This window comes from Macrotis lagotis, chromosome X, assembly GCF_037893015.1.
Source record: "Macrotis lagotis isolate mMagLag1 chromosome X, bilby.v1.9.chrom.fasta, whole genome shotgun sequence".
NCBI classification, from domain to species: domain Eukaryota; kingdom Metazoa; phylum Chordata; class Mammalia; order Peramelemorphia; family Peramelidae; genus Macrotis; species Macrotis lagotis.
In genome coordinates this window covers 607154911-607226999 of record NC_133666.1, presented here as the reverse complement: position 1 = coordinate 607226999, position 72089 = coordinate 607154911, and the positions used below count along the sequence as shown (strand labels likewise).

General features: G+C 35.1%; 1 protein-coding gene and 1 long non-coding RNA gene across 3 annotated transcripts; one reads left to right on the top strand and one right to left on the bottom strand.

The window, feature by feature from the left end:
* Window positions 1-23030: 23030 nt before the first annotated feature.
* Window positions 23031-24508, bottom strand: LOC141503433 (WD repeat-containing protein 5-like). The gene has a single exon (XM_074208678.1). It carries the CDS (start codon window positions 24360-24362, stop codon window positions 23379-23381), a length of 984 nt encoding a protein of 327 aa, XP_074064779.1. The 5' UTR covers window positions 24363-24508; the 3' UTR covers window positions 23031-23378.
* Window positions 24509-24618: 110 nt separating this feature from the next.
* On the top strand, window positions 24619-36913 carry LOC141503432 (uncharacterized). Of its 2 annotated transcripts, XR_012472843.1 has the most exons (4): window positions 24619-24765; window positions 33814-34043; window positions 35247-35456; window positions 36446-36913. It is a non-coding gene; the product is annotated as an uncharacterized LOC141503432 (long non-coding RNA). The 2 variants fall into 2 exon arrangements; XR_012472842.1 differs by lacking the exon at window positions 36446-36913 and having other exon boundaries at window positions 35247-35640.
* The last annotated feature ends 35176 nt before the right edge of the window (window positions 36914-72089 follow it).

The following is a 72089-nucleotide window of genomic DNA, read 5'->3' as shown; positions in this document are numbered from 1 at the left end:
TTTTTAATTGTATTATTATTAATAAATAGTTTTTTTTAATATATATTAATTTGTTTTCTCCTATATGTACATGTATATTTCCAAGCAACAAAATTTCCCCTCCAACCTCCCTTCCCACCACCATTCCCCTCAGCAGGGAACAGTCAGGTTAGCATTTTACATACATATTTTGTTAAACATGTTTACAAATTAGTCATTTTTGACATTAGGATTTAGGATTAAGGGAAAGAGATACATAAGAGAGAATTTTTATAAAGAGTTCATCAGATTCAGAAGGGTTGTTTTCTGTGTGTTTTATTTAATGAATATTGTTGAATTGAAAGATATCATGAGGTTTTGCCAAACATGAAGCTTAAATTTGAACTTACTATGCCAACATTTCAAACATCTACAAATTTAATAGGTTTTTCATAAAAGTAAATATAGTAAGTCAGTTGTTAAACATTTATTAAGCACCTGCTTTGTGAAATCTATTTGGTTAAAGTTTTAGTCAGAGAATCACAGAATCTCATCTTGTAAAAGAAGTGAAGACATAGTCCAACTTGTACTTCACCCAGAATTCTCTTACTTCCACTTATCAAATTTCACTTGCATAGCTCTAATAGAGAAAACTCATTACTTCCCAAAGAAGTCTATTCTACTTTCAGATAACTAATTGTTAAGAAGGAGGCTTTTTACTTTTATTTTTCTTTTGCTTTTCCTTGCTTTAAATATGCCTCTGCAATATCCCCAGTCCTAGTTTTCCAACACTGGGTCAAAACCAAGCCTAATTCTTCATCCACATGATAACCTGTTTTTTTAAAGTCATTTACTGATTTATTTTTGCAACTACATGCTAAGAGAGTTTTCAACATTCACTTTTCTGTAAGACAGAGTTCTACAGCCAACAACTCACCTGAATTGTCTCCATAACCCCTCCGAAGATTTAAATAATGTCTAAAACAAATTCTTGAGTGGCAGAAGCCATAAAAAAGACTGAGTGAAATTATTTTCCAGCACAGACAACTTAGAAGTTCAACAGGAAAGGCTTGTTACACAAGGTTGATAATGGAGCACAGTCAAGTGTGGGCCTCTCCAGGGCAGACCATGTTCCAGCAAAGCAGATATATGCCTTGGGAGTGACTAAACTCTAACAATGGCAACAGCTGCTTTAAGAACTGAGTCCAAAAATGGAAAGGAGTGAATAACTAATCAGAGGGAAATTCCAGGGATCGTTTTGCTTGGACTTGGGCAGTACTCTATTGTCTTGCCCATATACAAATCTGAGTCACAGTCCTGAGTGACAGTCTCAGAGCTTGTGACTACAAGGAGTCTAGGAACCTGGCCAGTTTCAGGGCAGGAAAGGTGCTTGTGGTCACTAATAGACCACATCACAGGACAGGAGAGAAGTGAGCATCCGTCTCCCTATATCCTTTGTAACATGAAAAACTTAAGAGATTCCTTGTAGTATCTCTAGAAACAGCTAAACAAAACTCCTAATACTTGGGATAAGGAACCCTCCACTCCAGAAATAGAAGCTCAGTTTAGAAGAGCATTAAAACTAAAAAATATAGACTGAAAAATTAGCAAACACCAAAAATATTCTGGTTATAAAAAATTATGGTGATACTATAGCTCCAAACACACATTTATAAAATAACAAAACAAATTCCTACATTCTAAACTTTAGAGAAATATGTGAATTGTTCTCCAGCTAAGGAGGAACTCAAAAGGAATTTTAAAAATCAAATAAGCGAGAGAAAAAATTATAAGAAAATCATGAAAAGGAATCAATAGCAAACTAAAGAAAATAATACCTTAAAAAGCAGAATGGTTCAAATAGTAAAAGTAGTATAAAATTCAATATGGAGAAGAATGCCTTGAAAAGTAGCATTGACAAAATGGCAAAATGACAAAAATACATTGAAGATAACTCTTTAAAAATAGAATAAGCCAAATGGAAAAGGGGGTACAAAAGGCTATTGAAAAAACTGATTCCTTAAAAAGAAGTATATGATCAAGTGGAACCTAATGACTCAGATACTAAGAAACAGTAAAACAAAGCCAAAAAAATGAAAAAATGGAAGACACTGAAAAATTGCATTAGAAGGACAATTACTTGGACAATATATCCAGGAGGGATAATTTAAGAATTACCGAACATGATCAAAAGAAGAGCCTAGACATTATTTGTCAAGAAAATAACAAAGAAAGCTACCCTAATATTCTAGAACCAGATAATAAAATATAGATTAAAATAATCCACCAATAGCCTCCTGAAGAAATCCTAAAATTAAAATTTCCATGAATATTATAGTCAAATTCCAGAGTTCCCAAGTCAAGGAGAAAATATTACAAGTATCCAGAAAAAAAAATATCATGGAACCAGAATCAGCATAAGATTTAGCAGCTGAGAGGGTTTGGAAAATAATATTCTGCAGGGTTAGGGATCTAGGATTACAACCAAGAATCATCCACATAGCAAAACTATGTATAATTATATTATATTATATTATATTATATTATATTATATTATATTATATTATATTATATTATATTATATTATATTATATTATATTATTATATGTTATATATTATATATTATATATAGTGGAAAATGAAAATTTAATGAGAGGACTTTCAAACATTCATGATGAAAAAACAAGTGCTTAACAGAATATTTGATTGCAAAGAGTAAAATTCATGAGAAGCATAAAAAGGGAACCAAAAAAGGGAAATCATTAAGGGACTTAGAAAGGTTAAACTGTTTACATTATGACATGGGAAGGTATTACTGGTAAATAAGAATTTTCTCATTATTAGGAAAGTTAGAAGTATAGAAGTATAAGAGTGTGGATTGAATATGATGGGATATCTTAAAAAATTAAAATTAAGGGATGAGAAAGAGAACACACTCAGAGAAAGGGAAAGGGAAATATAGGAAAAGGTAAATTATCTCACATGAAAGTGGTCAGAGTGAGCTTTTACAGTGGAGTCAAAGAAGATGGAGGTGTCAGTGAATACTTGAATCTTATTCTCATTGGAAATAGCTCAACAAAAGGAATAACATACACACTAAATTGAGCAGAGAAATCAATCTTCCTATAGGAAAGTAGGAGGGGAACAATGGGGGTGCTCAAAGAAGAAATAGTAGAATGTGGGAGTTTACAGTCAGAAGGAAAACAATTTCTTTTTTAGGAGGGAAAGGTGAAAGGAAAGACAAAGAGAGGAAGAATAGAATAAATAGAGAAATATGATGAAGAGAAACATGGTTAGCAGTTATTAAATGTGAAAAAAAACTTGAAGCAAATGTCTTTGAAAAGGCCTCATCTTTCATACACACACACACACACACACACACACACACACACACACACAGAGAGAGAGAGAGAGAGAGAGAGAGAGAGAGAGAGAGAGAGAGAGAGAGAGAGAGAGAGAGGAAGAGAGAAATGAGTCAAATATAAAAAGAATCATTCTCTTTTGAAAAATGATCACAAAAATGTGAAGTCAGTTTTAAGACGAAGTGATCAAAACTACCTACAGTCTTATGAAAAGTACTCTAAAAACTGTTTGGATAGATGCAAATTAAAATAATTCTGAGGTATTACCTTATACATAAATATTGATTAATGGGACAGAATTGGAAAATGATAAATATTGGAGCTGTGAGAAAATTGAAACACTAAGGCTTCTGTTAGTGAAATTGTGAATTGATTCAACCATTAGGTAGAAAAATGTGGAACTATACCCAAATATTTGTAGCAGCTATTTACTGGTGGCAAAGAATTAGACATTGAGTGAGTGCCTATCATTTGAGGAATAGTTGAATAATTGCAGTACATGATTATGATGGAATATTATTGTGATATAAGAAATAGTGAGCTAGAGACTCAGAAAAACCTGGAATGACTTACATGAGTTGATGTTAAGTAAAGTAAGTAGAACCAGGAGAATACTGTACTCAATAATAGCAATATATTTAAGATGATCAATTGTGAATGATTTAGCTATTCTCAACAGGGCAATGACCTATTACAGTACTATAGTTCTGTGAGAAATCAAAAGAGGCTAAACTTTTAAAAAGCCTGGAAAGACTGAATGAACTGATGCTGAGAGAAGTGAGCAGTATAAAGAAAACATTCTACATAATAATGGCTACATTGTGAGATGGGTCAACTGTAATAGACAGAGCTCCTCTCAACAGTTTAATGAGGAAAGACAATCCTGAGAGAACTGCTGTAGGAAATGATATCCACATTCTGAACAAAAAATAATTAAATCTAAATGCAGAGCAAAGCATACTATGTTCAATTTTTAAAAATTTCTTTTAGGGATTTTTCCCATGTATTCCCCACCTTAGTTCTAATTCCTCTTTTACAATATGACTACTTTAAAAATATGTTAAACACAATTGTATATGTACAACTTTTGCCATATTGTTTACTGCAATCAGAAGGAGGGGGAGAAGGGAGGATCACAGAAAAATGTAGAACTCATAATCTTTAAAATAGATGAATTTTGGGAAAACACCTTTTCCCTAATTGGGAAAAAATAACTTTTTTTAAAATTTTCCATTGGTGTTATTTTTTCAAATACACATTATGAAAGTTTTTCAACATTCATCTGTATGTATTTATATATATATATATATACACATATACATATATATATATATATATATATATATACATATTTAAGTTATAAAATTTCCTTAAATCCTCCCTCACCTCAGCAGCACACCCCTCCCCCTCAGCAGCACACTCCTCCCCTCAGCAGCAGTCAGGTTAATATTGTACATCTACATTTGTGTTTAAACAGGTTTACAGAGGAGTCATTTTTGGTATGAGGAATTAGGATTAAGGGAAAGAAATACATGAGATATTTTCTGAAAAAATGAAGTGTTGATAAGATTCTGAAGGTATTTTTGGTTGTTTTACTTTGTTTTATTTTCTTTGTCTAGATGAGGATAGCATTGGCCACAGCCCATATAATACAGTTGTACTAGCTCTCTGAACTGCTGAGAGGAGCTGCATCCATCAGAGTTGATCTTCTCACAATTTTGTTAATGTGAAGAATGTTCTCTTGGTTCTGCTCCATTCACTCAGCATCAGATTCTCTAACTCATCCAATGCTTCTTTAGAGTCTGACCATTTTTAATTTCTTATAGAACAATAGTATTCTATAATATCCATATACCATTACTTGTTCAACCATTCCCCAATTGATGGGTATCCCCTCAATTTCCAATTCTTTGCCCCTATATAAAGAGTTTTTATGCATGAAACATGTGGTACTTTTCCTATTTTTGTGATTTTTTTTATGGATATAGACCTAGAATTGGAATTGCTGGGTCAAAGGGCATGAAAATTTTATTGTGTTTTGGGCACAGTTCTGTATTGCTCTCCAAGATTATTGCATCAGTTCACAACTCCACCAGTAATGTATTAATGTCCCAATCCTCTCACAACCTCTCCAACATTGATCATTTCCCCTTTTTGTCAACCTAGCCAATATAATAGGTGTGAGGTTTTAATAGTTTTAATTTGCCTTTCTCTAATCAATAATGAATTGAAGAATGTTTTCATATGATTTTATGTAGCTTTAATTTCTTTATTTGAAAACTGTCTATTCATAACCTTTGAAAAAATAAAATTAAAATAAAGGAAGAAAGAATTTGCTATAAAAAAGCTGCTACTTTAAAGCCAGGAGGCTGAAAAACCTATCAGACTGGCTATTTACAATCCAGACCAGTATCACTTTCAGAAGATTCTGGGTTATTCCATTAGAATAGAATTAATAACAATCAGTTCATCTTGATTCTTCTCATATAGCAAAACCATGTCATTATGTATCTTTCCTCTTCTTTTTCATTTCAAAAACTGAAGGACAGAAAAGTCAATAGAGACCTGAAAAACTTCTCTTTTATTCTTTATGTGTCACTGAAAAGCAATACCTGAAACTTCAGTCTAGTCAATCAATCAGAATCAGATAGCTAAACCTTTTATATCAACTTACTTTTCTTACCAATGGCTTTGTCAAACATCTCCAATAAAGTATTCTTGTTTCCTATTCCCTATATATCTTGTATTTTTGAATGACTTTAAAGAAAACATATTAGCTCACATTGACTTACCTTTCACTCAATGCTTACTCATGAAAATTTCCCTATGAAATCAATAGATCCTCTTAAAAATAATATATTTATTCTTAAAAAATACCTTTTTTAGTTATAATGCATAATGGTTTCTTATAGAACATTAGTATTTTATATTATTCATTATTTTGAGACAAATGAGATGAGTACAACACTCTAGCTCTTCAATTTGTAACATGTTCTTCCATCACATCATTTTTCACCTCACTTTTTTTTAGATTTTTGCAAGGCAATGGGGTTAAGTGGATTGCCCAAGGCCACAAAGGTAATTATTAAGTGTCTGAGACTGGATTTGAACTCCTGATTCCAGGGCTGGTGCTCTATCCACTGTGCCACCTAGCTGCCCCTTTCACCTTACTTTTAAGGAATACAAAGATCTATACATAATAACTACATTGTCTTATGTCCTCTAACAGTTGATTTGGAACATTTATATAAAAGTATATTTCCCAGATTTTCATTACTAAACTGGTCTACATAAAAATCCCTATGGCAGACAGAGTCAAAATGATGGAATAACTTAACCGGATCTCTATTAACATACTTCTTCAAATAACATTAAAATACAACCTCAAACAGAATTCTGGATTGCCAGAACCAATCAAATGTTGGAATAAAATTTTTTTCTGATCCAAGATAATTAACTTTGGCAAACATTGGATTGTCACACTACAGTGGTAACTGGGATTGGAACACAGCAGCACTGTACTTAACCTTGGAGGCATCTGCAACCACAACAGGAAGAGCTTTGGGAGCTCTCAGCCCACAGAGAATAAGGTTGTAGAGCAACAGATTAGAAAGCAATCCCAAAAGACTCTTAGAATCAGCCTTTGCTCTAAGTTCTGGGAGAAATAAGAGCATTAGAGCTCTAGGGCTTGGGTAAAGACAAGATCACATGATAGAAGAGAAAATCATATCACTTCAATAGCACCAAAAATACAGGCATCCAGAATTATCTCTGAAGAAGGAAGTCTTGGAAAACTTTGCCGATTGGAAAAAAATTAGAAAGTAAGATAAAAAATTAAGAAAAGAAATGAGAATGATAAAAGAAAATTATGAAAAGAGTCAACAGCTTGGTAAAAGAGGCATAAAAAATACTAAAGAAAATAACATTTTAAACAACAAAATTGCTCAAATGGTAAAAGAAATGGAAAAATTCATTGAAGAGAACTCCTTGAAAGTAAAATGGGCCAAATGGGAAAAGATGTGTTAAGGCCCACTGAATAAATCCTTAAATATTATAATTTTGCAGGTAGAATCTAAACACTCCAAAACCTACAAAGAAACAAGAAATAAAAGTAAAAAGAATGGAAAAATAAAAAAAAAACAAAATATTTTATTAAAAAAACCAAACAACTAGCCTGTAAAATAGATCATTGAAAAATAATTTAAGAATTATTGGATTACCTGAAAGTTATGATAAAAAATAAGCCCCTAGAAATCATAATCCAAAAATGATCAAGGAAGACTGTTCCAATATCCTAGCAGCTAGAGAGTAAAATAGAAATCAAATCTACTGATCACTTCCTGAAATATCAAAATAAAAACTTCCAGAAATATTATAGTCAAATTCCTTAGGTCAAGGAGAAAATATCACCATCAGCCTTAAAGAAACATTTCAAATATTATAAAGCCACAGTCAGGATAGAACAAGATATACTAATTTCCTTGTTAAAGGAGTTGAGGGTTTAGACTATGATATCCCAAAAAAGCAAAGCAAGAATTGCAACAAACATCAACATAAACAGCAAAACTGAATATAATTTTCAAAAGATTATATGGATTTTGAAATGAAATAAAACAAAGGACTTTTAAACATTCCTGATGGAAACCGAACTAAATAGAAAAATATGACTTTTAAATATAAGACTAAGAGAAGCATAAAAAAAGGCAAACTTGAAAGATGAATCAGGAGATTCAATAAGGTTAAACAGTTTACATTCTTATTTGGGAAGATATTTATGATACCTAGAAACTTTATCATTATTAGGACATTTGGAGTATAATTAAACATATGACATAAGTAAAGTAGAATATAATTTGATTATAAAATTAAGGGTTTAGAGAAAGTGTTGCAGTGAGAGAAAGGGAAAAGGAGAAGAAAATGGGAAGACATTGATTTCCAAAAGAGGGGGGCTAAAGAAAGGGCTTCTGTATTGGAAATGAAATTGAGGAAGGGATTATGTTTGTAACTTACTGTCATCAGAACTGACTCAAAGAAGAAATAACATGCGTGTTTGGCATGGAACTGAAATTCTAAAGTGAAGAAGGATATGAAAATGATAAAAGGGGTGGAAGCTTTGAAGGGAGGGTAGTTTAATGAAAACAGTACTCAGAATCAAAACAGATTTTTGAGGAGGGACAGGAGAGAGAGAGAGAGAGAGAGAGAGAGAGAGAGAGAGAGAGAGAGAGAGAGAGATAGACTGATAGACAAAGCTAGGACAGATATAATTTGGAAAAAAAGTAGATGGACAAAAATAGTGTTAGTTATCCTCAAACTCTGTATATAAATAGGATTGACTCATTCAAAAAATAGACCATATACAGTGAAGGAAAATTAATAGTGATGTAAATGTAGCAAATGGAAGAGTAACCAGATTCTTGGATGAAATAGAGAGTAGAACAATAATAGTGCAAGACCCCAACCTTCCCCTCTCAGTACTAGGTAAATCTACCAAAAGATAAATAAGAAAATTAAGAAGATGAATATTGTTTTAGAGGAAGTAGAGAGATAGATGATAGATAGATAGATAGATATGATAGATCTCACAAATTTGACTGTAACTGAAGGGAGTTTAACTTTTTTCTGCTATAAATGGTACATTCACAAAAAACTGATTCACAAAAAATTCACAACAAATGCAGAAAAGCAGAAATATTAAAAGCATTCTTTTCAGAACATAATGCAATCAAAATTCTATGCAATATAGGTACATGGAAACAAAGTAAAACTTAATTGGAAACTAAATTTAATTCTAAAGAAGTGTGCTAGAAAACAATGATGCAGCATACAAAAATTTATGGAATGCAGTCAAACAGTACTTAGGGAAAAAACAGAAAAAGAGATTATCAATGAATTAGATTTGCAATTAAACTAATACTCAAAAACTTAAAAATCTCCATCTTCCACCAAATCGTAAACCATGAAAATCAAAAGAAGAGGGCAATACAATTGAAAGGAAATATTTAAATAAATAAAACCAGTTACCAATTTTATGAAAAAAATAGATGTCATTGGTTAATTTGGGTTAAAAGAAGAAATTTTTAGATCAATTGTATAACAATAGATTTAACTTAGTAAAATAAAGATTTATTTGCAAAAGCATGTTTACCTAGAGTAATAGAAAAGTAAAGAGAATACTTAAATAACCATAAACTGAGGAAAAGAATTTGAACAATCATAAATGCAATCCCTAAGAAAATATTCCAGGACCAGATGAATTCACAACATGGCAATTAATACTAGGAATGTGGGTTTAATAGATAAACTATCAGCATAAGTTTTATATGTTCATGAACTAGCTAATAAAAGTTACTTTACTCTTACTTTAATAAACTTATTATAATTATTACATTACATAATTCAAAATTGATAAAAATAATGCCTCAATCAATTCATAAATCTACCAGCAATATAATAGTGTGGCTGTTTTTTACTCAGATACTGCAACATAATTTTTCAGATTTTTTTATCCTTTTAGTTTTTTACAATTTGCAAAGTCTCAGTTAAAGCTTCAGTTGTTTTATTTATGATCTTGAGAACATTTTCAAAATATCATTTAGTGACTATGCTTCTTTTGAGAACTGTTTATTCATACTCATTTACCATTTAACTAAAGGGGAATAATTCTTAGTTTTACATATTTGAATCAATTTATTAGGAATTTTTAATTCAGATATTTTCCCCATTCTGTTTTTGGTTGCCTTATTCTATCTTCATTCATTTTAGTCATTCATTTTTTCTAAATATTAGGTAAAAATGAAATTTTCCATATTTTCCTTTAAAATCACCTTTGATTTTTATCTGGAGCAGCTAGGTGGCACAGTAGATGGAGCACTGGCCCTGGAGTCAAAAGAACCTGAGTTCAAATCCATCCTCAAACACTTAATAATTATCTAGCTGTGCTACCTTCCACAAGTCACTTAGCCCCATTTCCTTTCAAAAACTTTAAAAAATAAATTAATATAAAATCATCTTTATAATTTATCTCATTAATTTTTTTTCCATTAACTATAGTTGTAAAAGACCTGTTTGCTCTTTTTTATATATAGCTTTTTTTTTAAATATAGCTTTTCAAATTTAGGTGGCTGAGCATTTTGATCTTACTGTAGTGTATGATTATCTAATAAAGGTCTAAATAATTACTAGTTTCTTAGTGTTCTCTAATACCCTGTTTGAACTATAATGTTATAGAGTAGAAAGACTGTTAAGTACTGAAGAAATAACATGAACTTTCCAATTGTAAATGGGTTCAAATCTTAGGTTTATACTATATTATAATGAGCAAGAAACTTCATTTCTTGTACTTGGTGTTCTCATCCATAAAGTAAGGAGGGTAAAAATGTAAGATGACTTGAGATTTTTAAATTTATATTCTAAGCATACCTTTTTATAGTTAATTTACAGAACTTTTCCCCCCAAGAATTAAAATTATACTCAAATTACTTTTATGTGGACATAACATCCTCTTTTATATTGCCAACATTGGAAAACACTTGTTCATCCAAAAATCTTCAATTCTTTTTGTCATAATTTCTCAAAAGTTCCTATAAGCAGTTCAACAAAAGCAGCAATCATATTTTTAAGTGATTGAAACTATATGGGAATACATGGGAAAATTTAACTTACTGAGCATAATTAGATGCCATTTTGTTATTTCCTCTTAACATTAATGAAGTATTTAACATTTAGATGGGTCTTAAACACAGAAGATTATGAAGCTTCAGAGGTAGACTGGGAATGTAGGTTAAGAAGACATATAAAAGATTTTTTTCTTTGTTCATAACTTTCAGGTTAATCCAGTTATTATGTTTTCTCTTCTTAATTTGTTCTATAGATCTATTGTTTTTTTAATAAGGTGATTCACATTCTCTTCTCTTTTTTCATTCTTTATATCTTGTTTTATTATTCCTGATCTCAAATAACTTCAGTGGCTTTCCCCAGCCCAATTCTAATTTTCAAGGAGTAATTTTCTTAAAATTCTGGATTTTCTTTTCCAATTGGTTAATTTTAGTTTCATAATCTTGTTTTTCTCTGAAGTTTATTTTTTCTCAATATCTCTTATTTGATTTTTAAAGTCTTTTTTGAGCAATATGAATTCTTTTTGAGCATAGAATTAGGAGAGGATTTTTAATTTTTCTCTTCAGTATTTTCCTGTGAAGATGAACCCTGTTTTCTCTATTACCATAGTAACCATGAATAATTGGGTCCTTTCTCCTTTACTACTCATTAAAAAAAATTAAAAAAATTTAACAGTTTTTTTGTTATATTCACCTCTATTCCTGGGTGAGGGGATCAGTGTCTCTGACCTCAAGAGCTCTGTTCAAGGCCCAACCTCTGAATTCCCTTTCTCCTCTAAGCCACAAATGGGGCCTCTCTGCACATTTACTGGAAGTGATCTTTCTCCTTGAGAATCCCCTAGTGGTTATAAACTACTCCTCTCTGCCCTGAAACCAAGACTAAGAATTCAAGTTCTCCTGTCAGTGTCCACAGTTAGCAGCATCCCTGTGGCACTGTTTCTGCCAGGTTAGCTGGGTTCCTTCTTGCCCAGGTCCACATTAGTAGCACAATTGGGTCTGGTGTGTGTTATCATCAGTTGCTTCTCTTTACCTGCTCATACACTGGACCCCTCACACTGTCAGGGAGTCTGAGATAGAGTCTACCTCCCAACCAAACTATGCATAATGTTGGTTGTGTCAGGAAGATAACCTGGATGTGTTTACACTTCATTTGGGTTGAATCTCAATCTCGGGATCTTTCTTGAGATTTCTGGTTGCCCCAAGATGACCACTGTTCTGCCCCAACTCTTAATTTCACCCTGTGGTGCATTTTTGACTTGTTTATGGAGGAAATCTGTATAGCCTGGAATTTTTTAACCCACTCCACCATCTTCTGAAAATTCTCTCCCAAGGATATATAATAAACAAAATGAAGTATGCTAAATTCAAAGATTATGCAGTGGGACTGTGAGTGAATTCCAAGAATCTGGCCAAAGTTCTCTATCACAGAGCAATATTCCTGATTACATAACCAGCTACACTTTCTCTTGTCATCCACCAATAGAATGCCAACAAATCCCACATTACAACAAATTTATGAATTCTCCAGGACATATCATTCTGCCTATTGTCAGCTGAAAACATACTCTTATTAACGATTATCAAAAATCTGTGCAGATAATTATATTTTTATTGATGCAAAATAGTAATATAGTTATTGTTCCAGTCACCATAAGTTTGTATTTTTTCCATAAGTCTTTGGAATAATCCTTCCAGGGGTAACTAGGTGGTGCAGTGGATCATGCATTGGCCCTAGAGACAGGAGGATCTGAGTTTATATCCGCCTCAGACACCTGACAATTCCTAGTTGTGTGACCCTGGGCAAATCACTTAACCTCAATTGCTTTGCCCAAAACAGAGAGAGAGAGAGAGAGCAATACAAGAAATTTCTTTTCAATTAGATAACTTTTCAGTTGATCCCACAATGCATTTATAATTATGTCAAAACCTGCAGAGATCTTCTCTACATACAGGGGTTCTAATTTATCTGATTGTTTCTCCAGTCTCAGTATGTATATCTGGGTACATAATGATAACAGTCCAAGTATAATGCCTAAACTATCTGTCATGGTAGGAAAAAAAAACAGAGAAAAAAATCTCCCAGTTCACAAAATTTCTTTGGTAACTATCCCTCATCCTTTCCTCTTCAGAGCAGCAGGATAAAATGACATCTTCTTTCAAGGACATATTGAATTTCACCCCAGAAATTTGTACATTGGACTAGAAATGTAAGTATAGATACGTAGATAAGTGATTAAATGATACATGAATAATTTAAAGAATGAATAATTGCAAAAAACATAAAATAAAAACAAAATAAGCCAACCCTTCAGAATATGATGAACATTGTATAAAAATTATCTCTTTTGTATCTCTTTCCCTTACTCCTAATTCCTCATACGAAAAATAACTAATTTGTAAATACGTTTATCAAAAATATGTATGTACAATGCTAACCTAACTCTTTGCCCACTTAGGGGAAGGGGTTGGGAAGAGAGGAAGGAAGAAAATTTTGTAATTATAAATATACATGTGCATATGGATGAAAATAAATGAAAAGGAATGATAATTATATAATTAGATAAATTGATGAATGAATTGTATAGACAAGTTAATTAACAAACAATTGAAAGGGGATATAAATGAAAGTATAGATGAACATATAGATAAAGAATAAACTAAAGAATGAGTGACTGGACAAATAAGAAAGACTGAGTGATGTATAGATAAATGGAGTGAATAAGAGAATAAGTGAATGAATGACTGATGCTTGAATAAACAAATAGATGATAGATTAAATAAATAAATCCCTAGTGAACCGGGAGTGAATGAATGAACTAAGGAATCAAGAAGAGGATAGGTGACCAGATGAATGAAAATGTAAATGAATATCTGCTGATAACTTAAAAAGGACTAGTTTTACTCCGTATCACTTAGAAGAGATATGAAATCATGAGTTTCAATAAAATGTATATCTTTACTTCAAAGACAGAAAAACTTATACTTTCATTCACAAGTAAATAAACCCAAATAGCATGAAAACTTTGTCTTTTATTCCTTCCCTAAATTCCCCCCCCCCCCCAAGATAGCTTTATCTTTCTATTTAAACTTTTCTCCCCTCTAAATTTAATTTCTTTTGGTCAGATCAATGGATTTCACTTCACACCAATTGTTTTCAATTACCTCCAGCTGATTCCTATAATAGCTGGTGGGTGGGGGAGGAGATAGATAATTTGCAGCTATGGGATTTTCATTTTGATCCAATTTTAGAAACACTGAATCCATAAAGAAGAATATGAAGACTTGTAAGAACAAATATGCTCACACCTAGCCAAATTAACATAATTGTATGATAGTTTGGCTGTACATTGATGAGAGGATGGTAAATGTTATTTTGAGACTAGTCAAATATTACTCTTCTGAAAATCAAGAAATTACCCAGATTTTGTGAAGGAAAAAAGCTCTTTCCTTGAAAATTATTTTGCCTCTATTTTTCAAGTTATCTGAAAATGATTGTCATTTTGTATATATTTTAAATTATCTCTAATTTTAAGGATCATTTGGGAAAATTTGGGGATGGTGTGGGGAGGAAGGTTGAGATTATGAACACATTAGATGAAGAAACCTTTGATCTCAGGAGGTCGTTTGTCTATAGCATTGTGAATCTTTGATTGTATTTTCCTTTGAGCTTTTTAGTGCTTCCTCTTTGTATGTATGTGTGTGTGTGTGTGTGTGTGTGTGTGTGTGAGAGAGAGAGAGAGAGAGAGAGAGAGAGAGAGAGAGAGAGAGAGAACACCATTGTTCTCTGCCTTGGGCAAGCTAACTCTGAAATATGCTTAAATTTAGGAAAGACACCAGAAGAGGTGGTGAGTTTGGAGAACATATTTTAATTTGGGAAAAAGGCTCCAAAGAGAAGAAGAGAAGATTAAAATATGACCTGATTTAAGTTCATGGTTTTCAAGGGCAAGAAAGATTAGAATTACACTTCTTGACCTCAAGAAGTCCCAGTAACAAACAGTAGTAGTAGTGAGGCAGATTATACTCTAAATAAGGTAAAAAAACAAAACTATGACCACAATAGCAAAAACAACAAAACTTTCTGACTTTTACAATACTCCTAAAAGAAAGAAAAACTAAATAGGTAAAGATTCCCCTTAATGTGAAGTCTGTATTATTGATGATGATGATGATGATGATGATGATGATGATGATGATGATAGTTTGAATATGGGAAAGTTAGATGGCACAGTGGATAGCACAATGGCCTTGGAGTGAAGTGGATTGGAGTTTGAATCCAGCCTCAGACACTTGAGAATTACTAGCTGTGCAACCATGGGCAAATTACTTAACCTTGATAGTCTGGCATCCAAGGCCATCTCCAGTCATCACTGAATCTAAATGACTCAAGAGAAAGTAAGGCTAGTGACTTGGCATCCAATTCACTTGTTCTTTACAGTATCACTTCCACTAATGTCATAGTCTTTGTTAAGAATGAAGGACAAACATCATCCCTGGTGCTATCAAAATGTTAGATATTTTAGCCTATTAGGAAAATACTTGAATTCCTGCCTCTTTCCCTTTGGCAGTCCTTTCTGTTTAAATAAGAGTTGAACTAAATGTCTACTGAGCATACTTTCAACTCTGATATTGTGATTCTATTTCCCTTCTTAATGAGCAGTGGTTTCTTCTGATTGTTCTTTGTGCAAGCCTTCACTAAAAATTGTAAAATTAGTCCTCTAATAATGCATATGAACACCTGTTATACCAATCCAGAAAAATGTGGATTTTTCTTTCTTTCTTTCTTCCTTCTCCTTTCCTTCTTTTTTCCTTCCTTCCTACATCCATTCTTCCTTATCTCCTTTTCTTCTTTACTTCCCTCCCTTTCCAGAATCACACCATTATATTTTAACATAGGCGATTGTTGAATGTATAAAAATTAATAGCTAAGAGCAAATAAAAGTTTATTGTTTTTAGATGTATAGAGTACTTACATAGTATCTCATTGAACCATACAACATATCTATGAGAAAAAAATGCAATTATTTACTCTCATTTTACAGATTATGAAACTGAGAATAGCAGATAGAGGTGCAGAGACTGTCTCTGGGTAAACAACTAGGAGTCATCTAATGCAGATTTGAATTCTAGTCTTTGTTATTCTAACACATTGCTGCTAAATTAGTTAAAACTCTAACTTCTACACCACTAAAAGTAAAAGTGAGAAAGTGGGGAAATTGTGAGACTGAAGTGTACAGTCATACCATTTTAAGTCTCATGCCATAAACACTGAAAAGCAACTTTAACCCCCCTCCCCCCACTAACATAAAACAAAACAATATTACACAGAAAAAAAACAAAACTTGATAGGGTCCAAAAACTTCTGGGAGTTTGGACTTGCCTCCAGGCTTAAGAGAATGTACAGGCTGTTATGATTTACAAAGAGAACACTCTGAGAGTAGTGGGCAGGATCATGTTCCCTGAGTCTGAATACCCTCTCCCTGGGCTTTTATGGAGTCCAATAGAAAAAGATATTTCAGGCATTATTGTGACTGTTCCTTCCAAGGCAACCTCCACAATCAGAGGAAGCATCTAAATGGAGTCCAGCATCTGAAAATCAAAAAGAGATGTTATGACCTCTACTGAGAAGCCACAGCCATCAGGTAGAAAACCAGAAGACCTTGTAGAAAGTTTCAAGAGATAGAATAGGGTGATTGATTCCAACTGTCAATTTCTCCATGTGGCATTTGTAGACTTGGAACAACTCACAGTCACGGTCCAAGGGGAGAAATTGTTCAGGGAGCAGGACATAGGGAAGGTGCCAGAGGCTGGGACTGAAGGCAGGATGGAGAAGTCAACCAAGGAGCAGAGGTCTGAGCAGGGTAACAGAACACATCAGCCAAACTGGTGGTCTTCCAACACTCACAAGATGACTGCCCATTTAGGATATGCCTCCATCCCTACAGGGCAATGTCTTTTGGTGGGTGGCTCTAGCAGTCCAAGGTTTCCTGTGGTTAAGAAGGAAAGGCACCTCTGTCCCTGCCATACAAGTTCTTCTAAACATCTGTTGACTGATGCTGAGCAAAGGGAGTAGAACCAAGTGAACAATGTCTGTATTAACAACATTATGCAGCAGAAAGAACTAGAAAGAGAAATCCCAAAGTAACTTCAAACAATATAAAATACCTGTGAGTCTATCTGCTAAGGCCAACACAAAAACTTCTTGAAAACAATTACAAAACAATTCTCACACAAATAAAATCAGATTTAAATAACTAGGCAAACATCAATGGCTCATGGATATGTCAAGCTAACATAATAAAAATGACAATTCTACCAAATCTAAACTGTTTAGTGCCCTACAAATCAAAATTCCAAAAAAAAAATACTTCAATGAGTTAGAAAATATTGTAATTAAATTCATATGGAGAAATTAAAAAGATGAGAATTTCCAAGGATTAAATGATGAAAAAGGTGCAAAAGAAGGTGGCTTAGTCTTACCAGATCTTAAATTATATTATAAAGTATCAGTCATAAAAATTGTCTGGTATTGGCTAAGAAATAGAGTGGTGGACCAGTGGAATAGACTAGGTGCAACAGAAGGAAATTATTATAGTAATCTGCTGTTTGATAAACCCAAAGATTCCAGCTATTGGGATAAAAACTCTCTCTTTGATAAAAACTGTTGGGAAAAATTGGAAGTTAGTATGGAAGAAATTTAGATTAGACCAACACCTCACACCCTATACCAAGATAAGATCAAAATGGATGCAGGATTTAGACATAAAAGACAATATCATAAGGAAACTAGAAGATCAAGGAGTAGTTTATCTGTCAGATTTATGGAAAGGGAAGTAGTTTATGACCACGAAAGAGATGGAGAACATCATTAAAAACAAACTATATAATTTGGATTACATTAAATTAAAAAGCTTTTGCACAGGCAAAACCACTATAACCAAGATCAAAAGAAATGTAGTAAACTGGGAGACAATTTTTACAGCTAGTTTTTCTAGCTTTCTAAAATATAGAGAGAATTGAGTCCAATATAAAAATATAAAATATATATAATATATATAAATATATATAATAAATATAAAATATATAAAATATATATAAAATATAAAAAAGCTATTCCCCAATTGACAAATGGTCAAATGATATGCAAAGGCAATTTAAAGCTGAGGAAATCAAAGTGATCCGTAGTCATAAGAAAAACTGCTCTAACTCATTACTTATTAGAGAAATACAAATTAAAACATCTCTGAGGTACCACCTCATACCTCTCAGACTGGACAATATGGCCAGAAAGGACAATGATCAATGTTGGAAGGAATGTGGGAAAATTCAGACACTAATACATTGCTGGTGGAGCTGTCGACTCATTCAACCTTTCTGGAATGCAGTTTGGAATTGTGCTAAAAAGGGAATCAAAATTTTGCATATCCTTTGGGTATGCACTATTGGGTCTATACCCTGAAGAGATTATGAAAAAGAGTAAAAAACATCACTTGTACAAAAATATTCATAGCAGCCTTGTTTGTGGTGGCAAAGAATTGGAAATTAAGTAAATGTCCTTCAACTGGGGAATGGCTTAACAAACTGTGGTATATGTAGGCCATGGAACACTATTGTTATATTAGAAACCAGGAGGGGAGGTAGGGTGAAGGCACAATTTCCCAGAAACTCCTTCTTCCCAAAACTCCAAAAGTCAACAAATTATGACTCTACCCAAAATTTAGAGGGGCAGAATCTATAGAAAAACTGAGTGATACACTTTCCCAGTCCAAGATAACTTAGAAGTTCTCGCAGAGAGGTGTGTTTCACCAGGACCAGGGGTTGGATAAAAGACAGGGCCACAGCACAACCCAGCCCAGTCCAGCCCAGCCCTGCCTAGGGATCACCAGGAACACCTTGAAGGGGCTGTGAGAGAACTGTGCTACTCCAGAATGATTATGGAGTGAGGAGCACCAGCCACAGAATATGCAGCAAATATCAGGGGAAACTAGCCTGCACCTCCAGACCACAGTCAACAGATGGTAAGGGGGTCAGGCGGAACTGCAGAAATCTCTCTGAGCTCCCTGTAAAAGGACTCTGCTTTTTGCCCACACTCAGATCCAGGTTCCTATTTGGCCTAGCATACTAACATAACAGCGATCCTCCTCACAGATCCAGGGTAGAGAAGAATGCCTGTGGTCATATATATATCAAAGCACAGTCAAGAGAGCATATGTTCTACAAGGAATAAAGGTCCCAGTGGGGTGTAGCAAAAAAAACAAAAAACAAAAAACAAAGCAGTGTCCCAATAATAGTCAAAAGCTCAGGAAGCACAACCAAACAAGGCACAGGCTGGAGAAATGAGTAAACAGAGAGAAAAAAGAAGAATGCCATTGAGATATACATCTATGATTCCAAGAATCCTCTTCAGTCTGAAGATGAGGAAGTACAAGTACCTGCATCTAAAGATGCCATGAAAAATGGAAGTTGGACTCAGGCTATAATAGAGCTTCAAAAAAGATTTTGAAAATCAAGTAAGGGAGATAGAAGAAAAATTGGGAAAAGAAATGAGAGAAATGTAGGAAAAACATGAAAAAAGATGTCAGCAGCTTAGTCAAAGAGATACAAAAAATTTCTGAAGAAAATAACATGTTAAAAACTAGCATAGGTCAAATGGATAAAACAGCTCAAAAAGTTACTGAGAAAAAGAATGCTTTAAGAAGCTGAATTGGCCAGATAGAAAAGGAGATAAGAAAGCTCTCTGAAGAAAACAATCCTTCAGATGTAGATGGAGCTAAAGGAAGCTGATGACTTTATTAGAGCTCAAGACACAATACTTCAACACTGAAAGAATGAAAAATTAGAAGAAAATGTGAAACATCTCATTGAAAACAACAACTCATGTCAGCTAGGTGGTCCAGTGGATAGAGCACTGGCCCTGAAGTCAGGAGTACCTGAGTTCAAATCTGGCCTCAGACACTTAATAATTACCTAGTTGTGTGGCTTTGGGCAAGCCACCTAACCCCATTGCCTTGCAAAAACCTAAAAAAAAAGAAAAAGAAAAAGAAAAAAAAAACAACTGATCTGGAAAACAGCTTCAGGAAAGATCATTTAAAAATTATTGGGATACCTCAAAGTCATGATCAGGAAAAGAGCCTTGACCTCATATTGAAAGGAATCCTACAGGAAAATTGCCCTGATACCCTAGAAGCAAAGGGCAAAATAGAAATTGAGAGAATCCACTGATCTCCCCCAGAAAAAAATCAACCCCCAGGAACTCCCAAATCAGAGGAAAAAAATATTACAAGCAGCCAGAAGGACACAATTCTAATACTGTGGAGCTGAAATCAGGATCACACAGGACTTAGCAGCAACTATATTAAGGGCCCATAGCACTTAGAATATAATATTCTGGAAGGCAAAAGAACTTGCAATGTAACCAAGAATCAACTATCCAGCAAAACTGAACATCCTCTCCCAGGGGAATAGATGGACTTTCAATGAACCAGGAGAATTTCAAACAGAGCTGAACTGAAAGTTTGACTTTCAAATACAGGACTCAGGTGAAGCATAGAGAGTGGAGGAGAAGGGTAAAATATGAGGGACTTAATGAAGATGAACTGCATGTATTCCTGCATAAAAAAATGATACTGATGACACTCATGTGAAACTTCCCATTTAATAGAACAGGTACAACGAGCTTTTATAGATGAAGCACAAGAGAGAGCTGAATCTGAAGATATAATAGATTGTAAAAATGGAAGAAATGGGTAAAAGGGAAATGCATTGGGAGTAAGAGAAAGAGAGGTGGAATAGGCTAAGATATTTTGTATGAAAGATATTTTGAGATTTTGCAATGATTTGGGAGATGGGAATGTTCACTCTCATAAGAAATGACTCAGAGAGGAAACAGCATACACACTCAATAGGGCATAGAAATCTGGAAGAAAAAGGAGAGAAGGGGGAAAGGGGGAAGGGAGGGGAATATGGGCTTGGGTCCTCTTGGCTCCAGGGTCAGTGATCAGTGTACTACACTATTCATCCACCCTATAGCACATTTAAGAAGAGGGATAGAGTGAAAGGAGAGAGAAAATATAATATATGGTAGTAGGGAAGAATGGATGGAGGGATTTACAATCAGCAACAGCAACCATACAAAAATATGGACGTAACTTTTGTGATGGACTTATAATAAAAAATATGATCCACCCAAGATAGAGCTGATGGTGTCAGAACACAAAATGAAACACATTTTTTTTCCTCTTTCCTTTATTTCTCATGAGGGTCTATATTTTGGGGGAAGGGGATATTTTGTTTACTATTAAATAAGAATATTTCAGTAATGTATAAAAATATCACTTGTAAAAAAATATTCATAGCATCTCTGTTCGTGGTGGCAAGGAACTGGAAATTAACATAAATGTCCTTCAATTGGGAAATGGCTTGACAAACTGTGGTCTATGTATGTGATTATCTATTGTTCTATTAGAAGCCAGAAGGGATGGGAATTCAGGGAAGCCTGGAAAGATTTGAATGGACTGATACTGAACGAGATGAGCAGAACCAGAGGAACTTTGTGTACCCTATCAGCAACATGGGGATGATGACCAATTTTAATGGACTTGCTCATTCCATAGTGCAACAATCAGGCACAATACTTTATTTTTCTTCCTTAGGGATATGATTTCTCTCTCATCACATTCAATTTGGATCAATGTATACCATGGAAACAATGTAACGATAACAGATTGACTTCTGTGGGGGTGGAGGGTGGGAAGCAAGATTGGGGGAAAAATTTAAAACTCAAAATAAATAAAATCTTTCTAAAAAAACAAAAACAAAAAAATAAACATTATGAGATGATCAACCTTGATGGAAGCAGCTCCTCTGTGCAGTTCAGAGAGGAGAGCTAGGTCAATAATCTTAGACCAGCTATAGATAATGTTATCCCCATCCAGAGGAAGAAAACCAAAACAAAATACACACACACACACACACACACACACACACACACACACACACACACACACTCATATGCATGCACAAAAACACCTAAATCTTCAGAATCTGAACATGTTATAAAAATTCTCTCTTATCTATCTTTTTCCCTTCATCCCAATTCGTCATACTGAAAATAACTAATCTGTAAATATGTTTATCAAAAATATATATGTACAATGTCTACCTGACATTTTGCTGCTGAGAGGAGAGGGATGGAAAGGGAGGGTAGAAGGAAATTTTGCAACTTAAGAATATACATGTGCATATGGATGAAAATTAATTAATTTTAAAAAAGAAAAAGAAAAAATAAACATCTGGTGAGAGATTTGATAGGGTATCTACCCCATTTCCTTAACTGCAATAAAAAGTGACAGCCTAGCAAGATGTGAAGACAAAAAAACTTTATGTTGCTTTAGTTCCTGTTCTTATTTCTAAAATTATTCATTTTTTTAGGTTTTTGCAAGGCAATGGGGTTAAGTAGCTTGCTCAAGGCCACACAGCTAGATAACTATTAAGTGTCTGAGGCAGAATTTGAACTCAGGCACTCCTGACTGCAGGGCCAGTGCTCTATCCACTGCACCACCTAGCTGCCCCTAAAATTTTTCATTTCTAGGAAAAAACTGTAAAAGTATCCTGCAAACTATAATCAGTAATATAGTAATAGTTTGAGAAAAATGAAGTATAAAATTTACCAAATAGCAATTTCCATTAAACATTCATAAAAATAATCAGTGAAATTATAATATAGACAACAATATATACTAGTTAAGTATAGGCAAGTTTTAACAATTATGCAAGTATGCAGGTTAAACTTTAAGTCTTTTTTTACAACTCTTTAAAACCCTAAATTGGAAAGAAGAGTTCAATCTGCAGAAGTTAAGGCTTAATATGTTTTGTTTTGAGTTCCCTACATCAATAAAATCACAGGCCTGTCTCTCTCCTCTGTACAAAAGACACACACGAAACAACTTCATAGAAGGCTAAAAGATATTAAACTATGAGGTCAATAAATTTTGATACAGAACCCTGTTTTACGGCAACACAACTTATACTGAAATGAAATTTATCCTTCCACTGGGAGGAAAAAAAACAAGTATAAATTCACTCTTGTGATTGATTAGATTTTATAATTGTTGGAATACACAAATTGGTTTACAGATGACAAAAAATGCTATCTTTTGACAGCATCTGGAAAATTGGGAAGAATGTCTTTTGAGGCCTTCTTTTAAGAACATCATATGTTTACCATTGATACGGCAGAAAACTAAAGAAAGGTGACTTTCTCAATTTTTCAACTTGCTGCCTCATCCTCATAATTATCTATAAATAAAAGGAAAATGGTGGGGACAAGGAGGAGGGTGGGGGAGGGAATTTTCCTTTAAGCCAAGAAACCTCTATCTCAAATAATCATCCTCTTTTGCATTTTTCAGGATGTAATTCTTGAGGGATTTTTTTTATAATATGAAGGAAATTAGTAGGCACTCTTCCACAGTTTTATTGTCTTATCTTTTTCTAAGGAAGCTGATGCAATGATGTTTTGTTTTGGGTGACAAGCTGTTGCAATCACTGTATCTGTGTGACCTTGCAATGTCTGCACAATCTCTTCTGTATCAATATCCCAAATGTAAATCAGATTGTCTTCTGACCCTGACACAAGTAGTTGTGGATTAGTCTCAGAAAAATTGGCAAAAATACAGTATTTTTCATTCTTATGGCCAGTATATGTCTTCACACAAATTCCTTTCCCATGGTCCCACACTCTAAGTGTATTGTCTAGAGTGGCAACAAGAATGTACTCTCCATTTGGAGTGAATTTCACAAAAGAAGCTGGAGGATTCTTATCATAATTAATTGTTCTAATATATTCGCATGTATCGATATCCCAGATTCGGCAGAGACCATCAAAACTGCTTGACGCCAGCAGAGCTCCAGTCCAATTACAATGAACAGCTGTAACAGGATCTGAATGAGCAGTTAGACACTTAATACACTTACCAGTTTCCACATTCCATATCCTCACACTTTGATCAAAAGAGCCTGAATAGATGAGATTGGCCTGGGGACTGAAGTTGCAGCAAAAGACGTAATGATTGTGGCCCCTCAAGGTTTTTTTGCATTTCCCTGGAAAACACTGCCATATTTTAAGTGTTTTATCATCTGAGGCAGACACAAGAAGTTGGGAATCTGATGACCAAGCAATGTCTGATATTCCCATTTTATGACCAGTTAGTTTTTTCAGATATTTCCCATCATATACTCCCCAAATTTTAATCTGTCTGTCAGCAGAAGAACTTGCTAACCATTGTCCATTGGGACTAAATTTGACTGCAGATATTGCTTTAGTGTGACCTTCTAGAGTGAACTGTAGCTGATAGTTGGGTTTTTCATGTTGAGACTTTGTCTCATTGGTAGCTAGTACTGCCTTGACTGTTTTCTTTGTTTTCTCTTCTGCCATAGTTCTGAAAGTCTCCTCTATTCAGCCAGGATTATGTTAAAGCTTCAGTTGTTCAGAAAGATGACAATAGGCCCTAGAAAGAACAATGATCAAGAATTGAAGGGGACTAAGGGAATCACAGCTACTCATACTCCTCCTTGACTTGTTTTACTCAGTCCTACTACTGCTTTCATTGGATATTCATTACCTATGGCTGTTTTTCATGTGCCATTGTGACAGCATCATAGGACATTCATCAGACTGGAGGGTGGTCAAAATCTTGCTAGGCAGAGAAGTCAAAATGGCAAGATCAAGAGATCAACAGGTATACTCTGATGTTTTGAAGCACTGGTATGCCATGGAAAGTTCCCAAGACTTGGAAGAAGTGAACCTGAATTTCCATTCTGATTTTTTTCTCACCTCTGTAAGTTTGAACAAATCATTCACTTTTCTAGGGAACTTAGTTCTGTTATATGTAACAGGAGATATTTGAAGAACCACTAAGATTTGTGCCACCCTTAAAGTGTAAGAGACATGTGGATCCACAGAGAGTAGAGAATCTGGAATTTGGTTCTTGCCAATTGTGTGACTATTTGGACTCCAATGAGTATCAATTTTGTCATTGGCAAAATGAGGACAAAAGCACATGTATTTTGAGGAAGTTAATAAGTAGCAAAGAACTAAAAAAATGTTCATTTTTGTTATTGTTATTGACCTTCAAAAACTAGTTCCAATAGGAATAGGGATAAAATCCCTGAATAAATGGGAGTCAAAAGAACTGGATTATTCTGGCTCTGCCTCTCATTGTGACCTCTAGCATTTCTCTGATACTAAATTCCACCCTTTGACAAATAAGGATATGAATCCTTATGATATCTAAAGCCTTTTTCAGCTCTAATATTCTAGGATTGTAACTGTCCCACAAATAAATATAACCCTTTTAGATAATTCACTCACTTTAGATCTGCAAATAGACCCCTTCATTTCAATTGTTCTGGCAGCAATCTAGGCAAATGCTAAAAGATGGCAGTGTCATTCATTCCAACAATTCTTTCTTTGGATAAAGATAAGACATGAAGAATTTAACAATTAAACAAGTTGGCAGCATGGATTAAAAGTGGCCACTGAGGGGCAGCTAGGTGGCACAGTGGATAGAACACTGGCCCTGGAGTCAGGATTACCTGAGTTCAAATCCAGCATTTAATAATTACCCAGCTGTGTGGCCTTGGGCAAACCACTTAACCCCATTGCCTTGCAAAAACTAAAAACAAAAAAAACAAAAAAACAAAAACCAAAAAACTAATCAAAACAGAAAGGGGTCACTGAGACAAGTGAACTGAAGGCATAAGGATGCGAGAGTCAGCCCCGATAGAGTACCAAGACTTAAATGTTAAATGTTCAGTGGGAGTTTTCATATCATAGAGAGTGACTAATGCTACAAAGCAGGACTTGATTTATTTTTTTGTTGATTGTCCAACACTTAGGAAATTGATGGAGATAATGGTATTAATGTAAATTAAACTTTTAAATTGCATAATACACATATATACTATATTTTTATCTAAAATGTATGTAAATTTATACAAATAAATATTTGTATATAAGCAAATAAGTCTATGTCCATATGTGTGTATTTGTATACATATATACCCAGAGGTTTTTGTTTAAATTGCTTCTCCTAATCATATTTAGCAGACTACACCTAGTTAGAGAAGATATATATATATATATATATATATATATATATATATATATACAAGTTTTCCCTTTTTATAAGTCATCAAGACTCTCTTGGAAAAGGAAATGGCAAACCACTCAAGTATATTTCCCAAGAAAACCCCAAATGTGAACATAACTGAAAAACAATTGAATGATAATATGTCTATATTTGTAGACAGACAAATGAGAATATATATACAGCTTCAAGTGCATATAGATATACATGTTCATTTGGATGAATATGTGGATGGGGCTGAGGAGTACTATGCAATGGTGGGAATAAAGAAGATGGCTTGCAAATAATGAGTAGGAAATGTCTTAGAAGCCTGGTTCCCATCAAGATAAAGTGGAAACCTCATGCCTAAAATCACAAAGTTGTCTTCAATAAACAATCTGATAAGAAAAATGAAACTAAGAAAAAATAAAGTTCCTTATAGTCCCAGGAAAATGCAGTTAGTATGTCTGAGGCCGGAATTGAAACAGGTTTTTTTGCATCCAAATCAAATATTATATCCCCTGTATTATACTTTGACCACAAATAGGAAAACTACTGTCAGTACAATCATGATAACTGTTTTCATGGAGGCAGACACATATTGCATTTGGAAAGTTGGGTGAAAAATCTAGGTCATCTATTTAATGTCAATTAATCACTATGGATCTTTATAAAATGAGTTGGTAAAACAATCCTATTTTTTTTTTTTAGAATTTTGCAAGGAAAATGGGATAAGTGGCTTTCTCAAGCCCACACAGCTATGTAATTATTCAGTGTCTGAGGTTGGATTTGAACTCAGGTACTCCTGACTCCTGGGCTGGTGCTCTATCCACTGTGCCACCTAGCCACCCCTGAAAATCCTATTTCTAATGTACTTTATATTACATTACATTTTAAATATTATGAAATCCTCATTATTCTCATTGCAGATAATCATCCACTTCTTGTTCATACATGTACAAACAAATCAATTTGCTATATTCTAAATGAGAAGAATAGCATGATACTTGCATTATAGAATTATGAGAATGAAAGAAGAAAAAAATTGGAAAACATATAAACATCCTGTATGGGAATATTACTGGCAAGCTATTTATATATTCATGACAAGTGTTTCTATTTTAATATGTTTGCTTACATGGAATGCAAATTTTAATTTAATGACAGACTGCATAATTATGCCTTCATTTGTATAGATTGTAATGTTGCTGCTGAATAAATGAAATAAAAAACCTTTTAATTTCCGTTCCAATTTTTAATTTAAATCAATGATAAACAGCAATAGTTTCTTTGAAACAATGTTAATTAATATTCAGTAGGTTGAATCAAGTTTTGAAAGGCTAGTGTGAGTCACATATAGTTTTCATAATTGAGTAGAACAAACACAATAGAAAAAGGATTGATATACCAATCAAAGAAGGAGAGATCCCATCTAGTTCCTCCAAATGTTTTTTTTAAAGAGGAAAAGTGGAATTTTCTTATGCTGTGTGCATCTACAAAAGGATACTGTTGAACCATCTATAATCCCATCATTATCTTCAATGTTTTAAAGTTAATGTTATAGCTCACACATATTGAGCATTTGTTTTTTAAAGTACTTACCCCATAGTGACCGCATAAATTATCAAGGACAAATATTAGACTATATATTTGGTGTATAAATATCTGATTCTCAGAAAAGCAAATTAATGTCTCAAGATCATAATAGATACTAGAACCCAAGTCTTTTGATTTTGAGTCTATTGCTTAAGTACTTATATAATTGAAATGGAAATATTTTGCCCCATTTGCTAAAAGAAATTTCTGTTACTGGGATTTCAGCACATTGGTCTTGTATTGACCCATTGTGCCTCTGGAGAATTATAGGGGGATCAGGATGGAAAATAAAGTCACATCCTTTGATCTCTGGAGATTGAGTGAAATAATAGTAAACTGAAACTAACCCTAAAACCCAAATTCCAAAGGAATAGTAATGTTTTCATCCCAATGACCTCAGTCATTATCCTGGAATGTGAAAACATCATCACTACATAAATGAAACCTGAAAACTGTTCTTTCAGATACTATAGTCGTGAAGACTTAGAAAATGAAAATTTGTCATCAAAGAACTCAGCACTATCCCGTGATTCAATGGAAAAAAGGTTATCATTTTCTCAGTGAAAAATGATATTAAAGAATAATCATCTTTTGCTTTGCCTCGGTACCCTAAGGACCATGTGACTTTCTATCTGACTTATAACTGAAAACTTCCATATATGTTTTAATAGAACATGAGATTCTGTGAGCAGGAACTGTCTTTTCTATTTGTAACCCTAGGGTTATTTAGTGATCACTTAGTAGGTGATCAATATATGCTTCATTCATTCTGTCAATTAGTTTTTGGAAAGGAATATTTACTTTAAAGAAAAAGGGAGAACAAAATTATACCAATTTCCCCAACACCTAAGGGTATACTTTACAATTCTACCTCTAACAGGAATGGACTCAAAACTCAATCAATTTCTATCTGAGAGTGTGACTCCCACAAATTTAATGTCTAGATTCGTGTTCAATTAATACTTGAATCCTGCCTATTCCTACTTATTGTTTTGGGTGCTAATACTCCATGTATGCAAAGTCCAAGATGTAGAAAGGGCTGCCCTTTTGAAATACAAGACAATAGAGGCGTAAATCTTTTCACCTAAATCTGCAAAGAACAAGTAGATAAGCCAAGGACCTGTCATTTTTTTTTTCAAGGAAAATGGGGTTAAGTGGCTTGCCCAAGGTTACACAGCTAGGTAATTATTAAGTGTATGAGACCAGATTTCAACCCAGGTACTCCTGACTCCAGGGCCAGTGCTTTATCCACTGTACCACCTAGCTGCCCCCAAGGTGCCTGTCATTTCTAAGGACCACATAAACTGACAGGGGAGAGAAGGCCCCAAGACCTCCTTACTTATAGAATGGTTTCTCATTGGTCTATGAGTAAAAAAATAGTCACTGAAACTCCCCTAGATCTGTGAAGTAGATGTAGTGTGTTTGTGTTTGTGTGTGTGTGTGTGTGTGTGTGTGTGTGTATGCAAATGTGTGTGTGCGCATGTGTGTGTTGACTTTGGGAAGAAACCTCCAATTCTGACTATGTTGTAATTTATGTTTCTCCTAATCACACGTTTAGCCCACTAGAACTAGTTATAGAAAGTCTACATATATTGCACAAGTTTACCACTTTTATAAGTCATCAAGACTGTCTTGGAAGCAGACTGCCCTGTGTATTTCCATAGGGAGAGACACCATTAATAGCACACTGATGTGACAGTCCTTCACACCATGTTCCCCTCCTATCAGTAAATTTTTAGCAAGATGATCACTGAATTACATCTACTTTAGGGCATTACTTGTTCCTGGGTTATATACTTTAATATATATATATATATATATATATATATATATATATATATATATATATATACATATACTTGTATACTTTGTATATACCTATACTTAACAATATATATACTTGAATGGAGTAAAAATATTTATAGTCTGTAGTCCTTCAAATAAAAACTCAATTAAATAAAATAAACATATAACATTTAAATGTTCCATAACTGCAGACATTGTGGAGACTACAGTCTTAAGAAACAAAAAAGTGTAATAAGTGAATTATTAGATTTAATAACAATAGCTTATATTTATATGATTTTTAAGGTTTGCAAACTCTTTTTATAAAAATTCATCTATCTTTGCATCAAGGAAGTAGGTAATATAATCAACTCCCAATTTAGAAATGAGGAAAATGAGACTGACAGAAATTAAATGCTTTGCCTGGGGTCACAGAGAGAATTAGAAATTATTTAAGACTGAATATGTACTCAGGATTTCCTCACTCCAGTTCTCAATTCATAATGCCATCTCTGGTACAAAAATAGCAAAATTCTTTATATTTACCCACTGGGGATATTGTTAAAGGATTCTTAAATGAAGTGTTAGTTTTGGGCTTTCAATAATGAGTCAGAATTCAACAAAAATAGAAAGAGAGGGGGGCAGCTAGGTGACACAGTGGATAGAACATCAGCCCTGGACCAAGGAGGACTTGAGTTCAAATCCAGACTCAGACACTTAATAATTACCTAGCTGGTGACCTTCATGTTTTCAATGTATGATTTTCACAGGCTAAACATTGCATTAAAAAAACCAAACAAATCCAAAACAAAATTTGGTTTAAGTCACTAAAACCAGATATTATGTTGCAGATAGAGTATTTTTTACTGGGTACTAGAAAGGCAGTGAACTAGGGAAATATATATATATATATATATATATATATATATATATATATATATATATATATAGAGAGAGAGAGAGAGAGAGAGAGACAGAGAGACAGAGAGAGACAGAGAGACAGAGACAGTGATAGAGATAGAGATAGAGATGGAGACGATAGGGAGATGGAGACAGAGATGGAGATGGAGATGGATATAGATATGGATATAGATAATAGGTAGATATAGATAGTTTAGATATATATAGATTAGATATAGATATAGATAGAGCTAGAGATAGAGATAGAGATAGAGATAGACATAGAGATAGAGATAGAGATAGAGATATAGATGCATGTATATTTTAAAAATGACTCAAGCATTAAAAATAATTGCAAATGTTGACTTTTATGATCCACAATTGTTATTGATTGGAAGATAGTAATGGATTATAGATTTAAATTGGTTCTTATGCCCAACTGAGTCTCTCAAACAGCCACTAGAAAACAAGGAAAAGTAATTTTATTTTTAATAATGGAACAAAAAGCAAAAGAGTCCTCTAGTCTATTGAACAGGAAGGAGAAACAGAACAGATGCAAGAATTTTTGACTTTCCTGACCACTAGGGAGGGAGTAAAGTGAACAGTATTTCCTCTTATGTCTATTAAGAACAGAAAAGGAATCTAAGAAGAAAGCTCAGTTCACTTATGTTTTTAAGCCCTATTACAATTGTCTATTTGATCAGGTCCCAGATTACTTTCTTGTCATGTTCTTTTTTATTAGACATGTCTTAGATCAGAAAACTTTGAGCTTTAAAAATACTGAATAGCCATCTTCTTTCTCAACCCCCTTGAGCAGAACATCAGTGCTGGGCAAAGAAAGGTTATGAAGGACAAGTAACAGCCAGAATTAATGGTTATAAACTCTAAGGAAAAACTAGGGAGCATAATAAAAATATGCACATATATTATCCTCCTCCTGGGAGGCTGGCTTTGGAAAGCTGATCACTAACATTCAATTCAGGCTTTAAGGCACCATTGGCTTAGAAAGAATTGTCTGTTGGGTTTTTGCTTTTCTTGCTAACTGGCTGTCAATCAGCTTTCCATGCTATGGTGATATTAAGAGTTAGCTAATTGAAATGGTTCTGGACCCATTGCCAAGTCATTTCCCAACTCTATGTCTTTACAGCTGCTGAGGCAGATCTGAGGGTAAGACTTGTCATTGGACAACAGCTCCTTCAATACAATGAGATTTGTTCCATACTAATCACCCTTATTGTGGAGAGTTCCACCAGAAGGCAGTCCCAGTGACATTTTTGCTGAAAAGGGAGTTTGAGGAAGTCTTGACTGACAAGTTAGTTCTCTGTGTACAGGAGTTGTTTGGAGTGAGAGAGAGAGAGTGCTCTGAAAACTCTGTTAGTCACAAGAACAGTATATCTAGCATTAAATACCACATGAGAAATTTCCTCTCCATCTACTATGACTGAGGTGGGTCATAAAGACGTTGTGCCATATTCTCCAAAAGCATAGGAATAACTGAATTAAGTAGCTAGTGAGTGAGCAATAAAAATTAGTAAAATTGGGAAGCTACCAAATGACAGAAGCTTCCTTCCTATCACTTCCCTTTCATCCAAGTTGCTCTATTACATCTTCCCCAGTTCAGTGTTCTGTCCACCTACCTGCTCCATCTCCATTTTACAGATGAGAAAATGGAGAACCAAAGAGATAAAGGATTATTTTTTCACTAGAGGTTCCAGGACAGGAAGTGATGGAGTTGAATTTAAATGAATGTCTTCTAATTTTTGGCAAACCTAATACATGAAAACTTGTTAAGTCTTTGATATAAAAAGTGCTACAATAAAGATTACTATGAACCTTGACAGCATTATATTCATAGATGAGAAATAGATATAATGGCACAAAGAAAGGCTGGGTAGAAATTAATGGACAAAAAATCTTCAGGGGTGTTAGCCCAAGAATTAAAGAAAACTCACAAGAGTGACATCATAAGCCATCATAATGAGAAATAATTCTATGAGGATGACAATGGGAGTTCGATTAGAGACCAATTTAGATGCTCAAGAAACTCATTCCCAAGTACTGTTGTTAATATGTTACTTTTTGATTTATTTTGTTCCATATGCACATGTTTATTTTTAAATTACAAAATTTCCTTCCACCCTTCCTTCCCACCCCACTCTCTTCAATGGAGGAGATGTATGTACAGACTTTTGATAAACATGATTACAGATTAGTCATTTTTGGTATGAGGAATTAGGATTAAGTGAAAGAGATACATAAGAGACTATTATAAAGTGTTCATCAGATGTTTTTATCTCTCCATGGGGATTACATTGTCCATAATCTGTTGAACACAGTTGTCAATACGCTATTTTTAATATCACCTGAAGTTTCCTAATTATCCTTCTCCCTAAACCTAGAAAATTATTTGTTATATATAACAAAGAGTTTTTCAAAAGACAAAAAAAGTCAAAAAAAGTAGCCAAGCAATTAAACAGTGCTGTACCTCTACAATTTTTTTTTTTAAAAAGAGAAAAATGAAACATCCATGTCTCTTTTTTTGGGTCCAAGTTTAGTCCTCATTTTTTAACATTCAGGTACATTTTTTTATTCACAAAATAAGAAAACATAATTATTAAGAGGGACCACATTGGCCTTATAGTCCAATACATACATAAAATAAATCTTACTTATAGCATATTGGATATTTGATTGTTCAATCTTCCCTAAAAGACACCAATGAGGAAGAATATATCACCTATTGAAGAGGCATATTCCACTATTAAGAAATATTAGAAAGAGTGTTTTGGTTTTTTTTAATTTTTTTTCATGATATCTAGCCTAATTCTGTGATCAATCTGTTATCAATCAAACAAAAGAAATCCATTCCCTCTTCCAAATAAGGTCTTCAAGTATTTGAAAATAGCACTTTTTTTTCATTCTGGACATGCTTAGTTTTTTGAACTAAGACCATATATAGAATCATCACATAACATAGTTACAAAGCCCTTGGGGGGGGCTAGGTGGCACAGTGGATAAAAGCACTGGCCCTGGAGTCAGGAGTACCTGGGTTCAAATCCGGTCTCAGATACTTAATAAGTACCTAGCTGTGTGGCCTTGGGCAAGCCACTTAACCCCATTTGCCTAAAAAAAAAAATAAAATAAGAATTACGTTTATATGTAGGAAATGTTAATATGTTAAGGGGGCGGCTAGGTGGAGCAGTGGATAAAAGCACTGGCCCTGGAGTCAGGAGTACCTGGGTTCAAATCCGGTCTCAGACACTTAATAATTACCTAGCTGTGTGGCCTTGGGCAAGCCACTTAACCCCATTTGCCTTGCAAAGACAAAAAAACAAAAACAAACAAACAAAAAAAAAAAACAAAGCCCTTCCCCATCCTAGTTGTTCCCACTATGGCATCCACATGAGGTTTTACAAGGAATATAGTGAGATTACTTAATGGTTTGGGTAACTATGGTCTTGTCTTCTTCCTTTACAGAAAAGGAACCCAAAAGCTTTGAAGGGTTAAAATGATTTCAGACTTCATATCTTTGCATTGGCATCCTAGCATCCTTCTGAAGACTGCATTGACTGGTAGCATTGTCTGTATTCAGAGACAACAGTGAATGATGTGATGAAAAAAAGGCAAATTAAAAGTTCTACAGGAAGTTTAGTAGAAAAAACACCATGTCTATAAGATATGTCATGAGTACTCCCAATAAAGAACAGGTAAATATATGTGTGTGTGTATATATATGTATATGTATATGTACATGTATATGTATGTATATGTGTATGTGTATATGTATATGTATATGTATATGTATATGTATATGTATATGTATATGTATATGTATATCCAGTACTGTGAGATGCCACATTTGTTCTCTGAGATTAAGATCGCCTTTTTGCATTTTGTTTTCTTTATATGCTGATAGAAAAACAGCAACATCTTTTTAGGGACAGGATGGAAGAGCATGTTTTATATCAATAATCTACCCTAGTAAAGACTCAGTTTTTTTTTTATTGGTTCATTTTCCCCTGGTTGCATGTAAAAACAAATTTTGACGTTCATTTTTAAAACTTTGAGTTCTGAATTCTCCTTTCCTTCCATCCCATTCCCCTTCATTGAGAAAGTTATTTGATATAGGTTAAAATGTATAGTTATGTAAAACATTTCCATAATAAGCATGTTGTAAAAGTAAACATAGTACCCCTCCAAAAGAAACTAAAGAGAAATAAAGTAAAAAAGAAAGTATGCTTCAATCTGTATTCAGACACAATCAGCTCTGTCTTTGAGATGGATAGTATTCATTTTCTCTTTGTCTTATTAGCCAATCTAATTGGTATAAGGCAGTACCTCAGAATTGCTCTAATTTGCATTTCTCTAATCAATAGTGAGTTAGTACATTTTTTTCTTTTAATATGGGCATAGACAGCAATGATAGCTACATCTGGAAACTATTTATATGTTTTGATCATTTAGCAATTGGTGAATGGCTGTTATTTTTTTATAAATTTGACTAAGTGCTCTATTTTAATTAATAATATACTTACCAGAGAAACTTGATTCAATGTTTTTTTCCCCCACAGTTACTATTGGTAACTGTATTTCCCTCCATCTTATTTCCTGTACCGTCTTTATTCTAAAATCTCTTTTCTTTTACCCTGTTCTTCCTCAAAAGTCTTTTGCATCTGACTATGCCCACAATGTTCCCTCCGTTCTATAGTATCCCCCAGCCCTGCTTTCTCCCATCTCCTTCTTCTTCTACATTTCTCTAGGGTAGGATAGTTTTGATACACAATTGAGTACGTATGTTATTCCCTCTCTAAGCTAATTTTGATGAAAGTATGGTTCCCTCAACTTCCCCCCTTTCCCATTCCACTACAAAAAGCTTTTTTGTTTCTCTTTTTGTTTTTTGCCTTTTGTAGAGTCCCACTTCTGAACTCCTTTATCTTTCCGGGGTGAGCATTGGAGGAGCCTGAGACAAGGAAGACAAAGGAGACAAGTTTTCCATCAAGATCTCCAAGTGCTCCCTTTATTCACTAAAACACCAGTGCCTAAATATCTTCCCAGTCTCTAATCCACTCCCTCTCCCAAGGAACTTAGTAGAACAAGGCTCTGATGTTCAAAGATACCAGGTGAAGATAATTTACAATGTTCCCATATACAACAGTTCCCAACATATCCCCCTTCTTGTTTTTGAAACAAAATTATTACATAATGAATGCCATACAAATTGTAAACAAATGTTCAAAAATAGAATACACAAATGTCCATTTAACAATAGTAAAACCAATCTTCCCAAATTCCTTGAAATACATTTTTCCCCAACTTAAAAAGGATTACAGAGTTTTTCTTTCGCCAACTAAAAACCTTTCAAAGCAATCAAATTCAAAATACAAACTAAAAGGCATAACATTAAACTTTACCTGTTTCAGATTTTAGACACTAACACACTCTCAACAACAGAAAAAAATTCTTTTGTATGTCAAATTTATCAAAGTGAGATTGTTGGACACCCCGGCCAGCACCAAAATCTCAAAATATGGAAACTTTTCCCCATTTCTTCAGGACAGTGGAGAGATGTAAAAAACTTCCTATTGATTATTAAATACACATATATACACACACATAACCAATCAAGAACAGTCAACAGAAATATAAACCATAGGCACAGACTTCATTTGAAAGACAAAATCCAAATTTCCCAGTCCCAGATAAAAATCTTCTTCCCATTTTTCTTAACTAATTAAACCACGAGGCTTCTTAATCAATAACCTACTGAAAAACATAATCATTGCCCAACCCCCCCCTCCCCGAAATAGGAAAAAGGTACGGGGGTCCCTTGATTTCTAAAATAAGTTTTTGGAGGGGTCTTGTCGTTGTAGCAAAGTCTGCATTAGCTTTGAGACACAAGTTTGAGTGTTGAAGTTCCAAAAGGGAAGCTTTCCCTTCTCCCTCCCTGCTCCATCTGTAGAGGGTGGGAAAGGCAGCGAATGAGAGAGAGCATTTGAAATCACCTAAGGGGTTAACACCAGGACAACCTGGACTTGTGGCACCTGGTGAACAGTAGCCATCACCATAACAAACTGTCCAACAGCATGTGACACTTTTGCTCTCAAAACAGGAAGCCACAGCCTTCTGCTGCTGGAGCAACCACAGAATTGTGCCCACTTGTAGGCTGAAAAGTGAAACGCGCCTTGTCTTCTGGAGTGAGACTCATCTTGTGAGTCAAAGGTTGCATCAGTGTCAGACTCTGCGGCAACCTTGAGAAGTCTCTAAAGTTGCCCAGTTTGAATCGTGCTTAATGCTCATGAACCAATCAGGATGGCAGCCATGGCCAAAAGGAGCAGCACATACACCCCCCACATCCAGTAAATTGTGCTGGTGTGGACTCCTGCTGAGCAGCAAGCTTCATCCCCTGTGACACTACCTCAGAGATTCCACTTCTGTTGATTCCTCAATGTTGAATTCTTATCACTGTTGCTGGCTATGGGACTGGCACTCAGAAGAGGACTACTGTTTGAGGAAGCTCGGTCCCCCTGCGGTGCTACCTCAGAGACTTCACTTTACAACTCAACAGCAACCCCAATCAGAGAATCTGTGCTAATTCTTGTCCCTAATTGATATAATCTTTCTCTTCACCATAATTTTGTAGGGAGTCCTTCAACTATGAAAGGAGTGACAATCCCTGCTTTATCTTCTTTTCTCCCTTTCAGTGGTTGACAAGAAATTTCTGTTTCCTGTCTACCTCCAGTGTCTTCTAGGTTAGTATCAACAACCTTCTTAGGTCAAGTGTATGGTTAGTTTTTGAATGGGGAACACAGTCTGATATGCCCCAGTGTCATTCAGGACTAGGAAAGCAATTTCTTCTATTTCGATAACACAAAGAGGTTTTTCTGAAGAAATCGTAGTTGTAAACATAATTTTATTGTGGTTTCTCTGTTTTGACACCTTTTCCAACTCACTTTCCTTGCTATTTATACCAGATCTTGAAAAAACTTGTAACTGAGCTATGTATTAGTTCTCATTTATGTAGCTATCATCATCATTAGCATTCATTATTGCAATAGAGAAAATTTCCCCACTCACGTACTTGACTAAAGGTATAATGTTAGTATGCTCTGGATTAGGTGGAGCCAAAATGATTGCAAACTCCTCATTCATTAATTGTAAAGAGTGAAGTGAAAAAAGTTCCCAGAACTTTTTACTGTCAATAGTTTGATATGGGTTGGCTTGCTGCCAAAGCTGCATACTGGGTTTTTTTGGATTCTATCTCCTGCTGATCTTGAACTGTTATACCCCATGATTTCTTTTGATTGGCACATGGGAGATGACCCCTTTTTCTATTTAAATGTCCTTGTCTACATTCTGTTGCCCAGTGTCCTGCTTTTTCAAATTTTGGGCATGGAGTTTTAGGATGACCTGCCCTGACCTTTCTGGGTTTAACTCCTTGGGCACTCCAACAATCTTTCTTTAAATGTCCAGGTTTTCCACAAACAAAGCAAGTCCATCTCTCTTTATTTCTAATGTGCATAATAGTAAATGCCTCTGTCATTAATTATGCATGATACACCTGTTTTCCTACTCTGTCATATCATTGTATCATTTTCTCAATGGTGGCATCCTTCTTAAGCCAACAATTGCTTTCTGACAATCAGCATTTGCACTAGCCCATGCTAATTGTTTTTATTAATGCATCAATTCCTGCTATATCTCCTAAATTTCTTTCTACTGTTTCCTGTAATTGGACAAAAAAATCTACAAAAGCCTCACCATTTCTTTGTCTAATCAGTGAAAATGGTTCTTTATTATTTTGTGTTGGAATATGTCCCCAAACATTCTTTACACAGGTAGCAATTCTTTCTTATGTCTCTAACCCATAATATAGTTGATCTGTATTGTTGAAAAACTGACCAGTGTCACTTCACTGTTCATAATATGTGGTGGCATTGGAGCCTTGTGCATGCTTCAAGGACACCTATCTACATTGCTCTACTAACTCTGTCCAGGTGATAAACCTACTATAACTATATTCTTCCAATCATTAGGGGTTAATAAGGAGTATACAAGAGTATCCAATTGTAGCCAGACAAAAGGTGATCTTGCCCCACATGCCCCACTGTCTTCTTTAAATCTCTGACTGCTTTTATTTCTAGTGGCTTATATCTTCATCTAAAGTTTCCTGGATTAAAAGGATCTGGCTCCTCAATAACAGGATGTAACTGAAACTCAGGTCATAGATCCATCAAACTGTCTCCCTGATATTTTTCCTTTTCGAAGGTCTTTTGTACTGCTGAAATCTCATCCCTAGGTGCTGTAGGGCCGATCATAGACTTTTCATAATAATACATTTTTATTTTGTCTGCCTCAGACCATGGAGTAAAATGCACTTTGACTTTACCGTCGCTTTCCTCCACACTTCCTTGTTCCAGTTTCCTTAACGATGGTGAGCTTTTTACTTTCTTCAGAGTCCTCTGCTCTGAGTTGTGGCCTGGTTCCTTTGCTTATATCTGCTATGTCCTTCTGGACTTTACTCAGATAATACCACCTTTATTGTCCCTGTTTGGGCGCCAATATGTAGAGTCCCACTTCTGGACTCCCTTATCTTTCCCAGGCAAGCATGGGAGGGGCAGGAGACAAGGAAGACAAAGGAGACAAATACTCCATCAAAATCTCCAAGTCCTTTGTTTATACACCAAAACATCAGTGCCTAAATATCTTTCCAGTATCTAATTCACTCCCACTCCCATGGCACTTAGTAGAACAAGGCTCTGATGTTCAAAGACACCAGATGAAGATAATGTACCATGTTCCCATACACAACAGTTCCCAACAGACTCTGATGTGAAAACCTTATCCCATTCTACTTCTCCTTTCCCTTTTTCCTGGACATTCCTCTCTCACCCCTTAACTTTATCTTTTAAATATATTGTCTCTTCAGTTCAGATCCCACCTGGTCTTTTTCTATATATGCTCCTTCTAACTGCCATAATGAGAAAGCTCATATCAGTTATCACTATCGCTTTCCCATGCTGGCATAAAAGGAGTTCACAATCATTAAAAGTACCTTATGATCTGCCTTTCCTGTTTAAATTTTTATGTTTCACTTGAGTCTCATATTTTAAGACCAAATTTTCTGTTCAGATCTGGTTCTTTCATCAGGAAAATTTGAAAGTTTCCTATTTCATTGAATGTCCATCTTCTCCCCAGAAAAAGTATGGAAAGTTTTGCTGAGTAGTTGAGTCTTGCTTGGAATTCAAGCTCTTTTGCCCTTCTGGAATAACATACCCAAACCCTATGAGGCCTTAATGTAGAAGCTGCTAATTTTTTTTGTTACCCTGACTGTGGTTCCATGATATATTTGAAATGTTTCTTTCTAGCTGGTTGCAAAGTTTTCTTCATGACTTGGGAGTTCTAAAATTTGACAAAATATTCCCAACAGTTTTCATTTTGAGATCTCTTTCAGGAAGTTTTTGTGGATTCTTTCAATTTCTATTTTACATTATGTTTCTTGGGCAGTTTTCCTGGATAACTCGTTGAAAAATGATGTCTAGGTTCTTTTTTTGGTCTTAATTTTCAGGTAGTTGAACAATTTTTAAGTTATTGTTCCTGGATCATATTTCTAGGTCAGTTGTCTTTCCAATGAGTATTCACATTGTTTTCTATTTTTTTCATGTTTGCATTTTTGTTTTATTGTTTCTTGATTTCCCACAAAGTCATCAGTTTCCCTTATCTCCATTCTATATTCTAAAGAATTATGATCTTCAGAAACATTTTTATATCTCCTTCTCCATTTGTCCAACTCTTTTTTAAGGCATTCTCATCCTCAATGACTTTTTAGAACTCTTTTTTCATTTGACCCAGTCTGAATTTTTACAGCCATATATTTTTAATAATAGCAGTTTTTGTGTGGAAAAAAAAAGAAACAAAGCAAAAACCGAATGACTGGAGAATGGCTAAACAAATTCTGACATAGTAACATTAAGAAAATAATATGAAGAATACAGAGAAGCATGGAAAATTTACTCAAACTGTGAAAAAGGAAAGTAACCAAGAAAAACAATATACAATCAAATATGAATGCTGAAAAAGTATAATGCCTCAATTTTGGCTCAAAAGACGTAAGAAATATTTCACCCAGCTTCTTTGCAAAGGAGATTAACTACAGGTATAACATACAACAACCAAACTGTTTCAATGGTTTAGTTAAGGTGAACCACATGATTCCTAATTTTTATCCCTTTTTATAAAAATAAGCTCTCTGGAAAGAAATAGGAATAATATATTTGAAATGTCTGTAGAGCAATGCCCAGTCTAACTTTTAAGAGGTTATTTTCTTAAATATTTTTTGGTCTCACCTTCACTATGCTGCTGACTCAGTTTTCATGATTTTCCCACATCACTCTAATATCTCTTCCCAATTTTTTCATCTAGCCCCTTTACTTGATTTTGAGTTCTTCTATGACCTGAGATCAATTTATATTTTTTCTTATGACTTTGGATATAGAAGCTTTGATTTGTTTTCTTCTCCATGTCTCTGGTCAGATTTTTTTCTTCCATTATTTACTCTTTTCCCCAGCCTAAGAATTGATTTTAGCTATTTGATAAGATGGGGCTCTGCTTCCATGGTTTAGAGCACACTATCTCAGGCTTTTGGAGGTTTTTCCAGCTGTTTTCATCTTTTTTAGGTGATTTTTGCAAGGCAATGGGGTTATGTTATTTGGCCAAGGTCACACAGCTAGGTAATTATTAAGTGTCAGAGGCTGGATTTGAACTCAGGTCCTCCTGCCTCCAGGGCTGATGCTCTATCCATTACGCCACCCAGCTGCCCCTTTTGCAGCTGTTTTCAGAAATACTTCTAGGGACCTGAAACTTTTCAGTTCTTCCAAGCTATATAATCAAAGAGAAAGTGTTTACTACTCCCTTGACCTGTAATGTTGGTGACCACAAGCACTGCTTGCTATCTTGGAACTTGGGAAGGGTTCCTACTTCCCTGCAGGAGCAAGCTGTGTTGTACTACTGATCTTTGGCTTCCTAGTACTGTGACCCAGGACTGCAACCTAGATTTGAGGATAAGCAAAGCAACAGTCTTACCTCAATGATAGCAAGATACCCTTGTAATCTCCCTCTGAACCCCTTAACATCTGTTGACTGAGAGCTCTGGAAACAGCTACTGCTACTGATTCAATGCCTGTCAAGAACTATCCCTGGTCCACTGGGACCAGGTTTGAACTGCTGAGGCTTGCACTGGACTGTGCTCCACTCTCACTCCTGTGCAATAGCCTTTTCCTGTTGACCTTCCAAGTAGACCTTGACAATCTCTGAGCTGAGATGCTTAGAAATCATCACTGCTGCCTCTGACCCAGTTGCCCCTGCTGTCTGTTCTTGGATTGCTGGTTCCCTCTAGGGTGGCTAGAGCTGCATGGAATTCACTCTGGTGCAACAGACCCTTCTTGCCAATCTTCCAAGTTATCTTGAGCTGAAAACTGTTTCAATTTTTTTTGTTAATTTTTGCCAATCTAGAATTTGTTTAGAATTATTACTGGGAGAGAGCTCTGGTAAGTCCTTGCCTTTACTCCACCATCTTTATACTCAGTTCTAAAGACCAATTGAAACTTGTTGAATAAAGGGACAGAGCCAAGATAAAAAAGAAAAGGGAGTGATTCACTTGAGCTCTCACCAAAACCCTCCTGTAGACCTTTAAATAATGCCATAAGACAATTGTCCAGAATTAGGACAAAAGGACAGTGAAAAATAATTTTTCAGTCAAAGACAATTTAAAAGGTTATCAGAAAAGGTCTGACACATCTGGGTGAGAGTGGAGAACATTCCAAGTCAGGAAGTACCAGCACAAACCATACCTCAATAAACCAAGTGTAGCCCTTGGGAGCCATTGAAGCTTCAGCTGTTTCCAGCATTCTCAACTCAAAAACAGCAGGGGAGTTAAACACATGATGAGAAAAATATTCCAAGAGACTCTTTACTAGCACTGAGGCAGAACTGTGCTGCTTTGCCCATAGTCTGTTCTGGGTCACAGCATGGATGGTAGTACCAGGGAAAGGAATAGCACCAGCACCAGCAATGGAGTATAAGTCTTCAAGGGGGAAAAATTGATAGTAAATGAAATAGAAAATTCCTGAGGAAAAGAACAGAGCTGAATAGAAAATTTGCCTTTCATGTACAAGCCTCTAGAGAAGCATAAAAAGGTAAACAGGAAAGAGATATCATAAGGGTCATAATAAATTTAAACCAGTTAGCTTCCCACATCTGAAGATGATATTGGTAACTCATAAGAAGTTTCTCATTAAGGCAGGTGTGAGTTGAATATGAAAGGATGTTGTCTAATAAAACAAAAGAAATGAGAAAGGAATGTAGAGGAGTAAGGGAAAGGGAAATATAGAATGGGGCAAATGCTTTCATATAAAAAGGCAATACAAATCTTTTACTGTGGAAGGGGAGAAGGGTTAGGGGAGAGAGAGTGAATGAATTTCATTCTCATTGCAATTGACTAAAAGAGGAAATAATATACACACTAAATTTGGTACATAAATTTATCCTACCTTATAGGAAAGTAGAAGTGGAAGGAAATAAGAGGAAGGGGTGATAGAAAGGAGTGGAGATTGGGTGAAACAGTGGTTATAAACAAAACACTTTGGAGGAGGGATGGGATTAAAGGAGAGAGAGAATAGAATAAATAGAGGGGGCAAAACAATGGAGGGAAATATAGTTATCAAATAAATTTGAAAAAATTGAAGTAAGTTTTTCTGATAAAGGCCTTTTCTCAAACATATAGAGAACTGAGTCAAATTTGTAAAAAAAAGAGCTTTTCCCCAATTGATTAGTAATAAAAAGATATGAAAGATTTCAGATAAAGTAATCAATTTTATCTATAACCATATTTTTTAAAATGCCCTAGTGATTAGAGAAATGAAAATTTTAAAAAATTCTGATGTATTTTGACTAATGCTTCATAAAAGGAAAATGACAAATGTTGGAGGGGATATGGGAACAATGAACCATTAATGCAATGTTAGAGGAGTTTTGATCTGATTCAACCATTCGAATTTGGAATTATGGGATCAGCTAGGTGGCACAGTGCACAGAGATTAGTTGTATGACTTTGGTAACAATGTCATTGCCTTGCAAAAGTAAAAAAAAAAAGTGGAATGTTCAAAGGACTACAAAACCATCCTTCATAAAACTTTGAGATAGCAATACCACTACCAGCACTCTCAAAAAGAGAAGAAAAAAAGCAAAAGGACCTATGTGTAGCTCTTGTCTGTATCTCTTTTCTGGTGGCAAGGAAATGAAAATGAAGATGCTGATTAAATGGGCAATGTCTAAACAAACTGTTGTATATTCTGTTGGAATATTATTGTGCTGTAAGAAATGATGAAAAGAATGTTCTCAGAAAAACCTGAAAAGTAACTTGTGGTATGTACAAAGTAAGAGAATAGTTGTGAATGACTTACCTATTCTTAGCAATAAAACGATTCAAAAATCTCTAAAGTCTTATGATAAAAAGTGCTGTCTATCACCAGAGAAAGAACTGATAGTGTCTGAATAAAGATTGAAGTATACTTTTTTTTACTTTGTTTTTCTTAATTTTTCCCTTTTTTCTATGTCTTCTTTTAACATATAACTAATATGGAATTAGGTTTTGCAAAACAGCAATAGGGAGGGTGGTAGAGGAGGAAGGAAGGAAAAGAATGTGGAATTCAAAGTTTTAGAAACAAATGTTATATTGTTTTTACATGTACTTAGGAAAAAATAAAATTCTAAAAAAAAGCCTTTCTGAATAATTGATATCATCTGATAATGATAATGGAACATGCACTGATAGGGGTTCATGCATTATAGCATTGGAGGAACACTCAAATACACTTTGGGACTACTCTTAGAATGCTAAGTCATAAGTATTATCTAGAAACCTGATTTATCAGTGTTAGTGGGAGTTGGTACAATGACTCCATAGTGTATTTGAAACATATTTCTGTAAATTGCCTATATGTTTTGGATTTCTGATACTTATGAGAGGTATTTCATTCTAAGCTTTTTTCTATTTGACCATTTACCTTCCTAGTTATATTAATTCTTTATGCTAAAGTTTTTCACCTCCACAAGATAGAAATTAATTATTTTATCTTTTAAAATCATTTATACTTTGTTTCCTTTGGCTAAAAATTCACTTTTGTGGAAAGAGTTTCTATTTGGAAAAGTAAAAGAATAATGGATTCCCCTTTCCAGAATCACTGAATTTCAGAATTATATGTATTTCTATATATACCAAGACCAAGTTATTACTGGAAAAGAAAAGAAGTGGCACTATAGTCCTTGGTGAAATTGAATACTTCCCCAGGAATCCTACGTTTAGACATCTTCAATTCTTAAATCATTCCTCATTCACCCTCCCCAACTGGATACAAATCTAAATTTTCCTCTTCCTAATTCCCAACTAGTTACTTTTACCTCTGTAATTACAGCCTATAACAATTTGGAGTTATATATTTTTGTCTTCCTTACTCCAATAATTTTTTTACTTTTCTAGACAAAATAACTTGTTCTTTCATGAAATAATAATTTGACATGGGCCTGAGGACCTTAACTTTCCTGATTTTTCTACTGTGTATATTACTTATCTAATCAATCTTTCTTATCTTTTAGTTCACAGAACTTATTAATATATCAGAGATGATCTCCAAGTCAGAGTACACTGGGATTGTTATTCTAATACCTGAAAGTTATTTTTCCACTAATGCAATCTAAGTAGCTATCAACTTTCTTGACCGTATATTAAACAGTTGATTGAAATTAAACTTGCAACTCACTAAAATACTCAGATTTTTTTTTGAGAAGTGTCTTTTAACTATGCCTCTCCTATCTTATATGTATGAAGATTATTTTTAATACAAGCAATGATATCATTATTGGTTTTCAGTTTTGTTTAACCTTTCAAGACTCCACTTGGAGTTTTCTTGGCAAAGATAATGGTTGCATTTGCAATTTCTTTCTCCAAGACATCTCATAAATAAGGAAACTGAGACAAGCATGATTAAGTGACTTATTCCAGGATCACACAGATGACAAGTGTCTGACTCCAGATTTGTATTCCCATATTCCGGAATGCCCATATAAAGCCCTGTGTTCTATCTATTGAATTGCTTCTCTACCCCAGTCAAAGTATAATGTACTTTTCATAGGGGTACAAGTTTACTTTTTAGTTTTCTTGTTAAATTATATTTGATCCAAATGTTCTAGACTAATAAAGTGTTTTTTTAATTTTTATTACATCACACAGTCTGCTAGCTATTTTTCTTAGTTTTATATCATCTCTAGATTTGATAACTATATTATCTAGTAATGCATATAATTGAAAACAATGTTAAATGGCATTGGATCAAGTAGAGATTTTTGAAACTTATTGTTAAAACCATCATGTCAATTGGACGAGAAACTCTTCATGAAAAAGTAATTTTTGGAAATTGCTTATAAATCAATTCCCCAAATATTTAAATTTATTATTATCAAGTTCATATCTTCCATCTTTTCCACAATGTCATTATGAAAGCCTTTGCCATATATACATATTTTGTTATTAATTATTCTGTGAAAGAAGAATCAGAAGAAAAGAGGAAAACTACAAGACTAAAAAACAATTTTAAATGATGAAAACAATATGTTTTCATCTGTATTCAGATTCCATAGCTCTTTCTCTATACAAGGATGGCATTTTCGAAGACAGATCTTTAAGAATGAAGAGCTAATCATGTCTTTGGTGCTCTCTCATAAAACTTCTAAACTAAGGACTCTAACTAAATTTTCGAGAGACAGAACCCACAGAAGGACCCAGTGAGGCAGTTCTCCTACTCAAGGTAACCTGGAAAAGAGCAGAAAGGTTCTGTTCCCTGGGGTTGCAGGGGCAGCCCTCCAAAAGGGTGGCCCACCAGAGTGAAAGAACTTCCGCCACCCAGAGGCAGACCCAGGGTGATGGGAGCTGCAGCTCACAGCAGCGGGGGCAGTTTCCTGACCTACTCCCCAGGGAACACCAGGGACAAATTGGGGGAACAGTGGGAGATTTCTGCCAGATCCAGGAAGTGAAGCCCAACCCTCAGGGCACATAGCAAGCAGGGAGCAGCAGCTTGGCCAAGGCAGTCCCCATCCAGGAAGAAAAAGCAGGTGGAGCGGGTAAGCAGGAAACCCCAGGACATGAGCCCATTTAACTTAGGGAAGGGAGTGAAAAGAGAGAGACTGGAGAGCTCTGCCCCTGGAACAGGAATCTGGGGCTCTTACCACATTCAGATTCTGATCGAAGTCTACCCCCCATAGAATAGCAGCCCCCACCCACCTCAGCCAGCCCCATGGCAGAGGGGTGCACTTGTGGTCATTCACAGACCAGGAGGGAGGACAGAGCCACACACACACTGAGATCCTTGTGGGAGTGTCCCAAAAGCTCAGGAAGCACCCCCCAAAACCGGCTTACACTGGGAAAACGAGCAAGCAGAGAAAGAAGAGGAACACCATTGAGAAATATTTTGCATACGTGCCCAAGAGGGATCAAAACACTCAGTCTGAAGATGAGGAACCACAAGCTCCTGCATATAAAGTCTCCAAGAGAAACAGAAATTGGGCTCAGGCTATGACAGGGCTCAGAAAATACTTTGAAAAGGAAATGAGGGAGTTAGAAGGAAAAGCAGGGAAAAGAAATGAGAGAGATGCAGGAAAAACATGAAAATAAAGTCAGCACCTTAGTCAAGGAAATCCAAAAATACTGAAGAAAATAGCATGCTAAAAACCAGCTTAGGGAAAATGGATAAAACAGTTCAAAAAGTTATTGAGGAGAGGGGTGGCTAGGTGGTGTAGTGGATAAAGCACTGGCCTTGGAATCAGGAGAACCTGGGTTCAAATCTGGTCTCAGACACTTAATAATTACCTAGCTTTGTGACCTTGGGCAAGCCACTTAACCTCATTTGCCTTGCAAAAAACCTAAAAAAAAGTTATTGAGGAGAAGAATGCTTTAAAAAGCAGAACTGGGCAGATAGAAAAAGAGAAAAGAAAGCTCTCTGAGAAAAACAAATCCTTCAGACAAAAAAGAGAACTCAGGTAGTTTGATGAATTTACCAGAAATCAGGAATCAATACTTCAAAAACAAAAGAATAAAAAATTAGAAGAACATGTGAAACATCTCATTGAAAAAAAAACTGATATGGAAAACAGATTTAGGAAAGATAATTTAAAAATTATTGGAGTACCTGAAAGTCATGATCAGGAAAAGAGCCTTGACATAATTCTCAAAGAATTGCTACAGGAAAATTGCCCTGATTTCCTAGAAGCAGAAGGCAATGAAGGCAATACACAGATCCCCCTGAGAAAGAGATCCCAAAAAACCAACCCCCAGGAATATTATAGCCAAGTTGCAGAACTCCCAAGTAAAAGAGAAAATATCACAAGCAGCCAGAAAGAAACAGTTCAAAATATTGTGGAGCTGCAGTCAGGATCAAACAGGACTTAGCAGCAACTACATTAAAAGCTTGTAGGGCTTGGAATATAAAATACCAGAAGGCAAAAGAGTTTAGAATGCAACCAAGAATCAACTACCCAGCCAAAATGAATGTCCTCTTCCAGGGGAAAAAGATAGACTTTCAATGAACCAGGAGAATTTCAAATGTTCCTGTTGGAAAGGCCAGAGCTGAACAGAAGGTTTGATCTTCAAATACAGGACTCAGGTGAAGCATGGAGATTGGAGGAGAAGGGGAAAATAGGCGGGACTTAATGATGATGAACTGCATATATTCCTGTATAGAAAAATGACACTGATAATACTCATAGGAACCTTCTCAATTAACAGAGCAGGTAGAAGGAGCTTTTATAAATGAAGCACAGGAGAAAGCTGAATTTGAAGATAAAATAATGTATAAAAATAGAGTCAATAGAAAAAAAGGGAAATGTAATGGGAGAAAGAAAAAAGGAGAAGGGGGAATAGGCTAAGATATTTCACATAATAAGATTTTTCTTTATTACAATGAGCTATTGCAATGATATGGAAGGAGGGAGGGCAAGGGGGAATGAGGGAATCTTTGCTTTCATCAGAGGTGGCTAGGAGAGGAAACAGCATATATACTCAATGAGGTATAGACATCTGGAGTAAGAAGGAGAGAGGGTGAGGGATGGGGGAAGGGGTGGGGATGTGAATGATGGAGTAGAGGATGGACGATGGGAGGAGAGTGGTCAGATATAACACATTTTCTTTTTTAGTTCTTGCAAGGGGCTGGGATTGGATGACCTGTCCTGGACCATAGTGCCAGGTGAATGCTGGGCCTAAGGGGTGGTATGGGGGCTCAGGGCTTCTTGGCCCCAGGGCCAGGGATCTGTCTACTGTACCACTCAGCTACTCTACAGCAGAGTCAGAGTGAAAGGAGAGAGAAAATATGGTACATGAAAGTGGAGAAATTTGAAAGCAGGGTGTTGCGATCAGCAAAGGCAATGGCGGAAAAATATAGAAGTAAATTTTGTGATGTACTTATGAAGAATGTGATCCATCTGCGACAGAGTTGATGCTGCTGGAACACAGACTGAAGCACATTTATTATTATTATTATTATTATTATTATTATTATTATCATTATTATTTATGGGGGGTGCAGGTCAAATGGGGCTGGGTGGCCTGCCTGGGGCCACATAGCAGGGTGATTGTTGGGTGTCTGAGGCCGGATTCGGACCCAGGTACTCCTGGCTGAAGGGCCAGTGCTCTGTCTGCCACCCAGCTGCCCCTACTATTATTACTATTTTATTTTATTTTAGGTCTTTTTTTTCCTTTTTTTGGTTTATGCAGGGCAGTGGGGTTGGGGGAGGGGCTTGCATGCCACACAGCTGGGTGATTCTTGGGTTTACGAGGTCAGATATGGGCTTGGGTGCTCCTGGCTTCAGGGTTGGTGCTCCATCTACTGTGCCACCTGGCCATATCACAATTATTACTATTATTTTTTTAATTTTAATTTTAATTTTTTTCTCTCCCCTTTATCACTCAAGTGAGTATATTTTTTTGGGGAGGGGGTACTTTGTTTACTCTTAAGCAAGAATATTTTATTAATGTATAAAAAACATTGTACAAAAAGAGAATAAATAAATATTAAATTGCAAAAATTTAATAAAAAACAAAAAAACTAAAAAAAATGTTCTTTTATTGCTGAGAAGAGCTGAATGTATCATAGCTGATCATCATGACAATGTGGCTGTTAAGTTGTACAATGTTCCCCTTATTCTGCTCACTTTCCTCAGTATCAGCAATGTAAATCTTTCAATTTTTTTCAACATCTGCCTGCTTATCATTTATTATATAGCACAACAATATTCAATTATATTGATTATACCACAGCTTTTTGAGTCATTTCCCAGTTTCGGGTCATTCTCTCAAATTCCAATTCTGTGCCACTATAGAAAAATTTGCTATGAAAATTTTATATGTGTAGATCTGTTCAAAATTCAGAACTAGCAGTGGCATTGATGGATCATATGCATAGTTTTATTGCCCTTTGAACATAGTTACGAATTACTTCCCAGAATAGTTGTATCAGTTCATAACTCCTCCAACAGTTCATTAATGTCCCATTTTCTACATTCCTCCAATAGTCATATTTCCCTTTAATATTTCTCTTGATATTTTCATACTTCTTAGGGTATCTATGCCCTTTTAGTTCTTGATTTTGTTTCCTCAATCATAGGAAAAACATTTTACTAGTTCCTTAGGATATTCTCCGAAAAAAAGATAAAAAGATAAGGCTTAGTTAAACCAGATGATTTTATGCCCTGTTCAATAATAGGAAGCAAAATGCAGTTATTAATGGTTCAGTGTTGATATTGAGGAGGATCTGTGCTAGAGCAGTCAAGGAACTTTTGTACACAATGAATTAGGAGAAAGTTTGTCAAAAGCAATGACATAGTCTATGCAAACTCTAAGTCATAGAAAGACAACAATGATTATTTGAAAAAATGCTAGAATTAAATACAAAAACAAGGAATGGATTATCACTTTTAATGAGAATATAAAAGATATTTACAAGAAGAAAATGAATTACTTGATATCCAAGGTCTTTCTGTCTCTAGAGTTATGATTCTTTTACCTGAATTATGAAATTACTTCTCAAAGCATAGATTTCATCCATATTTATAAAATCACTATATTCCTGGGGGGACTATGATACTGTGTACATCTTTCTCCATATTTAAGTCCCATCAGAATGATCATTTGACTTGGAGGTAGGAAAAACTTTTTCTGGTTCCCATTATATAAATAATTTAGTATATAACTTTGGCCCTATTGGCATTTTCCTTTAACTTTTCTTATAGGATTTTAGAGTTTAATTAAATAATTTTAAATTATGTATGTATTTTTTTAAAAAATTTTATTACTATTGTCAAAGAAGAAACTATCTGTCAAGTAAGTGACAATTGAGAACAATGTTCTAGCTCTTCCTTGTGTATAGATAATATAATTCTGCCTTTTGGAAAGGCCCTGGTGTCACAGACGCTGAATGGAACAGGTATTGCTCATTATTTTTCCTCCGTCTTCTATGTCCTACCCCTTAACCTTGATAACCTCAATTATAAATGAAGAAGATGTTCCCCCACACACACTTAGTCTGATCAGTCTCCTCAAAATTTCTCCATTCTCAACCTAAGAGTGATTACTGAAGTTCTGTCATGAAGGTTTCCACTTATTTTTTGTTTGTTTGTTAAGGGATTATCAAAACCTGAATAATAAGAATAAGTAAAAGAATGTCAAGTAGGAAGGATCAGGTGGAAAAACTAAATATATTTTCCTGAAAAGAACAGGGGGAAGTGGAACAAGACTTTTGCTAATTTTCTATTTTTCATTTTTTATGGGGTTTTTTTGGCAACACAATGGGGTTAAGTAGCTTGGCCAAGGTCACACAGCTAGGTAATTATTAAGTGTCTGAGACTGGATTTGAAGTCAGGTATTCCTGACTCCAGGGCTGGTGCTTTATCCACTGAACTACCTAGCCGCCCCTACTTTTCTATTTTTCAGTAGGAGATCTTGCAGTGAAATAAAGTGATATTTAGATTCAATATTGGGAAGAATTTTTTAATAATTGGACTTTTTGAAAATGGAATGGATTTTTTAAATGTATAGTGACCTCACTGTTACTGGAAAAACCAAGTAGAGACTGGACTAATGAATTTCAGTGATGCTTTAGAGAGAAAGGGAGACTTTTGGCAGAGAGTCTCAAAAACAAATCAGCCAACTCTCTTCTTCCCATTCAATTCTGGCACAAGGTCTTGCAGGTGCACACATATAAGATGCATGGATTTTTTTTTTTCTTTTCATGGCCCACTAAAAGAAGGGGGGAAAAACCATTAGCCTTCTTGTGGAAGCAATCACCATAAATTAGCTTTTGAAATAATTCTCCAGTTAGCTAAATGTCAACAGTAAGTCTATTATAATTTTGCCCCTATAATTATCCCTTTAACTTCCCCTTATTTTGATCACTCTCTTACCTAAACCTCTTCCACCTTCTTCTCATTCAGGGCCAAAACAATATTGTAAAAGGTCATCTGCTCTTTGTTTATTATCATCATCATTATTTTTATATTAATTCCTGTAGGGTTCTCAGTAACAAAGAATTTCACATACATTATTCCATTGATTCATATCACACAACTAGGTAGAAAGAGTCCACCTAGGTATAGCATTACCCTCCAGCTCTATGATTTTTTTTAAAATAAGGTAAATTAGTTATATCCCCTTTTAGCTTTACTGTTTTGGATTTGTTCTTACAAATACTTTTTCATTGTTTGTAAGTAAAATTTATCCATTTTGTCTTCTGTGCTCCTCTCTATACTTGGTTTTGTCAAGAGCTATTCCGCTCTCCTAGAATCTTAGAAGTAAGTTCATTTTGTTTCTTTAATTTATTTTCAGTAACACAGTGAGTAGAGCACTGAGACTAGAGTAAAGAAGACCTTTGTTTAAAACTAACCCCCTTAATTTTCACAACTCTAACATGGGCATAATAATGGCGCTATACAGCAAGGATGTGTTGTAAGGACAAGTTGAGATATTTGTAAAATCATCTAAACTAGTCCCTAATACTTAGTAGGCCCCTCAGAAACTTATTTCCTTTTCTTCACTTTCCTTAATATGTGAACTTTATAGAAATTTCTGTTTATGGTGGCAGAAACAATACAAAATAAAATTAAGAAGAGAATGGCTAAACATGTAGTAGATAAATGAAATGGAACACTATTATACCTTAAGAAATGAACTAGGAGCAGCTAGGTGACGCAGTTGATAGAGCACTGGCCCTGGAGTCAGGAGTACCTGAGTTCAAATCTGGCCTCAGACAATTAATAATTACCTAGCTATGTGGCCTTGGGCAAACTACTGAACCCCATTGCCTTGCAAAAACTAAAAGAAAAAAACCTAAAAAAGAAATGAACTAAAAGACTATTTCAGAGACATATAGAAAGATGTCTAGGAACTGATATAGAGTTAAATGACCAGGAAGAAGGGAACAATTTGTGATATTATATCATAACAAATTCAGGAAAGAACAGACTTAAAATTACCCGATTTAAGAACTTGGATCAGCTAAAATCATCCCAGAGATATGATAGAGCATAATGTTGCTCAGAGCATGACAGAGGTAATTGACCAATGTAAAAGTATGTTTTGCTTGACTATACTTATGTGACATGACGATTTCTTTCTTTTTTCTTTCTTTCTTTCTTTCTTTCTTTCTTTCTTTCTTTCTTTCTTTCTTTCTTTGTTTCTTTTCTTTCTTTCTTTTTCTTTCTTTCTTTCTTTCTTTCTTTGTGTTTCTTTCTTTCCTCTTGTCCTCTCTTTCTCTCTTTCCTTTCACCCTTCCTTCTTTTTTTCCTTTCTTGCTCCTTTTCTTTCTTGTTCTTTCCTTCCTTTTTTCTTTCCTTCTTTCCTTTCTTCCTTCCTTTCCTCCTCTTTCTTTTCCTTTTTTCTTTCTTCCCACCTTCCTTCCTTTTCTTCATTCTTTCATTTCCTCCTTCCTTCTTACCTTTTTCCTTCCTCATTTTTTTCTTTTTTATCCTTTCTTTTTGGCTGGCAAGGGGATGTAGAGGGGTGAAAAATATTCTTGATAATTGAAAATAATAAGCCAAATAAGTAAATCTTTCTAGGCTTCAGTATCAACATCTGTCAAATCAGCATAATAATTTTTCTACCACTGATGTATAATCTTTTATTGGAAAGAAGAAATTAAAGGTTATTTGGTTCAACCCTGTCCTGTTTTAATTTGCAAAGTGAACAGGATGAAATAGATGACCTCTTTTATTTCTTACAACTCTAAATCTGTGACCTTATAAGTCTCCTCTAATGTATGAAACTCCCCTATACCATTAATGTCCATTGTATCCCTGAAATTGTTTCTTCTATCAAGGATGCTTCTTGAATCATAGAATAATAGAAAATTAGAACTGGAAAGGAATTGGAGCTAATTATATCTATGCCTCATTTTTTTTTTTTTTTTTTAGTTTTTACAAGGCAATGGGGTTAAGTCGCTTGCCCAAGGCCACACAGCTAAGTAATTATTAAATATCTTAGGCTGGACCTGAACTCAAGGACTCCTGTCTCCAGGGCTGGTGCTCTATCCATTGTGCCACCCAGCCACCCTGTCTCATTTTAAAGATCGAGAAATTGAAAAAAGGGTATTAATGACCTAACTCAAGGAATTACATCAATTTAGCAGCAGAGTTGAGACTAGCAAACGAAGTTTTCTAATAACTTTTATTGGAAGAAATCTTACTACTAAAGTCATGGGACTACTGTGACAAATCTACATTGTAGAACTTTGAGGATTATATAAATGTGAGATAATATTAGTATTACTTTACTAAACTGTTCATTCCATCACCTACTATTATCTATCTGCATTAATTAGATATTTGAAATCTTAGAACATTAATTAGGCAGAGAGCAATGCAGTCAAGCTGTGGGGCAAATAAAAAAGAGATACAGTAGTTTGTTCTCAGAGTGTACTATGGCTTTTCTGCGCGTACCAGGAGTAGCTATAGTTACATATTTTAACTATAGGGAAACTGTTCGTATATGAAAAGTTATCCTAATGATTTTATAGACACAAAAATAATATCAAATGTAAAAATGAGAGGAAAAGAGAATCAGGTAAGACTTTATGATGTAAAAGCATTATATGTGGCGATCTGAGATTTCCTCCTCTACTTTTACATCTAATGGCCATTTATCATGCAAATCTAGTATACAAAACTACTTAAAAAACAAAATAAAACAAGATTATATCAATCCCACAAAGTATTTTTTGAGTCTGTGGTCATATCACTTCGCTTGCTGAAATCTATATCCATTTATTTCCTTTAGAGAGTAAGAATTACTTCTGAGCCCCCTAAACAATGGAAGCCCCAACATAATGGAAACCCCCATCCTGATGGTATCTTTAGTACTTGATCTCCTGGTATAAGAAAAGAGTAAAAAATAGTAGAGGGGAATGCCCAAAAGGGATAAGGAAATTGAAATAGCAATTAAACTCAGCAATATATTTCAGTATTTCAAACTACTTGTCCCACCTAAATTCTATTTGATTTTAAATGTTCCACAGAAAAACTGAATGGAATCTATATATAAAACCAGAGATACCAAATGGCAATCCAATGGGATTTTATAGGATGAATGTGAGCCCAAATTAGCTATAACAGGTCCTATTACTATCATAAATTATGACAAAAAGATTACAAACCAGAACTATTATTTCATTGCTTTATGAAGCATGAATATGTGTATTTATCAGTACAGGTCAGCTCTTATTTTGCATTTTACAGCCTTGGGAATATGTGTGGAATACGAGAGATCAAGAGACTTTCCCAGAGTAACTTAGCCATTTTTCATTACAGGCAGTACTTGAATCCAAACCACCCTTCTTCCAAATCTAGAAATAGAAATATTTCTATTTCTTCCTGTCCCATGAAACCTATGAGAGATATTGTTTAACTTTGGTAACAAAATATAGTAAATATTAATAATTCATTTAGACTTGACTTCAATTTAACAGCTGATAAGTATTTCTTAAGTGAATATTATGTACCTGTCATGAGTGCTAAGTATATTAGTAGAAGCTTTCAAGCATTTACAATATGTAAGGCATTGTGTTAAATGTTGGAGATACAAAAATGAAAGACAAAATAATCCCTATAATCAAAAAGGTTACATTCATATAGAGGAAGGCATATATGTAATTTGCACAAGACTATGAGATATGCATTAGAAACTTTTAAATAGTCCTTTAAGAAGGAATTGCTTGATTATTTTCAGTTATACACACACACACACACATATGACTCAGATGACTCTGACTCTGGAGGAGACAATGACTTTGCACAGCCCTTAAATCTAATACACTTGCTAAGCAAGCTATCACCTTCCTGATGTCATTGGACCTCTTTAAGGATAAGCAACAACAATTGACAGGGCAGCAAAGGACAGAATCAGATGAAGATAGATTGATCATGTAGTTATGTTTAAATAATCCTGCTATTTTGCATGGAGAGCAGAGAGAATAAGTCAAGTAGTATCCAATTTATCCAGGTGGCTTAAGATTTTAATGGCTAATGAATTTAAATTTACTTTTATATTCAGTGGTGAGCCACTGATAAGTTTTGTGCACGTGAGTGTCACCTGGAAGATAGACTGAGAGCCAGTGTGACTTCAGAAGGAGCTGAGGAACATCGATATGGTGTCTGATGCCTGACAACTCCAGGAAAATTGCCAGGAACAGAGGTCTGTATGCAATATTTGTAGATCTAACCAAGGTCTCTGATACTGTCAGTCATGAGGGTTTATGGAAAATTGTGTCAAAATTTGGTTGCCAGGAGAAATTCACCAGTATTATACATCAATCTCATGGTGGCATGCATGCCTGGGTTCTGGATAGTAGATGATAATCTCAAGGTTTTCCAGTCACAAATGTAGTAAAACAAGACTGTGTCCTTGCTCTTATACTTTTTTTAGCATAATGTTTTCAGTCATGTTATCAAAAAATAAGGGCAGCTAGATGGTGCAGTGGATAGAGCACTGAGTTCAAATCCAGCCTCAGACACTTGACATTTACTAGTTGTATGACCTTGGGTAAGTCACTTAATCATGATTGCCTTGCAACCAAGGTCATCTTCAATCATTCTGCTACAAATCTGACCACCGGACTCAGACGATTCTAGAGAAGAAAGTGAGGGTGGTGACTTAACAATACAAAGACTTATTCAAATACAATTCATAATTTGTCATGGCATCACATCCCTGATGTTGAGGTCTTCTTCAAGAATGAAAGGAAATACAATAATAGTATTATCAAATGTATTCACTGAGGATGAACATGGCCTCAAGTTCAGCTACCACCAAAGTGGAGGGAATGTTTGAGTATGACCTTATGTTTTCTGATGATTGTGTCTTCAATACAACCTTTGAAGCTGAGATGTAACCATGTATGGATTGATTCTCTGCTGCTTATGCTAATTTTAACCTAACAATTAAAACTCCAAAACCCATGGGTTCCATCAGCCAGCTCCACACCATCCGTATGTAGAACCAACAATTAAAGTAAATGGAGAAATTTTGAGTACTGTGGACAAGTTCATTTCTTTTGGCAGTGTACTTTCCAAGGAGGTACATGTTGAAAATGAGGTTGACACATAGTTTGCCAGAACTAGCTCAGAATTTCAGATACTCTGAAAGAAAGTATGGAAGAAAAGAGGTTTTAGACCAAACTACCAAACTGAAGATCTACAGAGCTGTTTACTGACCTCAGGTCTAGGATTTTCTTTTGAATATGCTTTTCATATACCACCTTGTAGAAAGTAAAAACCTCACAGAGGTGAAAATTGCCTTTATCCCTCTCTAAGAAGTAATAGACAAAAGCTAGTTATTTTGAAAAGATGACATACAGCAAGTTCCATTTTACATTAATTCTCTGTTTCTTGTCTTTTTGTGTATATCAATTTCTTACTGAATATGTGACTTAGAATACAGAAAACTCAGAGTTAGAAAACTGCTTTAAAAGGTCATCTCCCAGAGAGGTGACTAGGTGTTACAGTGGATAGAGCACTGGCCTTGGAGTCAGGAGTACCTGACCTCAGATACTTAATAATTACCTAGCTGTGTGGCCTTGGGCAAGCCACTTAACCCCATTTGCCTTGCAAAAACGAAAAAAGAAAAGATTATCACCTGGGGGCAGAGCCACTATGGCCACAGGAGAAGAACCTTTCCTAGGTGTTCACTCAATAATATTTCAAAAATCATAAATTTATGACTCTAACTTAAATTTTCTAGAGACAGAACCCACAGAGGGATCCAATGAGGCAATTCTCCAGACCAAGGTAACCTGGAAAACATTGGAAAGGCTCTGCTCCATGGGGTTAGAGGGTGGCCTGCCAGACTGAAGGAGCTTCAGCCTCATGGAGACAGCCCCAGGGTGCTTGGGAGCCAAGGCTCATGGCAACAGGGGCAGTTTTCTGACTTACACCCCGGGGGAACACTAGGCACAACTTGGAACATGGCGGGGCTATGCTAGAGCGAGCACATGAAGCCCAGCCCTCAGAGCACTCAGCTAGCCACTGTGGTCAAGGCAGCCCAGATAAAGGAAACAGAAGCAGGCAGAGCCAGTAAGCAGGAACCCCCAGGCAACTCAGCCTGGAGCACTCAGCCTGGGTAGGTGAGTGGAGAGAAACTTCAGAGGTCTATCCTCTGTGCCTGGAACTGGACTCTCTGGGGCACTGACCACATTGAGATCCAGATCACAGTCTAGGTCACCCCATAGAACAGCAGGGCTCCCCCACCTCAGCCCCATAGCAGAGGGGCACACTTGTGGTTATTCACAGACCAGGAGGGAAGACAGAGCTTTACACACCAAGATCCTTGTGGGGGGGAGGTGTCCCAATAATACTCAAAAGCTCGGGCAGCACCCCAAAACCAGGCATAGACTGGGGAAATGGATCAACAGAGAAAAATGAGGAATGCCATGAGAAATACATTGTCTATGATCACAAGAAGGATCAAAATACTCAATCTGAAGATGAGGTAGTACCACCTTCCAAATTTAAAGACTCCAAGAAAAATGGAAACGGGGTTCATGCTATGAAAGAGCTGAAAAAAAAAAGGTTTTGAAAATCAAGTAAGGAAGATAGAAGAAAAATTGGGAAAAGAAATTAGAGATATGTAGGAAAAACATGACAAAGCTGCTGATCTCAGTCAAGGAGATGCAAAAAAAAAAATGCTGAAGAAAATAACTTGTTAAAAAGCAGCATAAGTCAAATGGATAAAACAGTTAAAAAGTTATTGAGGAAAAGATTGCTTTAAAAAGCAGAATTGTCCAAATGGAAGAGCAGATAAGAAAATTCTCTGAGGAAAACAAATCCTTCAGAGGTAGAATGCATCTAAAGGAAGCTGTTGACTTTATGGGAAGTCAAGATACAATACTTCAGCATCAAAAGAATGAAAAATTAGATGAAAATGTGAAACATGTCTTTGAAAAAAATAACTGATCTGGAAAGCAGATTCTTAAAAGATAATCTAAAAATTATTGGGATACCTGAAAGTCATGATTAGGAAAAGAGTCTTGACCTCATTTTTATAGAATTCCTACAGGAAAATTGCCCAGATATCTTAGAAGCAGAGGGCAAAATAGAAATTGAGAGAATCCACCAATCTCCCCTGGAAAGAAATACAAAACCAACAACCCCAAGGAAAATTATAGCCAAGTTCCAGAACTCCCAAGTCAAAGAGAAAATATTTCAAGCAGCCAGAAGGAAACAATTCAATTTTTGTGGAGCTGCAGTCAGAATCACACAGGACTTAGCAACAACTACATTAAGGGCTCGTAGGGCTTACAATATAATATTCCAGAAGGCAAAAGAGTTTAGAATACAACCAAGAATTAACTACACAGCAAAACTGAACATCTTCTTCCAGGAGAAAAGATGACTTTCAATGAACCAGGGGAATTTAAATTGTTCCTGTTGAAACAACCAGATCTGAACAGAAAGTTTGATCTTCAAATAAAGGACTTAGGTGAAGCATAGAGAGTGGAGGAGAAGGGTAAAATATGAAGAACTTAATGATTATGAACTGCATGGATTCCTGAATAGAAAAATGATACTTATAATACTCATATGGAACTTCTCATTTAATAGAGCAGGTAGAAGGAAATTTCATAGATGAAGCACAGGAGAGAGCTGAATTTGAAGATATAATATAGTGTAAAATGGAGTCAATGGCTAAAAGGGAAATGTAATGAGAATAAGAGAAAGGAGAGATGGAATAGGCTAAGATATTTCATATAATAAGTTTTTTTTTATTGCAATGAGCTATTGCAATGATATGGAAAAGGGAAGGTGAGGGGGAATGAAGGAACCTTTGCTCTCATTAGAGGTGGCTCAGAATGGAAACAGCATATATACAATATAGTCATCTAGAGTAAAAAGGAGAGAAGAGGGACAAGGGGAAGAGGGGAATGTGAGTGATAGAGAAGAGGGTGGACCAAGTGGGAGAGTGGTCAGATATAGCACATTTTCCTTTTAACTTCTTTCAAGGGGTTGGGATTGGATGGCCTGTCTGGGACCATGGGGCTGGGTGGTTGCTGGGCCTTAGTGGTGCTATGTGGCCTTGGAGCCTCTTGGCCCCAGGGCCAGTGATCAGTCCACTGTGCCACTCAGCTACCTTACAACACATTTTACAAGAGGGACTGAGTGAAAGGAGAAAGAAAATATAGTATAGCATAGTGGGGAGTTACGAATGGAGGGAGTTGTGATCAGCAATGGAAAAGTTTGAAAAATATGGAAGTAGCTTTTGTAATGAACTTATCATAAAGAATGTGATCCACCCATGACAGAGCTGGTGTGTTGGAACACAGACTGAAGCACATTTTTTATTTTCATTTTTTTCGCTTTTCTTTATTGCTCATGAGGGTCTATATTTTTTAGGGGGAGAGGGTATTATTGTTTACTCTTAAACAAGAATATTTTTGTAATGTATAGTAAAACATCATCTGTATAAAAATAAAAAATTAATATATTAAAAAATGATTATCACCCACTTTATATGTCTTATTTGCCTAAGACATAGAGAGTTGAAAAGAGGGAAAAGGAGAAAAATTAAATATTTGAGAGATGATAGATCAGTGTCCTAATTTATTCTGATAGACTTTGTAATTTTTGCATTTTTTCTTGAAAACAAATTAGAAATATTCACAAAAAGTACTTAAACTCTTTATATTCTCTTTGATCTATCCAGTTCACTTTGAGATTAAACCTCACTAGCACCCAAACCAATTATAAGTCTCATTCATTTGCATTAAACAAAGTATAAAGTCATTGAAAAAATCATTGTTATGTTCACTAATTAGAAGATGAGAATTTTAATTTTTATCAATTTCTCAAATTGTCAATAGGAAGATTGATGTTGAGAAACTCCCAATCCACATTTATAATTACTTGATGATATAATTCAGTTATTTAAAACTAAAGCAAATCTTAAAATTATGGGTTTTAGAACAGGTATTGATCTACAATGGAAAAGAAAATTTCTACACTGCGCATTTCCCTTATGCAATGACTCATTCAGTTTAAAAATAAAGAAAGCATAAAAATAACATATTGAAATTGTTGGGTTAGAGGAAAGTATTCATTGTTACCCTTCCTTGTCTTTCACAGTTCCACATTGCCTGTAATCTACCCCATACTTCAGTCTCCACAAATCCATGTCTTTTGAAATTTTCCTTAACCTTTATGTCTCAGTACCATTCCTACTTTCTCCATGATGACTTTCCAATCATCCTAAAAGAGAAAATGATCACTTTCTCTAATAGCATTTCACCTTGATGGAGTTGCAATTAATGAGACCCCTCTCCCCAACATTCTGATCTGTTCTATTTCTAATGAAGCCCTCAACTTAATTATCTGAATATGCTTACTAAAATCTTTACTAAAACTCATAATCCTAGCTGATTTTCCATGTTCCAATAAACCCAAATCAGACTGAGAATTCTTTCTCAGACAACTCTATGCTTATCTCCAACATTTCTTGGTGTGAACTTTATTAATATCCCATGGTATTCTATTTTGGAATATATTTATGCCCATTTTGTATCTTCCCTATTGGAATGTTAGCTTTTTCATGTTTCTAATTATTCCAGGGACTAGTATATAAGGTTTATATTGATGATTTTTATTAGAATTTCCAATGTGGAAGTTCTGTGTATTGATGCAGAAACTGCAATTGGTATGCATATTTTAATTTTAGAAAATTGCTGAGTTATTTGCCCATGGTTGATAAGCTAGTATGTGTAAAGGGAACAACTTGATCCCAGTTCTTCCTGATTCTAAGATTTCCTTCTTTTCATTATGATACACTGCTTCTCACCATTTATAAAAATGACCCAGCATAAATGACCTTGAATAAAAGAAAGAATGAATATGTCATGATTAATAGCTCACAGATGTCAATTAGTTAGTTCTTTTCTTATTCTGTTTCCATGAATTTGGTTTCATTCCGGAAAAATAAAATGCCTTGATTTAATGGATACACAAATTGGTTGAGAAATAAATACATTTGCTAGCATGATAAAGATCAAAGTAGCTTATGTTTCTTGAGTGTTTTGCTTTTACTGAAGGTCTATTTCATAATGATTTATGCAATTACTGAATCTCAACTTTGGACACGACCTAACAATCTTTTTCTTTGACATCATCATTTTCCTTGTTTGATGTTCCCTTGCCAAATTAATCAACCTAGATCCTTGGGGAATCCATTTTTCTGTACCCAGTTCTTGTCCTTTCTTTCTCAAGACTTTCAGTTGCTAACTCAAATTCCTCTGTTCTATTCCAACTCCTGTTCTTATGCTGAGACTTCAACCTACAAATGGAATTCCTTTTAAACACCCTAACTCTTATTTGCTTAATATCTTGCTCTTTCATGTACTTCTTCTTCTAAATTAACCCACAGAGGGTTGCTAAACCTCCTGCTTTTCTATTATCAATAAATGTTATGGTCCAAAAATGCTAAAAGTCCATTATCAGATTATAATTTTTATTGATCAACTCCTCCCTGCCTTTTACCTCTCCTAAACTTATTCTGCCTATGTGGCCCAAACTCTGGAGTATGAAAGATTTGAGTTCAAATCCAGTCTCAGGTACTTATTTGGGTATCTAAGTTGGGACAAATTAATGTCTAGATTTCTTTATTTGTAAAATTGAGTTAATAGTATCTCTATAGCAATTTGCAAACCTTAAATCATATAAATCCTTTCTATTTTTATTCTTCCTCATGGAGAATTCAAATCACTCTAACTTTAACTCTAAATTCTCTCCCTACACTTTCACCTATGCTTTAACTTCACTGTTCTTGTCACACTCTTGATCCTTATAGTTACCTCATTTAACTCTATATTCTCCTTTAATCATCATTACCTTGTTTCCTTGTTCTTTTGCGGTTCTATAGTTGTTTTAGTTATATGTATGATTTTCCATGATCCCTGATTGTTGAAAGCTGAAATGATTTTTAAAAATGTTAAATCATCTAAGCACATCTATTTATTCTATTATACCCAGATGGCTCTGGAGGAGAATGTGAGTGACTTAGAAGAGCTTCCCCTCCAATTCATGTGCTTCTCATGGCATCACCTCTCCGATGACATGGTCCTTTTTGAGAATGAAGAACAAACATTATCATCATCATCTATTTATTAAACACTGCATGCAAATTACCTAACAAATCAGCACCAGATCTTTTAGTTAGCTAAGTGCTGGACCTTATTTACAGGAGGAAGACAAACTTTTTTACACCAAAGACAAGTAATTAAATAAGTCCCAATTATAAAAAATAAAAATAATCAAACATTAGATGATTTGATTTCTTATAGGGACTTTCTGAGTGGGGAATGGGAGAGCAAATAGATGTGTCAAGGCCTGGACAAATGACATTATTAATTCCCAAAATACCAAAGAGCTTACACAGGTTAAAAGCAAAAAACTTGCATTATTTTACTGTGGGGAGGGGGAGAGAAGAGAAATAAGAAACATGTATCCTAGCCTCCTCTAGTAGGAGACCCAAAGCAGTGTCAGAAGAGACACAAGGGGCTAAACCGTGGTTTATATATTTGTGGTTAGATAAAGAATCAGAGTAGCATAGAAACAGTGATGAAGCACAATAAGATTGTCTAGTGACAAAAGTTCCATTCATAGGTTTCATGTCTGAACCTGTTGATGATTGCCCAGGCTTGGGACCAACAGTTCTGGGATTTAAGTACAGCAAAGTTTATCCAGAAGTCAAAGGATAAGATCCCAACTTCCTTGCTGAGGTCTTAGTTCTGGAAAATAGGGTGCCTAAGAGTGGGGTGGGCATGGATCTTGAATTCCATGTCAGAAAAAAGATCATATATTTTTATATATGAAATGATACATTTACAATTCCCCCCATTGAATAAACTTATTTCACAAGGGTGAATTTGGATTTAAGCCATAATTGAATAGAAAGGGAACTGAACTGTGAATAGAGTCACAAAATGATGGAGTCAGTTTGGTGCACTCAGATTCTGAAAATTGATCTCTTGATTTGCTTTATTTTTAATTTTTTAATTTATTTATTGATTTTCATCCATTTGTATATGCATATTTCCAAGTTAAAAATTTCCCTCCACCCTCCCTTCCCACCTCCCTCCCCTCAGTAAGGAACAATCAGGTTGGCATTATACATTAGTAATTTTATTATAGTATAGTATAGTATAGTATAGTATAGTATATTATTAGGATTAGTATAGTAATAATATAGTATTACTAATTTTTGGCATAAGGAATTAGGATTAAGGGAAAGAGATACATAAGAGATAAATTTTATAAAGTGCTCATCAGATTGAGAAGGGTGGTTTTTTCCCCTGTGTGTTTTGTTTTCTTTTGTTTTTCTTCCTCTGGTTGGGGATAATATAGTCCATAACCAGTCAAATACAGTTGTCCAACTCTCTGGACCATAGAGATTTGCTTTTTCCATCAAGGTGGATGATCTCACAATGTGTATACCTTGTTCTCTTGGTTCTATTCCCTTCGCTCAGCATCAGATTCCATAAGTCATCCCATGCTTCTCTAGAGGATCACTTGCTTTGCTAATCCCCTCAATATACTCATTTCTTTTGTATGTTTTCTTGGTAGAGATATTGCAGTGGTTTACCATTTCCTTCTCCAGCTCATTTTACAGATGAAGAAACTGAGGCAAATAAGATTGCAATTTGGATTTTCCCAGGGTCACATCTAAAAATGAATTTTAACACAGGTCTTCCTGACTGCAGGGTCAGAATTCTATTCCTTGTCCCACCTAATTGCCCTTCCTTTGTTCTATCACCTCAAAATTTGCAAAACCCTGACTGAAATACCCTTATCGTCAACCTCATCTGATGCTATTTATTGAATTGAGATGGAGGAAACCAAGCAAATGAGCTAACTCTTCCTCTATAAATTTATGTATTCAATCTCAGTTGACCTCATTCAGGTGTGTGCTGGAGTCTGTTCCTACTAGATCATGAACATTTTATACCTTTGAAATAGGAAGATACGATAAATCAGGTTCTATCATTGTTATTGATTATCTAGAGTCTAGACTTAAAAACGTAGTAGAACTTTCATTTTTTCTTTTTTCTCATAGATTTTTCCCTTTATTAGCACTTTTTCCTTCCACAATATAACTATATGGAAATATGTTAAACACAGTTGTACACAAACAACCTAAAACAAATTGTTCACTGCCATAAGGAGAGAAAAAGGAAGGGAAGATGGAAGAAAAATGTGGAAGTTGTGGCAGCTAGGTGGCGCAGTGGATAGAGCGCAGGCCCTGGAATCAGGAGGACCTGAGTTTAAATCCAGTCTCAGACACTTAATAATTACCTAGCTGAGTGACCTTGGGCAAGTCACTTGGGGACTTGCTTTAAGGAAAAAAGAAATATGGAACTCAAAAGGTTGCAAAGGGATGAATAATGAAAGCTTTGTATGTATTTTGAAAAACTAAAGTTTAAAAAAATAATATAGGGTATGCTGAACATAACAACCCTATATATACTTCTGCTCTCACTACAAGGGGGGGAAATATAATGAAGAACTTGATATACTACCACGTTGTTATCGTTCAGTTGTTTTTCAGTCATATCTGACACATTTGGGCTTTTTTGGCAAAGTTACTGGAGTGATTTCCCATTTCCTTCTCTAGCTCACTTTACAGATGAGGAACCTGAGGCAAACAGAGCAAAGTGATTTCCTCAGGTTTCCATAGCTAATAAATGTCTGAGATAAAATTTGAATTCAAGAAGGTGAGTCCTCTTGACTCCAGACCAGGTATTTTATCCACTGCAAAAGTGGTAGATGAGAACAATTTGTTGTAAATGCCAGGAAAATGACTGAATCAAGGCCTATGGAGTTCTTGGAGTTTGGTCAAAATAGAAGACTTCAAGATCATCCACTGAATCCCAGACCATCACCAATCATCTTCCACTGGACTTTGATGACTCTAAAAGAAAGTGAGGATGAAAACTTTGGGCAGCTCTGCCTCATTTAAATCCAATTCACCCATGAGTCAAGATAATATCCTTGCGATTTCATTGGTCCTCTTCCAAAAGAAAGAAATAACAACAATAATTCTCATGTCAGAGAGGCATTCTTTTCATTCTTCCCTAACTGAAGCTGCAACTCACTTTTTCACAAAGACTCTTCTAAAACTTCTCTTTTTCTCTATGATACTTCTTTGCTTCTTCCTCTCTTTTCCAAAGCAGGGCCTCACTGTCATATTTTACTAAGACAATCGAGGTCATTTAAGATAAATTCCCTCCATTTGAATATCCTTTGAAGTAACTCTGGTTCCTACTCTCCTCCTTTACTTTATTTCTAATGAACCTTCCTACTCTGCTCCTTTACTTTATCTCTGAGAAGCTAAAGCAAAGCTTTCTATAAGTGGCTTGACTGTTCCCTCCCTCCCTCTCAATTAAGCTGCCCCTACATTTGTTCCTCTCTTTCTAATCTTTATTTTTTATCTACTATTTCTGCCTCAACTGTCTATAAACACACACTCATCTCCTCCAATTTAACTATTCTATATTTACATGTATTCTATATATCACAGGATGGAGAAAGCTGTGCTAAATAGTATAGACCTCTCCTTCCTCTTCTCTCACTAAATATATGTTACCTCCCTTAATAAAATGCAATCTCCTGAATGGTAGGAAGAGTTATCATTTTGTACTTCTACTTCTAAGACTTAAGCATTACCTAATACATAGCTGGTATTTAACAAGTTCCTGTTGACTTATTAGAGAGAGCAAATGGGAAGAATTCTGAGCCTGGAGTCAGAAAGAGGAATTTAAATCTAGCCTCAGACACTTTGTAGCTACATCATCCTCAACAAGTCTTAGCCACTGTTTGCCTTAGTTTCTTCAAATTCAAAATAAGGATTATAATAAGATTGTTGAAAGGCTCCAATGGGACAATATTTGTAAAATACTTAGCTCAGAGTCTAAGACTTAGAATGTCTTTAATAAATGCCTGTTTCTTTCCAACCTTGACTAAGTGGTAGAAATCAGAAGTCCACATAATCCAAGAATCTTTACAATATAGTTGACACAGGCTCATACTTATAGAGTTAGTTACAAGCCATCTCAGAGACCAAATATCAAAACTTCTCAATTTGTAGAAATTGAGAAGGAAGAGAGTCCATTGGAATTTTACTCTCTTCTCGGGACAAAATAAAGATGACATATTTTCTACTGTGTGACTCTTCTGGTAATCCTTGTTACTTTCAGGATCAAAAAGGATCAGTTTAAAACTCAGTCCCAGTGATGCTTCTAAACATTTTCAACAACTATACCTCATGGCCAGATGCTATTTCGGGAAATTCTCTTAAACCTTCTGTATCACTCATCACCCAGGTTTGTTTCTGTCATAGGTCATTATCCTATCTTTTTTGATTGCGTTAGTATCTGACCCAGGTTTGATAGACAAAAGTAGAAACAAGAGTCACTTCAGAGCTATTTTCCTAGACTTGAGTGACCTGACTTCTCTGAGATCGATTTTTATGAGAAGTGGTTTCACTTAATAATACACAGACTCGGTGTTTTTTTGAGATTTGCAGGTTTCTCTCATCACACATAGAGCAGTGAGTTTTCCATGGATCAGCTGTACTAGCCTAATAACTTTAATCAATCATTTAATACCCAAATTCATTTCTTCAACTCAAGTTAGCCTTGTACAAGGAAGGATAAGAGGACTGAATTGACTTCGAATAACTTCCAGCTTTGTTACCACAGGCAAGCAAAATCATTTCCCTGTAATGAAAAGTATTCAATTCTGTAAAATGGCAACCACAATAATACTTGCATTCCCTGCTTTATTGGAATGTTGTGAACAAAACGGTTGATAAATCAAAAGTGTTATATGAGAAAGAGTGTGACATATTTATTAGTGGACCAATCAACTTAGGATTCAGCTGGACTTAGGTTCAAACCCTACCTCTAACCCAAATTTACAATATGAACTTAGACAAGTCATTTACTTGCCTTAGTGAACTTTCTAAGACAATATATTTGATGCAAATTGCTGATCATGATCAGAGAAGGGAGATTCCCTACCCAATGCACTTTTCTAAATGTCCTTATAAATGTGAGAAATTCTCAGAACAGAGTGGCAGGGCCTTAATAGATAAAGCATGGATTTTGGAGCCTGAGTGACAGACATTCAAATCTTTCCTCTAACAAAGATTATATGATCCCAGGATTTTGCTTGCTCAGTTTTTTAGACATCTCTTTACATGTTGCAGAAAACATACTGAGCAGGATAAGTAGAAGCAGTTTCTTCATCTGGGAGCTCTCTATAGAAAGGAAATCATACATACAAGCCACTTCCTAACCCTATTATTTTAATAGACAGGAGAGATACTCTCTCAAAAATGTCTAATATTCATGATTTGGTCTAGAAATGAACATCTTAAAGCCTGAGTTTGTCAATGACATGAATAGTTCTGTGGAGGTCAAATATTCAGCTGAGCGTTGCTCTCAATGTTTAAATTCCTTATAAAACAGTCTGATTTTGAGGGCAAAGTCATCTAGTAAATGTCACTGAACACCAGGAAACTGAGAATCAGAAGGGAAGGAGAATTATGCCTTTGATTGGAATTGCATTTCCTCCAATTTGCAGGAAACTATGATTAGTTTCCTTTAAATGAGTCCTTAATTGGACACACTTTGAACTGATGAGCACTCTCATGAAAATAGCTTTCACTCTATGCAGGTGCATTTGGTCACACTTGGGTAAAGGATAAATGCTTCAAAAATGGCCAGATGTGTCCATTTGATTTTCCTTAAGGAGATACCCAGGAGAAGGATTTTGTGTGTGTGTGTGTGTGTGTGTGTGTGTGTATGCCTGTGCACAAGCATGTGCTTACATGTGTAAGTTAAAGGGAGACTGTCTACATTTTATTTTCCCATTAAAAAAAGGGAATACACTATCTGTCATTGGCTTAAATAATCCAGGAGAGATGTAGGAGATAAGACAATGAAGCTAAAATCTTGTAATACAAGGAGGTTGATGTTCAGATCTTGCCCCAAATGTGTACTAACTATATGATTATGGGAAAAATGCTTTCTCTGAATCTTACTTTCCTTATTTGTAAAATGAGGGTTTGAGAAATTCACTTCAGATAATTATGTGAACCCAGTTAATAAGGTATCAACTACTTAATTGTAGAAGTATGTCTACTATCAAAGAAAGCACAGCATATTTTTTAAATGATCTGAGAACTGCATCTTTAAAATTAATACGTTCCAATATATAGAAGCAAGAAGATGAAGACAGGAAAGAAGTGGTAGGAAGAGAGAAAGGGAAATGAGAGAGAGAGAGAGAGAGAGAGAGAGAGAGAGAGAGAGAGAGAGAGAGAGAGAGCGAGCGCAGAATGTAGAAGAGGAAAAAAGAAGAGGAAGATAACAAGGAGAATAGATGGGAAGGAGGGAAGGAGAGAAACTGAAGGAGGATTTTAAAAAATTAAAAGGAAGATTTCTCAATTCTTAATAATGAGTTTCAAGGTACAACTCAGAGCTACAATGGATCTTGCTTTTGAAATCTGACACAGACAATCTTCTCCAACAGGGCTGAATTATGAAGCTTTGCTAATCCAGGGATTATTGGGAATGTTAAATTTTAATTTAAGTTTCTTAAGACCTAGAAATTACTTTACTTTCAACTTCTGAAATGGAATGATTGTTCTAAATGCTTTTAGGGGCTAGCAGGGTACCATTAAGTACAATGCCTTTCTAATTCATTGGAGTTTCGAGTTTTCGTGAATCTGTCATTTGAAAAATATAGTTAAGTTGCTCTGTTGTTCTATTACACCCCCCAAAAAAAACATACCTTTTCTTTCTTTCTTCTTTAAACACACACAGAAGATCCACACCCCAAGGTAGTGCGGATTTCAGCAATTACATTTGTGCTCATCTCTGAGTGGATGTAATTTTCAATATCATCAACCAATCAAATCTCATTCAGCATGGACATTAAAATACATTCAGTCGCACAACAGGCTTAATGATTCTGAGACAAGAAAACCCCTGCACAATCAGGCAGGGGCAGTCACAGCTCACTCCTCTTGTCAGCTTTCTATTTGGTGGGGATACATACCAGTGGAAAGACAAACAAACAATAAACACTCACTTGAGAGTCCAATCTAGTCTCATCTTTTGTGAAGTCAATTCCCTATACAATCTATTTGAAGAAAATCTGGATTTGATTCTTGCTTGAACTATTTACTAACCCTTCCATGAGCCTCAGTTTATATGTACATATATGTTTGTGTGTGTGTATTTGTATGTATATATAAATGAGTAATTAATCCCTGTACTAAAAATAGTGGTGGAAATAACACATGAAACTGGTGAGAAGCACAATATCCATTCCTTCATTTATTAGTGGAACATTTATTAACCAGTGTTTTGCTAGTCATACAAGGTTGAACATAATATAATCAAGGAAGGAGAAAAAACTCAAAGAAATAGTTACAATGTAAAATATCTAATAAAAATGCAAATTGAGTAAAAAACTGTTTAACATCTATTGCAATCATTTTCTTTCAATAATTTTTCAATCTTTTAAAACCTGAATTCTGACTTTATCTTTCAAAAATATCTCTCCAAAAATTAAAAATAATTTTAAATTTACATTGCTGATTTCAGTTTTGGTTTTTAATACTTTAATTTATTTTTTGTTAATTTTCTCTCTCTTAAACCTCCTTCCTTCTGAAAAAGAAGAAAAGATAAGAAAACAAAAACAAAATCCTTAGTCTAGCAAAACAGTTTCACTCCTCATCTTGCTAAATTTGCTGTAATATCTAACTTCATTGGACACATTATGCTATTTCCCCTACCTTTCCAGTTATACCCAACTATGCAACTTAATAATGCAACTTATCCTCAATTTATCATTCTGTCACCTCAACATAATAATTTAACTGTCAAATCTTGCATTTCTACTTACACTCCTCACAATATTTTCCCATTTAATCTACTCACACTGCTACCACCATAATTCAAGTACTAATGACCTCCTGATTAACCCCCTAATTGACATCTTGCTTCAAGTTTTGCCTTCTCAACCTATGCCACACTAACCTCATATAATAAACTCCAGTGACTCCCCATTTCATATAGGAACAAATATACACTGCTATGTTTGTCTTTTAAAGCCTTTGACTAGCCTCTACATCAAGGCCATTCTGATTTCCCCAAAAACTAGATCTCTGCTTCCTGGTTTCCTTTTATTTCTATTTAAAATTTGACCATTTTAAACAATTCTTCTTTGGTTTCTTAATGTTAGTACCTCCTCTCTGTTGATTATTTCTAATTTATCTTGAATAGCAATTTGCATGATGCCTAGCGCGCTCCTTAGACTTATAGACTCTCTTTTACCATATCTGATTAGGAGGTAAACATGAGTTAATGGCAAAATATGGCAACTGGCTTCTTGGATACAGAAGACCAAGGTGAGTGAATAATCAGTGATGATTTATAACTGAAAACCTCAAGCTTGAAACAACAGTATAACTGGTGGGGTCATCCAGAGCAATGGCAGTTTAAGAGGAATGGGTAAAAACAAGAGGTGAGTGTCCTTAGCAGAAATTGCCATAGGAGTAAAAAAGTTTTTCTTCTTGATACATCCTAATTCACCAAAATATGGTCTGGTGAACTTTTAAAATTCCAAAGTTAAAGATTGTCCATTGAGATTAGAAGTTTCCCTAGAATCTTACAAATGATTGAAGCATTTGCATCATTAACTGATAGGAACACTAAAAACAAATGAAACTCATCTAGGAACAGGAACTTCAGCATTCTATAAGGGCATGGATTCACAGAAGAGAGCTATATCTAAAAGCAAAGTATCATGAACTCTAAGAAGGGAGAAAAGAATTATCCTTAAGCAGGAGTTCTTGGTAAAGTATGCTCTTTAAATGTGAGTCTCTTCTCCTTAAGCACTTTTTATATATAAAGAGTAAGTGGTTTGGGGAAGGATATTGCAGTAAAAACTCTTCTTGATATGATGATTATGCTTATCCTTCCTTTTCTAGGAAGACCATCAGGAAAGTAATGCCATGACATGCACATTAATTGAATGGAGTCATGGGGCTGTTATGCTAAGTCATCAGTTCTTGACATTGTTGCTTAGTAAATACCCCAATAAAAGTTAATTTGGTTTTA

Bases quoted from the DNA above. Each gene is read 5' to 3' on its own strand.
- LOC141503433 (XM_074208678.1), bottom strand. From the start codon at position 24,362: ATGGCAGAAGAGAAAACAAAGAAAACAGTCAAGGCAGTACTAGCTACC.